Genomic DNA, 60,948 nt, shown 5'->3' with positions numbered 1-60,948 from the left:
ATGCAAACGAGGTTTACCTACACACAACAGCTGAGGGACAGGACGGGTCTCTCCTGTCAGCGCCCAATCTTGAGGAATGTGTTTATCTACAACCCTGAAACAGAAACATGGCCTCCTGTTGCTAATGCAGGCCACTCTGTGCAGAAATGACTGCCTGAAGGTTGGTCGCAGGTTGTTGGAAGGTCAGAGGAAAATGGGTTGGAAGTGTAAAATGCATCTCTGCAACCCTGCTGGTAATGCAGTATTGTATTAGTACACACCAGTACATACGGCACTTTTCTTATAACATTTTTACAAATATTTCTGTCTTTATATTTCAATTTATTTCTTGGAACATCAGACAATCAGAAAACAAGGAAAAGTAATATGTTTAATTCATTTTAATGCACAATTGGAAGCCACAAAATGTGACTGTGGTACTGGACTTAGTCCGGTCTCACTCACCAGTCTGGTTTGAGACCACCTTTTTGAAGTCTTGCACTTGTCCATGTCTATTAGGCTATTAGGGACATGTCAATTTATTACTGGCTGCTGATTTGGGCTCAATTGTACAGAACGTTGCCAGAATGACTGATCCTACAAATATGATGTATTTGATTAGTTTGATGTTAGATAGATTATTGCCTATCCTAACTATTTAGTCAAGATATAAGCATTGGAGAGACACTGTGGCCTACTACAGTCATGAAACAGGACTTAATTTGCCCTTGACTTGGCCTCGACTGCCTTTGGACTTGGTCTTTACTTGGACTTGACTCAACTAGGTCTTGGCCTCATCTTGCACCCTGTTATGTTGTCACAGAATCATTCTATCAATTTAAAAAAAGTATTTCTAAAAATGTTTTCCAAAGATTACAATTCTTAATATACTCTAACTAATGAAAACCCATTTTCAGGATACAGTAAGCGAGATCAGAAAGTTTACAATTGCTAATACTAATGAGAACACATTATAGGGAGACACCAAAAATAGTGATGAGTCCAATAAGAGCCCTCAACTGCCTGCAGCTCTCTGAAATAAGCAAGTTTTAATGTTCAAGAGTAATGCTTAATTATCCATACATGGCCATTTACAAGCATATTGCCACAGGGCTCCGGCTCCACAACATTCCCCAATCTAATAGAAAATAGCATTATTGCGTGCAGTCAGAATTATTCACTGCATTACCCACGATTCATAGCATGTATTAACGCAAGCAATTTCATGCATATGGATACAGTGGGTCTTAGCAGGGGAGCTCCTGATTGCTCTGAAACTAATTTCACAATCATTAGTTTTGGTGGTGGTGTGAGTGACAGAGTGTAGTTACCAGATCTCAGAAAATGACAAGTTCCACAAGCTTTCTGGAGGAAGTTGTTAAGATGAAAGTCTGATCTGTGTGAAGCTCTGTGTTTAAACTGTACAGTGACTGCAAGGAAATGTGATTTAATTGCTAAACCTTTCTTTTCCAGAAACAAAGCAGCATCAAATAATAATAAATAATCAGATGTATCAAGTGTCTGTCACTTATACCAATGTCTAGCCATAAAACAGAGTCACGAGGATGTGATGTTTTTGTAAGTACAGGGACAAGTGCTTGAGGTACAGGCCAAACAGAAAGCCATTTTAGCCTGGAGGTGAAATTAATGAATCATGGCCAAGTGCTGCATTCCATCCATATGTAAGATGAGGAGATATTTTGCAAAGCCTCTAAATCAACTTAATGCTGTTATGGGCCATTGTTCACAATAAACATGTAAATTGTGTGTATGGAATAGCATATAAATCAATGGCACTGATTCACAAATAAATTATAATCACAGTGAGTCCTGACCGTAGGCAAATAACACATACACACACAAAGGAAATGTCTTTTTGTTCATAAATCCAAATGAGGAAAATATGTATGTATAATAAAAAAATTATATATATTTTTTTGCCATTTTTGACTTGTCATAGTATAAAAAACAGCTGGTACTTATAATATTAACAATAAATCTGTGTCCCAATGAAACAGTGGTGGTGGGTGACTCAGTAGCCTACATATGCTCAAGCACTGTATTTATTAAGTACAATTTCGAGTTACTTGTCATACTGGAGTACTCCTATTTTCTGCTACTTTATCCTTCAAAACTGTTTTCAGAGGAGATTATTGTACTTTTATTCCACTTTTTTTTATTTACAGATTTGTATATTTTGTTTGATTGATATATAAAAAAAATCAACTATTAACTACTGAACTACTAAAATATATTTAAATGTTTGGAAGTATGCAAATGAATTACAATTATCCCCATATTCAACAGCTGCAACAGAATAATGATGTACCCATGATGTATCAATAATCCGATTATATAATATAGATTATTCTGAAATTAATAATTATGTCTGTTATAATGATGTATCCATTTTCTTTAAGTATATTTTAAAGCTAATATTTTTGTGTTTTAACAAAATATTACATGCAGGGCTTTTACAACACTAGTATTTCTACTTAAATAAAAAGATCTTCTTTTCCTTTTTTTTTTAATTGAAAGGTTTTTTTTAACCACTGCAGTAAACTATGGCAGTGTGACAGTGAGTCAGCATGCACAATCCCAGGACCCTGAAACTGAAGCACCTAAATGAAATTAAGTTCATTTTAATATTTAATCTTGTGATTTACATCAACATGTCTTTGATAAAAGACCTGTGAAATATAATTTTCCTTTAGATATTTAATTAGGTTTGTAGATAGATATGTAGGATATACAACGGAACATATTTTGCCACTGAAGTCCGCAAAAGCCAGCCTGGTGTCTTGAATGTGCAACATTAAATGGTGTAGTAATAGTTCTCAGCCACTAGGTGGTGATATGTTATCTATCTTCTTCATACTTGTATTTCAGCCAGTGTATTAACTTGTGAATGTCATGGACTGATGTGATTAACCAAACCTATATATACAGCGGGTAAAATCATCATCATTTTCATAACTTTCCTCAGTAAATATAGTTTTAAATGTGCTATTGACATGAAATGTTCAACAAACATGAAAATGTACCTAAAGTAATAAAAGTACTGAATGCAGAAAAAATATTCCCCTCATAATAATAACAATAATAATAATAGATTCGATTTATACAGCGCTTTTAAAAACACTCAAAGTTGCACATAATTAGATAATTATTATTATGCATACTTGCAATAATGCAAAAGAAGGGTTTTACTCTTGTAGTTTGGTGTTTTATTGCACTGATTCTTATAATGTTATCAATAAAATCATCCTCATATACAGCAGGTAAAACAAGTTTTGAACATGTCATAATTTTCCTTAGTAAATATATTTCTAAAGGTGCTATTGACATGAAAACAAAAAGACAAAAACAAATAAGTTCAGAAAGTAAACTATGTGTAATAATGGGAAATGACACACAGTTACACGAAGAAAAAGGGAGCAGACACCAGCTGAAATTTATCAGTAATTAGAAAGCAGTCCTGCCCCTTGTCAGTGCAAATTATTACTGGCTGGTTCAGTCCCAACTGACGGTGTGTCATTACCAAGGTGTCCCACAAGAAACATCTCAAAGAGCTTTCTCAAGACCTTTGCAACCTTATTGTTGAAAAACATATTGATGGCATTGGTTACAGAAGGATTTCTAAATATGTGAATGTTCCAGGGGCCATTGTTGGGGGCATCATCCAGAAGTGGAAAGAACATCATTTCACCATAAACCAGCCAAGGCCAGGTGCTCCTTGCAGGATTTCTGACAGATGAGTGAAAAGAATTATCAGAAAGGTTGTTCAAGAGTAAAGGACAACTTGTGGAGAGCTTCAGAAAGACTATATAGCTGTTTCAAAGAAAAAGAAAAAGTAAGTCACTCAGCCGCCATGGCCTGTATGTACGCTTCCCAAGCAAGACTCCATTGCTGAAGAAAAAGCATGTTGAAGCTCGTGTAAAGTTTGCTGCAAAACATTTGGACAAGCCTGTGAAATACTGGAAGATTATAGTCTGGTCAGATGAGAGCAAAATTGAACTCTTTAGATTCCTTTATACACACCATGTTTGGACAACAAATGGCTCTGCACATCACCCCAAAAACACCATACCAACAGTGAAGTTTGGAGGTGGGGACATCATGATGTGCATGGGGCTGTTTTTCAGCATACAGTACTGGCAACCTTCATATAATTGAAGGAATGATGAATGGAAAAATGTACAGGCCCAGCCAATGACCTTACTTGAATATCTATGGAAAGAGCTAAAGTTCAAAGTGCATAGAAGAGGCCCACGGAATCTTCAAGATTTGAAGACTGTGTGGAACAAAGGGCCGAAATTACACCTGAGAAATGCATGCGGCTAGTTTCTTCATACAGGGAAGCTGTCATTACAAAGGCTTTTCTACAAAGTATTAAATACATTTCTGTAAGCGCATTCAATACTTTTTCCCTGTGTCATTTCACATTATTACACATAACTAATTTTCTGAATGTATTTGTTTTGTTTCTTTATATGTATGGATTACTTAGGTTGATACCAACATCTGGTGAAATAAGTCAATAGCACCTTTATAAATATATTTACTGAGGAAAATAGTGGCATTTTCAATACTCATTTTACCCACTGTATATGAGGATGATTTTCTTGTTATTATAAAATCAATGCAGGAAAACGGCAAACTACAACAGTAAAACCCTGCTTGTGCATTATTGCAGATATGCATAATAATAATCTATGTGTTACTGAGTATTTTTTAAAGAACTAAATACATTTTATGTGGGGAATATTTTTCTGCATTCAGTACTTTTAATACTTTAGGTACTTTTTACATGTTTATACTTTAATACTCATTTTAAATGCAGGATTGCCATTTGTAAGTGAGTATGTTTACAGTGTGCTAGTATTGAATACTTCCTCCACCGCTGATAATAAATCCAGAAATGTTGGAAATAATACACACCATTAATAAAATGTTTACAATAAAATGGATTCTCTTTTAATAAGTTGTCCCGATGGCATATGTAAATGTTCTGTTGTTAATAAATGGCCTTTGTTCTAGATAGTCCTTTTCTAGAACTTAAGTGGTTTCACGCTTTAAGTGTTCCTTATTGAAGAGCAGAGACTAAAACTGATATCTGATTGATAATTTTTAACCTATTTTTAACTGGCTCACTTATTGATAGTTCATTTGTTTTTTTTTAATTCTCTGCATCATTGAAATCATGGCCACTCTTAATTGATTCAGTCTTGAATAAAATGTTTGAATGAATTTATCTTGGGTGAGAAGAGTAAGGGAAATATCAGAATGGAGAGAATCACAGTGAGGAGGCAGGCAGAGAGGAGGGTGTGATAGTGTATGGCCTCTGTCGGTCCAAAGCCAGAGGAAGAGGATTTGAGGATGCTGTGGTTCAGACCAGAGGGAGGGAATAAAAGGGAGGTCACTGCTGCCCCAGATTTGGAGGTGCCACTGTCTGGGGAGAGATTGATGGCTGCAAGCAACAGATAACAGCTTGCAGTGTGAAGGGAGATTAAAAAAAGGCGGCAGAGAATGCAGGGAACTGGACCCCACCCGTTTGGGGCTGTGCTGAACAACCACGTCTGATTCTAACGCACTGCAATTAGCCGCTGAGGCAATTACAGGTTTGTGGAGGGTAAATGTGAGCTGCTCTGATTTGTTTTAATCATACAATATGCTGGAAGCTATCATTTATCCTACAGAATATGTGTTTATAGCAGAGCTGTGATTGAAACTGGATGAATAGTTGAGTAATTTTAAAGAATCCAGTGGTCTTATAACACTTAAAATGCAACGACAATTTGCCCATATGGAGACACAAAAGGCATATTTACTCTAATTGCTACTCCATCCTTGTCTAAGTATTGTTGTGACAGCAGCCCAGCTGATCAGGCCCCTGCAACACATCCTGCTTGTTTCCCACGTAGCCTATGAGTGGTCCATCACAATGCCATTGTTATCCATCAGATTGTCTGCAGTCATTACTTATTCACACAGCCGTCGTGCCTTTTGTCCAAAATCATTCTTCACTCTGTCCCTAAGACCTTCTCCTGCCTGCTGCGGCCCATCTGCCCCCCCTGTCTGACACATACTACACGAGACCCCCATTTCTTTCTATCACACACACACACACACACACACACACAGACATGCAAAAACTCTTCACGCCAGCTGTCCAGCTCGTGTCCCCTGGCAGTAAAAGGTGCCGGCCCTGAAGCAGATCATCACAGTACACAAGAAAAAAAGCTCTCCAGCTTGTTTTCTTTGACAATGGCATTTTCAACATCAATATTATTTGGACAGTTTGATCAACATAAATTGTGTACACAAACTTCTGACCCACACTGTTTGGTGAGAGTCTTTTATGCAACAGCATAGATCCTCAGCAATATCTTAGCCTAAATAATCAAGATTAATATATCACTTTTTGATGTCAATAAAACATGTGCACTTGAATTTAATTTAATTATGTCCGTTTAAATAATTCTTCCTTGGCTTCAGGAAACTGATTTCTTCATTTTCTGATATTTTATAGGCCAAATTATTAATATATTTTTCTCTTAATCAAGAAAACTACTGACAGATTAATCATAATGAAAATAATCAGCCCTAAGCCCTTCAGTGTTTATCAATGATTATTACTATGAATAGGGCATACTTTCAGATATGCATCTACTGACTGTCCTACAGAGAGCCATGAAGTGTCCTTTAATATTATTTTTCAGGTGCCACTGCCAAGATAGCCAAAATATTTATTTAAGAAGGAAGTAAGAAGTCATGCCAAGTACTTGCTTAAAAATAGACAGCAGTCATTGATGAAAGTTATAAATAGAGAGAAGGAAAAGGGGCTGGTCCTGGATGGGGATATTTATAGCACAGGCACACTGCTGTTTACTGGAGGCAGCAGACAGGGTTGCTCTTATCAATAACACCATAAAACCCCAAATATAACTGAATGCACAGTGACCTCCCTGGTCCATTTCTGGAAAGATGCATCTGTGGTGAAATGAAATCACTTTTATGAGGGGATGAAAGAGATTACTCCTAAGGGTATTCTATTCACGGACTCAGTAAATGCAAAAGTTGGATCACTTTTCAGTCCAGGCATATCTCTGATTACAACATATATTTCCATTTCTTGCATCTTGAGTCTGGCCTATGTTAAGTAGATGCAAACACCAAGGTTTAAATCACTGACACTAAAAAGAAAGTACTGCGGTTGAATTTGAAATGAAAGAAAATGACCAAAACTGTTCGGGGAAAATTTAGTTTATTAGAGAAACTGCTTTTATTACTGGATTACAATACTTTGTTTTAGAAGTCCAGGGGATTTGTAAATGTGCTGCATTTCTTGTTCCTTTTTATCAGTGTTAAATTTAGTGACCATATAATTTATATTATTCTGATTGTATGGGTGGTACTGTGATGTCGTCACCCTGTTAAAATAACCGCCGAACTCATTTTTTCAAGTTTTGCAGGAAACACAAAAAACTTCACCAACAGTGAAAGATATGACATTTATTGATCATTTCACTCAAAAAGGGTGTAACAAAGGATGGCTATTGGCCAAGTAATAAAACTGTGTGTAAATTATGTAATTTGAGAGAAATAAATGACTTTGGCAATTTTTTGAACATGCCTTTGTGACAAGATATGGTAACACTTTATTTTTGAAGGTGTCTACACTATCATGAGCATTAATGTTACTTCAAAGTGTCATTAATGTTCAGGACACATTCCATGCCATTTTAATGACATGCTCATGTCACTCTTATGTAGACACCTTCCAAATAAAGTGTTACCATATCTTGCTTAAGTCACAAAGGCATGTTCAAAAAAATTGCCTAAGTCACATTTTATTTTCATTTAGGCATAATAAATCAGCTTAAGTCACACACTTGACATAGGCCATTATCTTAAAGGGGTCAAATCACATGATCCGATCAACTGAGGATATAGGCGATTTTACCATAGGTGGTCGGCGTCATGAAGAGATGATTTAAGCAAAAATAACAAAAAAACAATTTTGCCAAAAAATTACTTAGGCGATTATTTTAACAGTGTGACGATGTGTAAAATAGATGTGTGGATACACTTGGTTGATGCAGGTGGAGGACAGACCAGCTGACTGAGGAGCAGGAGGAGGGGCAGCCTGCCTGCCTGCCTGGCTGAGGAGCTGATCCATCCACTCCTCCGACAGACGGACAACTTGATCGGAGTGAACCTGCGACGCAAGCCGCCGCCGCCACCACTGAGTCCGCGGCAGCGTCCAACCACTCAGTCTACCTGGGAGTTTAGCTTGCTGAGCTAACTAGCTAACTTAGTCGTTGTTATAGGAACGACAAACTGCAGTGTTAGCTATTCTGGGCATTAAATCAGAGTACTGTAATTAATTGTTTAACTTGCAATTTAAAAAAATGTCTATATTACCGTTCACTCCTCCAATCGTGAAGAGGCTTCTCGGCTGGAAGAAGGGAGAGCAGAACGGGCAAGAGGAGAAATGGTGCGAAAAGGCTGTCAAAAGTCTTGTGAAGAAGTTGAAAAAGACGGGACAGTTGGACGAGTTGGAAAAAGCCATCACGACACAGAATGTCAACACGAAATGCATAACCATAGCCAGGTAACGACACAGCCCGCTAACCTCTTAGTTAGCTAGCTAAGGTTGATGGAGGCTAACGTTAGCTAAGTAGCTTGCTAGTTAGCTTGACATAAAATAAAAAGCCAGTGCTTATGTTAGTGAAGCAATTTTTTTTTAACTTGTAAATTAATATGACATTTGAGAGGTTAATTACCAAATGTACTTACAAGGAGATAAAAAGTGGGTTGTTATGCAGTGGGTTGTTCTTGCACTGATCGTTAGCTTTAGCTGCTATGGTAAAAACAATACAAACGTTATATAGTAGAGCTAACATCGGCTAATGGCTGCAAACTTAACCTGCTTTCCAGCTTACATTTTTCGTTTTGTTGTGTAAACAGCTAACAGCCAACTTGTATTTTATCAGCATGAAATGTCGATACATGACAAACTGTGTTACATCTATGGTAGTTGAGCTATAGTTTAATAAATACCAATGTATAAGAAGACTAGATGGGGCTCTGCCGGTCAGCACATACATAAAGCAGTCTGTTATGTCATTATAGTGTTAGTTTGCACAGCTAGTATGAGCGGTAGACCAACGGTAACCTATAAATACCTCTGAAATGCAATAATTGTGTAGGAATGTGACTTAGCGTTACATCATCGTTAGTCTTTCTGAAATGCCAAAAAGCAGAGTTTTTTTTTTATGTTTAAGCACGTTTCACCTGCTGACATGGTAGCTGAGGTACTGTATAAACAAGCATGTCCTCAGTTCACACGTGTAATGAATAGGAGAAGAAGGGGTGGTTTGGCTAAGCAGAAGTCTGACTCACAGAGGATGTTTAGACTGGAGTGTGTGTACTCTGGGAAAGCTTGAATAAGGACTCGGTTTGGGATTCCCCATATGGGATACCCATCTGTATAAGACAAGTAACTCAGATAACTGGCATTTGAGGTACATGCAGGACTATGCACGCATACTTTTGTATTCTCTGTGGTCTAAATGAGTCAGAAATGCTTTCACTTGGTTGGATGTTGAACCAAAATATTGTGTGGTTTAATTTGTTTAGTTGTTACCTGTGCAAAGGATTTATTTGGTTTGTTTTGTTTTTCTCTCTGTCAGCAGGATAATGGAAAAACAACTGCCCCATTTTTCCTCCAGCTTGATCTAAGGGTATGACCAGAGGGTAGAAAACATTGAACTTTGTAGCAGTTCCAAATCAGGGGGCAGATACAAACATTTTTTTTAAACTTTTGTTAACATTTGGCATTGGCAAAATAAATGCCATACATCTTAAAATCTATAGATGGTAGCAATGTTCAATGGTAACAAGATCTTATCAAATCCCATACAAAGACTCCATGTCACAATCCACCAATCCGCATTCACAGGTATCAGTAATCCTTTAGGGTAGCCTGCACATGTAGTTGCTCAAACTTCATACAAAAAGCAGTCATAATGGAGCAGTCAGGGACAGTGGTTTCATGGGAGAACCAAAACAATTGTTGCACAGATTATTTTTACTTCACGAAGGTTTGGCTGTGAAAACATCAGTGCACAAATGTCAAATAATTAATTATACTATAACCCTCACCCAAATGTGAATTATCTGCCATAAACTCCACCGGAGATATTCCGTATGACTGTTTTAACTTCACGCTTCATGAGAACAAGCCATAATATCCACTGTGAAGTGTGTGCATGGCGTTGGTGGAGGTCTGTGCCCTTCTTCTGTCTTTAGTAAGTCAGCATTTGCCTTGATCCAAATTTCCCTCAGTTGTTCTTCCAGATGTGAAAATGTGACCTTATATAGAATTAAAATTGTTACCATAATTACAATGATAACTCAGATAAGAGACATAACAAAATTTACTCTCTAAATAAGGTGATAATAGGCAGCATTGAAGAAGTTAGAATACACCCTCAGGGACTTCTTTATTTGTTAAGCATCCTTCAAAGTTTTTTCTTTTTACCAAGGAATATACAATTAGGCGTAATTGCTAATGAAACTGGGAGTCCGTCATCATGGTGAGCATAGCATGGGTGTTACCCTACATTAAATACTTTTCCTCAGTTCTTGGGAATGTGCTCCAGGCTCTAGGGAGGGCGTGGGCCACTGTTTGGATTGTGGTTCAATCTTGGTGGGTTCAGAGACTGAAGGTTTACAGAATAACAGCTGTCTTGCTATCTGTTGGAGATACAGAGATTCAGTCAAAGTGTGTGGTGTACATTTTAGATGCTAGGCTACCAGATTCCCCAATAACACAGTGTTGTTACCATTCCCCATGTGTTTCTTCATACAAAGGGACTTGCCAGTACATACTTGTTTATTGTGTAACATCATATGAAGTGCTGCTTGATGTTGGCTCTGGCACCAAAGTCTTGAGCAGGAAGTTCTTTCTTTTCTGCTCAGGATTGACAGGATGTGAGGTGCTGTTGTGTTGACATGCCTGTGAATCCCTGGCTGGCTACTGTAGGGTTGTTGCGGCTTCGGGTGGTCCAGCTGGGTGTCAGAGTGGTCATCATGTCAGAGTGGCAAATCAGGGAGACAGGACATAGACCAGGCCAGTCTCTGCAGAGGCATGGGAAGGTTGACCTCAGCTGACACCCATCAAGAATATGATCTATGATAGACCAACAGATATATCCAATGCTGCCTTTTTTATAGATTTTTGTTAATTATTTGATTTCATCACCAGCCTAGTCTACAGGTAGAAAAATTATGTGGAAATATGATATTTCAGTTTGGTTGAAATGAGCACCAGGCTAGCTTTAACTTGTTTGTCTTGAACCTCAAGTCCTCTCTGACATACGTTGCAGGAGGCAAAGCCATGGTAAAGAACGAGAACCATATGTTTCTTGTCTGAGAGCTCAACAATGAGCTGAACTGTTGTTGAGTTCAGCTGGAAAAAAGCTATCACCACACTGGACTCTATGTCAGGGGTGAGATCCAGGATCAGTTACAGTACATCCTTTTCTTTTTTAGTAATTTGAGTTTCATGGCATTATATAGGGTCTTTCATTTCACCTACAGCTCTTTTTTTATAGAGTCACTGCAATTTAAACTTCATAGTTTGAGGGTATCCCCACATTATTAAAAACACACTTGGGTCTTGTTTTTTTTTTGAGGATGGTTCAGACGGCTGATGTTTCACTGACTGTGTGCTGCCGAGGGAATACTATCTTTCATGCTTGTTGATGTTGATCTATTTGGAACTGCCTTAAAAAGTTGAATTTTATATTTAAAAAAACCTGATTTCGACTAGAAGAGCATTTGCAGAGTACAGACCTCTATGCCCTATGTGGCAATGTTAATGAAAGTGAAAACAATTTGTGCATCTGCCACATGATTCGGATCCACTCCAAAATGAGTGGGTTCTGTAGACAAACCCAACTGAATGCATTACACCCTTGGCAGAGGTAATATTAGTCAGAGCATTGAGCAAAGCAACAAATTGATTAAGTTCAGTTAGCTTGTACCACTACAGTCTTTTTGATTGTGTTTCAGATCTTTAGATGGGCGTCTTCAGGTCTCCCACAGAAAAGGTCTTCCTCATGTGATCTACTGTCGCTTGTGGCGCTGGCCAGACCTGCAGTCCCACCATGAGCTGAGGGCTGTCGACCACTGTGAATTTGCTTTCCACACCAAGAAGGATGAAGTCTGCGTCAACCCCTACCACTACCAGAGGGTGGAGACACCAAGTAAGTGCAGTTAATTGCTACATGAACCCAATTACTGTATTTAAAAAATGATTTTGCCACGGTATGCAGAACTGAACTGGTCCTTAATCTAAGTAACTGTGTCTCTACAGTTTTACCTCCTGTCCTAGTACCACGACATACAGATATCCCTGCAGAGTTTCCACCATTGGATGACTACAGCCCATCCATTCCTGAGAATACCAACTTTCCCGCTGGCATTGAGCCCCAGAGTAACTATATTCCTGGTGAGAAAAACACTGTTATTATTTCTAAACACACAATTTAAAAGTCTCTTCACTTTTATTCTCATGATCAGGCTGGGAATTTTGTAATTTTATGGGCAAAGCCACATGGCCTGCAGTGGGACAAATTCTTTTGACTGCACAATGGCCATAAGCTAAAAAAAAATGTGATTTTGATTTCACTTAAATAGATAATAAAAACATGATTTTTTATCAAAAGAACAATTTATTGGCAGTAGTTGCCATCGTGAAATTCTTGCCCTGCTCACGTTTGATTATTAACTGTGTGCATAATTTGTAGAGGACTGTCTGTTTTTTGTTGAAACATTTTTTTTAAAAACGGGAACTTTTTACCTTGGTAAATGCTGGCTGCATTGATATTTTTGCCTCTACTGTAAAAATAGCTGTAAAGCATTCATTATGTTACAAAAACTTGTTTTAGCAAATGAAAACTTGTTAAACCTTTTGATAAGCTGAGAGCAGAAGTCTGTTCTTAAACTTTATCTGTGTTCGTATGTGATAGAAACTCCCCCACCAGGGTATCTGAGTGAGGATGGTGAAACAAATGATCACCAGCTCAACCACAGCATGGACACTGGTGAGTCACATGAAAGTACACACAGTTTACGCTTATACTGTTCTAATTATGCCTTATCTGGATCATGAGCCTCACCTCTACTGCCTCTCCATGTCAGGTTCACCCAGCCTGTCGCCCAATCCTGTGTCGCCCACAAACAACAATCTAGGTAAGCAGAACCAAAGGGGTCATCTTCATTTACAGAGCATGTCATCATTATGTGCATTTATCTGGCTGGTAGCAATGACTTTATGTAGAGTATAATACTGCTTATATCTAGCCTGGCTTGAGACAAATCTCAAATGAGATGTGGTCTGGGAACCAGCCGTTCATTTCTCCGTAGAGGAGGTGTGGTTTACGATCCTCCGGAGCCGTTTATTGGGCGCTTAGAATGTCTATCAAAAGCGTCTGTAGGTAGCTCTTAGCCAATCGTATCAGTTATACCAGATGACGTAGTAGAGCTACAGAAATTGATGTTTGTTGTGTGTGTGTCTGTGAGAGAGTGTTGCTTGCTGCTTCGCTTCTCCAGTTCTCGCTTTCTGCAAGATTATTTATTTTCACGCTTCATTCCCCCTCATGTCATTCAGCCACACACATCCACTGATTTATGGGCAATAAACAAGCTGCTGCGGGTCTCTCGGCGGCCCCGCTGTCCCCCGGCTCGTAGCGAGATCACCGGCGTTACAATAGCGGGGCTAATAGCTACCGCTAACGCCGTAACGGTAGCGTAGCGCTACCGCTATTAGCCCCGCTACCGTAACGCCGGTGATCTCGCTACGAGCCGGGGGACAGCGGAGCCGCCGAGAGACCCTTCGCCTTTTAACTTTCGCTCTAAACTATTTAAAACACCATCTACAGCTAAAGAGAGTTTCGCGTCTGCTGCAGCCATGTTGGATCCGTAAAAAAACTACAAGCTTCCGTCTGCCAGGTAGTACGCGTCATCGTCTTGCCGTCCTTCCCCGTTCTGTGATTGGATCCCTAAAACAGGGCTAAGAAAGCTCTCTGGTTTCCAGACCCCTTGGCAGTTCGAAATTAAATCGACCGCGCAAGGCAGTCTGGGTATACCCAGGCTAGCTTATATCATGGCTTTTTCCTAACAAACTGGCATATGTTGTGAAATTACATATTAAATATATCAGTTTTTCATTTACTTATGTAACTAATTGTTACACATGTATCAAATATAGGCTGTGTCCGAAATCATTCCCTTATTCCCTCATTCACTTCTTACTATGTAATGTATGATTGTTCACTCCGTAGTGAGCATTAAATTGAGATTCCAGACACTTGCTTATTTCAATCTTATTTTGTTTTCCTGTGCTGTCCAAAAGGTGTTTGTTTGGTTTGTCTGCCAAAATCCATGTGAAAGCAGCAATGGGCACATACTGAACACCATGCATGTTGTAGATGTGACAGTAAGACCATACATGTAGGACCAGTAAAACAGACCTTATAATATGTATCATCCTGCAACAGTGGACCCATCTGCACCTAACTGGACCTGATAACTGTACTACAGAGTACATGTCTTGTCCTGTCATACCTGTTACCTCTATAAAATGTCTTGGTTTGCAAAGGAATATTCCTTACCACACAACGATAGCTTGAATCTATTAGTCATGTCTCACTTTGCTCATGTAAATAAACAAGTCAGTAAACCAAAAATAACTCATGTCTGATTGATGGTGCTGTTTATTTGAAGTCCTTAGATTTTCAGATTAGAATTTATGTAGGGGTGAGCGTGTGTGTTTGAGAGAGCAACTCAGATGAGCAATATACAGGAGCAGTGGACTCTGTCTGGGAGGCTTAGCCTCAGGGCAGTAACAGAGTAAGTGTAGTATGAATGGAGTCTTTGTCTATGGTCTGTCCTTGTCTGTGGAAAGGCCAGCAACAGACAGCTCAAGGTAATGCAGTAATAATAATATCCGGTTGCCAGGTTATTCTATCTATGTGGAAAGCCACCAGGAGGTAATTGTTAAAAAAATAAATACATATGTCATGTCTTGGCCATTTCTGGCTGGAGCCATGAGGGTCGTGGGAAAGAGCTTTTGAAGATAAATCAAAGGGAAACTTTATCAGCTGTGTGCATCTTCACAATCAAATGGTTGTTTGACCACAAAGCAGTGCCTGTTCCTAAGTCTTTGCTCATGGACCCTTAACTGGTGCTTGTATCTCAGTTAATGTCTCTCCATTTAACCTCTGCCTCTGCTCACGCAGACTTACAACCTGTGACATACTGCGAGTCTGCCTTCTGGTGCTCTATCTCCTACTATGAGCTGAACCAACGCGTAGGAGAGACCTTCCACGCTTCCCAGCCCTCCCTCACAGTAGATGGATTCACAGACCCATCCAACTCTGAACGCTTCTGTCTGGGCTTGCTGTCCAACGTCAACCGCAACTCAGCAGTAGAGCTCACACGCAGACACATAGGTACTCGTTTGATTTCACACGGATTTCTGTTTTTCATTTGCATTGACATAATCAACAGGTAACTGTGTGCTGAGCAACAGTGTTCTCTCTTCCCTTTCCAGGACGGGGCGTGAGGTTGTACTACATTGGGGGAGAGGTTTTTGCAGAGTGTCTCAGTGACAGTGCCATCTTTGTCCAGAGTCCCAACTGCAACCAGCGCTATGGCTGGCATCCTGCCACTGTCTGCAAAATACCTCCAGGTCAGAATGAGAGGATGCACACAAACACATGAAGCCATCAGAGGCAAAATGATCAGAGCATAACTCAGTTCTAACTAAACCTAAAAATAAATATTTTTGTTTTTTGCAGGCTGCAACCTAAAGATCTTCAACAACCAGGAGTTTGCTGCCCTGCTCGCCCAGTCAGTCAACCAAGGCTTTGAGGCCGTCTACCAACTCACCAGGATGTGCACCATCCGCATGAGTTTTGTCAAGGGTTGGGGAGCTGAATACAGGTAAATAAATACACTACTAACAAAAGTGAAAAATAATTTGTGTGACCACACTCTGATTCAGATCCACTATATGAATGCAGTACATTTAATACATTTGTTTTCTCACATTAACATGACATTGACTGAATATTGTATTTATATATACATAACGGTTAAAGTATTTTACGTGGGGAAGTGAATAAGGAATGGAGAGGTCAATGAGTTAATTTTTTCACGTTCAATGATTGTTCTAGTAAAAGTTGCTAAGACAAATCCATAACATGCTACATGAAAGCAATTAAAATCTGGGCCATTTTCAGTGAGATAATTTCCAATATTAAAAAAGGCAGCAACATCTGTCAATTCAGTTATTTTTATTTTTTATCTTTAGTTTATTTTAGTCCAACGAGGAGAGCCTAGACTTAGACAGAAAAAGCTCAATTGAACCAAAATGTTAAAATGAAACAGCAAGTGACTATAGCCTCCATCTGTCACATTGGTTTCCCCCCATTTCTTTTTTTATACTGTACCATGTCCTTGGATAAACACAGAGTGGATGTTGACAGAGGTTGTCAGGTCTGAGTAATCCCGAGGGTGTGGGAGGGTAACAGGAGTGAAGTGGGCCCTCTGTGAACCTGCACGTCTCTGCTCAGAGCTCTTGACCTGGCAGAAGACGTCATTTTGCAGACACAAAAGGACATAAAGCTGTTTACAGCCAAGACCAGACACGCTGCATACCTTGTTACTTGTGTATAAGGCCCATCCATAGGGAATTGTTAATTTAGAAGTTAGCTTTCCAAAGTGGAATAAAACACCTGCCTTAACACACTAGCCATATACTGTTGTCTCTGTCCCAGCCTGTTTATAGTTACAGCAAACATTTGGTTTAATGGGTTCATCACTTTTCTGTTTTCCCCTGAATCTTTCTAACTGCACATGTTTGGGACACAAAAGTTTCATTAGGCTGTGTTCCCCAAACCAAAGACTTAAAGGTGTGAGGGCTTTGATGTGCATAATCAGGTTAAATAAACTCAGTTTAAAACGAAGAGGTGTTGTGCACAGAACGGTAGCAGGCTTGGAAAGGAAAAAGAGGGTGATTGGGGGAGGGTGCTGCTGTGAGTCGGCAAGAGAGGGTTGAGTAACAGAGGAAGAATGCATCAGGCATGGAGTGGGAGGAGGTCAACACATTTCAGACACCCTTTGCAAGGGGGATTCCCACTGGACCATGAGTGGTGCGTGTTATATTTCTGGCACTAAACACCTTGGAAGAAAACATCGTTGATAGAAACTTGAATGACTTCAGAAATAGCCTGTAGAGTTGCTAATTCAACTAAGACAAGAAATACTGAGTAGGCTGTATCTTTGTATTGCTTACATTAATAACATTGATTTTAAAAGTGTGGTACTATGATGTGGTATGAAAAGAAGTGAGTAATGACAAACTGAGCTGCCTCCCTCCTTCTCTGTACCCTGCAGACGTCAGACAGTGACCAGCACCCCCTGCTGGATAGAACTGCATCTCAATGGCCCTTTGCAGTGGTTGGACAAGGTCCTTACACAGATGGGCTCTCCCAGCATCCACTGCTCCAGTGTTTCCTAGGAGCAACACGTGCTTCCCAGAAACCCTCCTCCCCATCCACACACTTAGACACAAACTGCATAGGAAAACCCAAGAGTCTCTCAGTGATAATAAGGAAAGAGACACCATTCATCAAATCAACAAACTACTTTCCTCCCTCACTGTCTCTAACATTTCACCTCACATATATAGCACTTTCCTCAGTACCATTTAGTGTCTCCATGTGATGGTTATTTCAGTAGTTGTGCTTTGTTTTCTTTTCATATGTTGAACGGGCAACCACAGGGTATTTGCAATAGGTTTCAAAAGACTAACCACATTTTATTCATTATTCATTCAGGCATCATGTCTTTGCTCAGTGTTTTAAATTCTTTTATAAAGGAGATTGAAATGTTTGTTTCCCCAAGTTGAAGGTATGGTAGAGTTTCAGCTTGGTCACCTTTTACGTGTTTCAAAACATTTTGATTCTATGAATTAGCTTAAAATGCTATCATCACTGGTTTTGTGTCCCAGTACCACTCTTTGTAATCACTGAATTAGGAGGCTTATTTATCAATTGAACCATAAATTAACATGAAAAAATGTCATTGAGTAGTGATTAAATAGAATATATTTAATTAATATCTTAAGTACAAGGTACTTTGCCCATATTGATTTATCTGTATGAATTAAAGTGTCAATTATCTGATTGATCATGTAATTGGTATTTTATCTATTTTAAACAAAATATAGACATTAGCACCATTGTTTCTTGAAAAGAACCCTTGTATGAAAACTATTTTGCTCAGTGAAAGAGACATTTTATAAGTTATTTTTGCATACTGTCCTGCATGGGAATATATTTTTTTTATTGCCTCAATATAATTGTACATAAATATTTATAGCTTGTGATTTCTTGTAGTCATGCAGTGCTTGAAACAGTGGACCTGACTGACCTCTGGCATGAGTAGATTCACAAAAGACTTTGCTTTAATGACCCCAAACTTGGCCTGTGTAAATCCAGGTTTTTCTAACCTGGGTCACAAGTGTGACACATAGGATTACTGTACCAGCTATTACTGTTGTTTCATAATAGGGACATAGACTATGAGTTATTGTGAACTGGTTGAATTTAGGCACTTGTGTGACTGCTGAAAGGTTCTCACTAGCAGCAACCATAACTGTAGTTTATCCATCAATGGCATGTAGAGTGATAACATAAATGCAGATCTTTCACATCTTACCAACTGTTAGCCAATAGTACACTATGCTCCTTGTGGGTAAATGATGGACTTCCAATTTATTGTGTTGATCAGTGTAAAGCTTTAGTTCTAGTGGTAATTTGCTTGTCCAGTAAATACTGATTATTACATGTACATTGCTACAATATAAAGCATGTGTAATATGCTCGCTGTCCTTGGCCATTGTCTATGAAGCCACCATGTTTATCCTGCACTTACTTGGAGTACATAAGACTGAGTCACCATGTAATCTATTTTAAACGGGTATATGGTGTGAAACTGAAATACTGTGTACTACAGTGCGTCAGGTAGTTGGTAGATCTGTGTCAGTACTTATGTTCCTTGATATTCTTAGTTGGTGGTTTTCTGTTCCAAGTCTTATGTACATGTTTTTTCATGTAGCCTAATATTTGTTCTCAAATGACCATTGTTTTGTTATCTGTGAAAATTTAATAAATTGCAACTGAATTAAAAGATTTCAAGCCTGTTTAAAATCATGGCTCGTTATTAAGTAGTGAAAGCAAAAAAAATAAACCTATACGCGAATGCAATCTAATATTCCTGTCCTGTGTCAGAGGTACTACATTGTAGCATTGCAGGTGTTTCTAATTCTTCATTTTTCTTTTTAAGCATGAAATGAACTGTATGTACCCTTGTAGTGCAAGTGTCTTGTGTTCACAATAACTACGCCATATTTACACAAAAAAGCTGAATTATTAAAATCACAAGTTTTTATGTTGATTCAACAGAAGGTGCATTAAATGTCTTACAACTCTAAGGATAAGGCACATTATGTCACTTACAAATATATGTGACAACTGTACCTAAGGGACATACACTTAAATCAAAGTCCACATGATTTTATTATTTTGTTTTTCTACCGCCAACACCATCATGTGTTGAGGTTCACGCAGGGCTTATAGCATAGTGAGGGACCCAGGGAGAAGACTGAGGGTCAGGGCAATTTGCTGGATCTCTTCTCTCTCTTATCAAGATATTCAACTGCTTCTCACTATACACCAGTATTGCAATACTTTCATTTTAAGAATCAAAAGTTTCTAAACATGACTATGCCTACAGTACCATCTGTAAGCATCTCCTCTTTCCAGGTGCAACAGCAAGTCAAAGGGCGCTGGATCTTGGGTATTCCCAGGAAAGAAGGAGGACCAGGAGAAAGGAGACTTGAGTCACAGGTATCTGCTTTAGCTTTCCTCTCCCGATGATAACCCCTCTATCTCATCTTCATCACCACCGATGGCCATCCAAAACGCTTTTGCTACCTGGAAATTAGATTTAGTGTGAATACTTAATGCTAGTGTACATAAACATTGTTATCTTCACAATTTATTAAGCCAACCAAGGATTCAAATTTAAACATCTAAAATATATCCTGAAGTCTCATCATTTATTTAGGCATGACTGACTAGTGTTACAATGGTGTGAGGATACCATTATTGATTTGTGATACATTATCATTCATATAAATAATTTATGCAACCATGACACACAGATTATGAGCAAGTCCTAGTCTTGGTGTCTTGTTAACAGCAGTAATTACAGTTGCTTACCTTCTCTGCATGAACCTTTCTCTGCTCATGAGGTAATGAAGAAGCTTTGTCTGCAGGTTGAATCAGAGAAAACCCCAACATCATAAATTGCATTGGCTGTAGAAATGTTTTACATCCACACCAACAATGAGAGCAAGGTACAAACACATACTGCAAGTTTTAAAAAATGGCGCACAGAGTTTTTGTGTTTACTTTTCATTCCTCAATTACCTTTCATCTCTTTTAATTTGGTGAAGAGACGTTCAAAGTTATCCACATCTGCATCTCCAGCTGTGAGATTAGCAAGTTCCTGAATGTCCAAATCAGTCATTGCATCTGAAAAATCAACACAAGTGAATTTGAATAACTTAACACTAAACGTTACAACAAATCATCGAGATATCCATGTTTTGGGTTAACACTAAAGAAAATGCTCAGGATCAACACCAGTTTACGGGACAAAATAAGTTGCTACCAAAAACCAATTTCATCAGGAGTTGTCTACTTACCAACTACTGTGTCTCCCTGTGTCTCTGTGTTTGCACTACTTTCTGTATGGTTAGTTTCCTCACTGACAAGTGAGTCCTCTACTGGCAAGGTGGAAGACTGCCACAGAAAAGAAGATACTGTTAACATGCCTCATTGAAAACAGACAGAATTTAAATCCCATTCCAATGAAAATGTATTGATGATGCACAACGACAGAAGAACACATTAGAAGACAACTACAAATATTAACTGAATTATGATCAAAGTAAATAAATTGGTAAGAACAAAATTGCCACTGACTTGTGAATCTTGACAGCTGTGTGGGTTGTTGTGTCTTGCAGCAACCAAACTACTCATCAGACCAAAACCCTGATTGTGCCCTGTCAAATACAGTTACAAAGGGTCACCGACATACACAGAGATAAATTATATAGTCAGGGGAAGGTGCAATTGATGTAATCTCACCATCCTTCATCTCCACACTGGACCACACATTGGCATTAAGAGCCTGGATTATTCTCTTTACTCCTGTGGATTCTGGAAAGTCATCTAATGAGGCAACAAAGACAATGTGATTAGTACAAACATTTGCAAAATATACAAGAATGAAAATATAAATGTACCCAGTGTCATCTGAATGTCTGCTCTCTGTAAAACTCACCATCCTCATCTGGCAGCTCCTGTGGATTGAGCTCCACCAGCTCAAAAGCATGAGCCAAACACCACTGTTGTGCTTCATGTCTGGTGACCCCTTAAAAACAAATTAAACTTCAGATATCTTATAGTGGCCAGTAGAATTATAGCACAGTGCTTTCTGCATGCTAATCGTCATCATGAAGAGATGGAGAACTAACCATTTTCACAGACTCTGTCACACACCAGAATGAGCACCTCTGGAGCAAGATCTTCCACCACGGATATCCAAGAAAGTAGCTTTTCCAGACCATCCTTCTGCAAAAACAATGAGCCAGAATAAATGTTGCACATGTATCACGAGATATACTGTTGAGATCCTTAAGCTATAGCTCTAAACTACATACCACTGTACTGTCAAAATAAGCGATGAAAGCTTGCATGGACTGGGCAATCTCCGATGACATTTGAAAGGTGCTTGGCACAACACATAGCCTGACATCCGCTGTATAATATTTGTTGTTGATGGTCCATGGATACCAGGCCACTGTTCCTTCTCGCTTCATCGGCTCGGGCAATGTCTTCGAACTAAGGATCTCTGAGGCAAAAACGAGTTCAGACGTTGCGTTAGACCAGCGTTTAGTTAATCAACTTGTTTTCACTTTGTCACCAGCTAGCTGCAGACAAAACATGCACCTAACTTCTTTCAGCCTCACCTTTGTCGTTTTTGTATCAGCCCCACATAAACGACCATAAACCATCTAGCTTGACAAGCTCATACAATATTACCTGAATTGTCGTTAGCAGCATACTAAACGCTATCAAATGCCATATGTTGTGCTAAGAGAAAACTAGCTTTGTTTAGCGTTTAGCCTGTTAGCTAAATCATACGCTATGCTCTGCTTAACTTACGTTTAATCAGCTCTTCTTCTTTAAAACCGCCGTCACTGCTAGTGATGAGTACACACGGAATAGGCATATCCGTGTCTTCTTCTGTAGTGGACATTTTTTATAATATTTATGACAAACTTCTGCAGCCGCTAGCTTGACGTGACGTTGATAACCTCTCAACTCTGACTGAGCCGCTGGTCTCTTCCGGTGCAGCGTTTCTCTCAATTTAAAATAACAGGGCTCAGAGCTTATTTTAGAGCGCCTTTCTATACATTTTTGTATGACCAATTTATTCTCGTAATATAGATAACACTACTAAAAATGATATTTGTGTTCACGACAATATTGACTTTTTTTCTTTAAAAAAAAAAAACTTTATTAAAGCAACATGGTGCAATACAAGACAATACACCAACAAATCGCCATCAGCATAGACTGTATATAAATAATACAGACACAAGTTTTCATACAAAAATATTGTAAAGTTTGCATAAATTCAAAGTTGTTATAGCTTTCATGTTGGTAGATTTCTTAATAGACTTAATATACTGTTTGGTTTCATTTTCAAAGACAAGAAAGAGAGGCTTTTGATGAACGTAACAACATTTATGGATATGCCATTAAGCTAACTGTATCATGAGATTGATGATATAGTATTGTTTTTCTTTTGCAAAAGGAAAGTCAGTGAAACCAAACAACAGTATATGTTCAAAGCACAGGAACAAATGAGGTTCAATCGAAAAATAAATCAGGTTACAAATATCTTCATATAATTTTGTTGAGAAAGGGCAAGACCAAAATAAATGAAAAACATCTTGAGGGTGTCCTTCACAGAAAGAGCAGTTTAAGTCTATGTCTTTCCTAAATCGTTGTAAAAAAAAAAAAAACCCAACAACTTTAGATGGGTAAATTCTGTGAATTATCTTAAAAGATACTTCTTTAACCTTATTATTAATTATATATCTAGCAGGTAAATTCCAGATCTTTTTCCAATGAAGGTTATTAATAAGGTCATAATGCGCTTCCTGTACTGAAGACGCATGATTACTTAGCCCTGAATTTGCCTTTCAGGCAAAACACCTCCCTAAAAGTTCCACCAATAAATCATTATTATATGCTAACGTTAGTACTTAAAGTACGATTAAAGCAGGGCCACGGTTGTATCTTTTTTGTAATCTGTCTATTGCGACAAAAGTTTGCCGGCGGTTTGGACTGATTGTCTGACAGTTAATGCTCGGGGAGAAAAACAACAAAACTTAGTCCCCTGTTGTCATGGTTACAGATACTGTTGAAGACGTTTGATTGATGAGCAGCGAGCAGTAGTTGATGTTTACTACAGGTTTTTATTAACCTAATACAGACAACAAATGTCTGACACACTTGAAAATGAAGATAAGTTGGGAGCAGTTTTATTTCAGGTAATGTTTGACTTCGCCAACGTTTGCTAATAAACTTTTTAACTATATACTGATGGTAAATCGAGAAGCTAACTATTAGCTAGTTGTTTTTTGCGCTTAACTAGGACTAGTTAGCAAAATTATGACCACAGTACAGACAGTAACTACATGTTCCATAAACTTTTCTCTCTTTTTTAAACCTCTAGACAGAAATCTCATTAAAGTATAAATATCACTAGCACTTATTGATGCACTGATAGCTCTTATTGCAGTATACCTTGATTGTTTGATTGATTTGCAGGTTCAAGAGGATTTGAGACAACTCAAATGTAGTCTTGAAAACATCACTATCAGTGAGAGGGGGAAAACATTGGACATTCAAGCCCTGGACGCTGCCATTGACAGGACAGAGAGTAGCATCAGGGTAAGGATGCTTCATGTATAATAAGCACTGAGCAACATATTGAATGTAAATCAGAAAAATCTTGCCAAATTACAAAAACCCAACCTCCGTGTTCTTGCATTGTAAATAGAAGCATGCAGAGGATTATCTAAAAACAGTGAACAAACAGCTGCTGGTTCTTCCAAGAATTGAAGACTTGCAAAAGAAGAAGCAGATTCCCAAATGGTAAGTAAGGAGAAGCTTACATGTGTTGTTACAGTAGGCACACTTTCCTTTATAATCTCATTGTTAAAACTCTAAGAAATATGTTCAGATTTGCAGAAATTCTGGTGATCACTATTGTGAGTCTAATATACAGACTTTACACAGGAAACCTGCTCTGGAGAGTATACCAGATGTATGTCCACAAAGGGACTTTTCAGGGCCTTCACCTGGGGAAAAGGTAGATTTTTTATTCATGTTCAGAAATTAAAACTGCATTTTTTAACTTAGTAATATATTATAGTATAAGTTACAATTTACTGTAGAAATTCAACTATTCCATTCTATTATACATAAATACAGGCAAGACAGACAAATGTGATAAAGTAGCACATAACACAATGCAATACATACATTTAAGTGTCTGATATTGTTAATTACGTTTTTTAAACCTTTCCTCTATCTGTGTCATTCAGCACAAGTCAGCATTAACCATGCGTTTGCTGTGTAATCCTGCTCACCCAAACAACAGAGCCATTATGCACCAGAAATTTGGGATATCACTCCCTGAGGTCCACAAGACGAGCACAAATGCAGTAAGTTCTGTAACTATAAACATAGATTAATGTAATTTTAGTTGTTGTGTTTTTCATAGAAACAACACTTTGTGGAAAGGTTTGAATAATAAAATATAGTTTTGTTTTTTGGCCGTACATATCATGATATTTTTTGTCAATATTTTTCATGATAATAATAATGCCAAAAGTATACTTATGTGACTTTCATGTCAGCACCCCATTGTGATGTAGTGTGCACTCTAGGTGGTTTTAAAGTGAATGCTATTGACTTAAAAATACTACTTGATTCAGGTCTGCCCTATCACCTTGACTATCACAGCACTAGTTTTCCTCCTGCTATTATTTAGTGAACACCGAGGAGAATTTTGACTTTTTTATTAATTGCAAAAATCTGACTACAACTGGTATGTTGGCTTTTCTCATCACACCACTGTAAAAAACTACAATAATAAACTATAATCAGAATAATATTATGTCCTCCAGTTATTTGCTTTACACAGGGATAATTGATTCCTGTGTCTCAAGTCTTTGTTGATATTAATTGTAACAGCACATGCCTCTGGAAAGATTTGATTATGAAGCATTACAAGAGATTGTACTACAAATAAGATGAATTGGATATCATTGTTCCTTTCCCTGATGCTTACTCCCTTAATCCCCCAAACAGACACTTGGAGTAAAGAGTGATGGGATAGGTCTGCATTAATAGATGCTTCAAGTCTCATGCCCAGAGAGACTGTGACATAAAGGTCACTTGGCTCGGTGATGACAGCCAGCACTTGTTATAGCAAACAAATTAATCTTTTCAAAGGTCGACATTAGTTTTAGATATATTTTACACACTTTCTTTTCCAATATGTTTTTGGTTATCTATACCTGACATGAGAAATAGCAGCCAAGACTGTCACTCTGATATAGGAGAGATGGAAGTGCTGGCTGCAGAAAGCGGAAAGCAGCAGATTGCAGCACATCAGCATTCTTCTAAAGAAACAGGCGCCTGATTGCTGTGCTATGGGCTACTGGTTTACAGCTGTCTCAGGACAGAAGTGGGTACCTGGTCCAGCATGCCAATAAGACAGCCGTAGCTTCCCCAACTGCTAACCACTGGCTCTCTGCCTGCTGCCTCCTCCTGCAACTCAGGCCAGCTCTTCTCCACTCCATACCCATGCCAGGAAATGAGCTTTTGCATTTTAGCAATTTTACAAAAAGGTGCCACCTTTTCCCAACCCCATCTGAAACAGATGTGTGCCTTTGAGGGGATATTCTTCCAGCACCTGGCTACTACCTGTGGTCTGTCAGAGAGCTCAGTGGTTTGAGGAGAACGAAGGAGAGGACATTAGGTGACAAGTCTGGAGGATCAGCAGCAAAAACTTTGTCGTTTATGAGTAATGACACATTTGAATCTTTTTATATTAAACTAGGCCATTGAATCAACTTCTAGTTTTATTATGATACAGTAGGGTGTGTTAAAATGTTTATGTTTCACAAAGCCGAATTGCTATGAGTTAAAGTTTTTTAAGATAAACCTTTAATCTCGGTTGCTTTGTGATTATTCACGTAGGGTTAGATGGGTTACAGGATTGCTACTAGTTTTATGACTCTCCTAAATTCTTAATTATAAAGAAAATCTATTGTTTGTAATCATGTAGGCTATCCAAGGCCTCTCATTTGAGGTTTATTTCTCAACAAGCTGACATGAGTCTGATTAATGCATGGTTACCTCATATTCTATCAATGATATATCTAGATAGAAAATAAATGCTGCTGAAGAAAAAACATTCAATTTGAACTGTTATTGTTGCTTTTAGTTTGATGAAGCTGTGGACAACAGCTTTTTAGGGCAGGACAAAGAAATACTGGACCAGGATCTAAACTTCTTGCTTTGTGTGTTTATTGCTATTTATATTTGATATAAAACCTCTGATTTATACAAATGTTCTGTTAAGGCAAAGCGTCACAGAATAATCACTGGACCTGTGTTGAGTCTTCCAGCCATTGAACCAAAGGGCAATCATAACCCGGCAATACCTGAAGAAGACCTGGGGACAGGTAAACAGGCACTTCACCCCTGTTATTCCTTAGATAAATGTTGATCATCGATTTTGCATTTCAGTCCGTGTTTTTTAATGTTTGCTGCATTTGATCAGGTCATTGTCTTATAATCAATAGAAAACTGAAAAATATAGTTTACATTGTTAAGTTTAATTCACTAGAAGGGATCTCCACCATGACCATGTCCTATATCGTAATGTTGATGAAAGTGAAAAATGACATTTGTGTATCCACAACGTGGTTTGGATCCGCTCTAAAACTGAATGTGTTCTAGCTCATGTTACCTCATTCCACCAAGTTTGAAAATTGTGCCAGTAATTCTGTAAACCTGCAGAGAAAAACACTAAACCAAAAACATAACCTCCTTGGCCGAAGCCAATGTTTTGAAAGTTTATTTTTTCTATTTCTATTTTCAGTGCCAGATGCTAGTTTGCTTCAAATGTCGATCCAGCACAAGGCTGCCTCTCTCCACCCCAGAGACAACTCATATTCTTCTAAAACAGGTCAGCTGACTTTGGAATATTAACGTTAAGTCCTGCCACTGTGGCAATCAAATATTTTGTGAGGGCAGTTATGCATTTTTATCTGTTTTGCTCTCTTGCCATTGTTCTGATTCTTTTAATTGTCTTTTAATTCAAATCCTTTAGAGACATCCTTGATTTGACATTCTACATTTCTTGCCACTGATTTATCACTCATAGAGTACAGTTGAGCCTATCTGTTTGTGACTTTAGGTCTGAAAGGCTCAAAGTGTCACAAGCAGCTGCATTGGGAAACAGGATCCATCTGCGAAAGAACAGGCACACCCCTCTGGACCACTAAGACACCGCCTCCTTCCACAAACTCCAAGAGAGTGGACCACCAGGGTATGACGCAAGACATCAACAGTCTTATCCCTAAAAGCCCTGAGGTGAGAATACTGTTATTGCTTTAAATAGATGTTGAATTAAACCAAGAAAGCATAGGTGATTGGAGACATTATTGATTTATTTGAACTGAATTATTAAAGGCTAAATTGGTTGCAACTCACTTGTTTCCCTCTGCTTTGTAGAATCTACCTGTGCAAGTTCCAGTAAACATCAGCAAATACCCCTTTACTATCATAAAGGGACAGATCAACCCAATGGCAACAGATTTCTGTCACTTCAAGCAGAGCTTTATCTTGTGCTGGAGCAATGTAGTTGATTCTCTTGAGGCCCTGGAAAAGCTGCTCAGGGACTTTGCTGTGCCTATAGCCAAAGTGAGCGGGGAGCGGCTAGTGGAGTTTGCCCATAGTTGGGATAATGGATGGAGAAATGCTCCTCCAGTGATTGGCCTTCTGTCAGTGCTTGAAAACAGGGAGGAGGTATCGGGTCTGTTTTTACGCCCAGGTCAGCGCTACAAGGGAGAGGGAGGCATTGAGGCGGCTGCCATCCACATCCAGTCCTGCTGGAGGCGCTACTTAGCCCGGACAGCCTACCTGCGCCACTGCCGCCGCAAGTGGGCGGCAGGCATCATCGCTATATCATGGTTGATGCACATTCAGATGCGTCGTGTCAGGAAGGCCCTGCAGGCCCGGCGCTTCAGACAACTGGAGAATTTCCGCAGCAGAGCCCAGGTGATGTTGCTTACATCCAATGTGTGCTATCGCTCTCTCTCTCTCTCTCTCTCTCTCTCTCTCTCTCTCTCTCTCTCTCTCTCTGTCTCTCTCTGTCTCTCTCTCTCTCTCTCTCTCTCTTTCTCTCTGTCTCTCTCTCTCTCTCTCTCTGTCTCTCTCTCTCTCTCTCTCTCTCTCTACTTATTGCTCTGTCACCTTTTCTTGCCTGTTTCTCTTTTTTTCCAGTTTCTCAAAATTATAGTTAGACTTTTATTTATTTATTTTATTTTATTATAAATACAATAAGAAAAATAAATTTGAATGTTATTATTTACTATCAAAGTTTAGATATATGTGAATATTTGAATTTTTTTTTAAACAAAAAAAAAAAAGAAAATTATGTTTTCTTCTTTTCATCTTGCATCTTATTCAGTTAAAAATGTCAGTGTTTTACATAGGGCCAATCAAAACCTCTGTTTAAGTCTCTATGCAATATCGATAAAAAATATAGGGACATTAACAATATGTTATTTTAACTACGATGTACTGCTGTAGTAGTAGTACTTGTGGTTTGAGAGTCACAGAAACAAAGAACAGCAGAGGGGAGCAGTGAGACAGATGAACAGAGTAGAAGAAGCAAGATAAACATAAAACATCACAGGAGATAGATAAATGGAGGGGAACAACAGAAATAAAGAATGAGACAGTTTAACAGCGGAGACCAGCAGAAAGAAAGCATGAGACAGGTGAATAAAGTAAACTGCATTCACATTGATAGGAAGACAAATGAAGAAACAGTGATTATGAGGGCCAGAGATCAAGGCCAGAAAAGGTACCCAATCCATTCTGATGGTCAATTACAGTACATGTACCAGTAGCTGAATATATAATGACATACTATAAGTATTATAGAAAGTTTAAATATTTAATTAATTTGTTGCTGTGATATTAAAATGAAAACACATTGTAAAGGGAAAATTGGTGTTTTGAATTTAATTCAGTGGCATAATATGAGGTTCGTAGTTGAGTGACACATTGAGTGCTATTGAATGGAGTATTTCCAAAACATAAACCATACCAAAACTGATTTAATTTAATGCAATCAAATATTTTGAAATTTTACATTTTCTAGGGGGTACATTCCTTGTTAAGCTGTGAATACCAATTTACGACATGAAATTAATACAGATATGTTTAACTTATTTCTGATATAGTCGAACCCTGCAATCCTAAACTCAAGACATACAAATCTGCTTCCATTTAGCTCTTAAAGAGACCATAATCTTGGATAAATAATGTTCTGTACATTTTCCCCCATTCAGCGTAGTTGTCATGTCTGTGCTGTCATCTGGGTTGAACATCTTTTAGAGCGCTGACACAATATTAATTGGTGCCTACAAGTTCATTTAGTTTTAACATAGCTGTGTGTGTATACATGCACTAAATGTATGTTCTCACTCTTTAAAACATTCATACCCTGTTAATTAAGCCTGCTAATCTTCCCCTGGCAGTAGCATCATGTACCTTGCTGATTGAATTAATTGTGAGAAGATGTTTCTAAAGTAAACGCTTAATTTAATTAAGGTGGTGTTTTATGCTTGGTTTGCTTCTGTTAGCCCAGAGAGAGATTGGCTTGATGTGTTTTAGCTATGCAATGATGATTTGTGTGTGTGTGTGTGTGTGTGTGTGTGTGTGTGTGTGTGTGTGTCCAAGCAGTCCCCTCTCTGATCACTCTTCTTCTCCATCCCCAGCATCTGGCAGCCAACTGGAAACACATCCAGTCCTCCAAGAGGACCATTATCCACATCCCTTCATTAGGTAGCTTTCTCTGCCTGCTGAACACACACACACACACACACACACACACACACACACACACACACACTCACACACACACACACACACACTCACACACACACACACACACACACACACACACACACACACATCTGATCTAGCAGCAGTCATCCTGTCTCACCACTCTGCTGCCCCAGTCTGTGGCCCTGGTGGAGGCACTCTGTCTCGTTCAAATGACTCTCTGCAGGAAAGCACTCAAAGGATGATGGCAGTCCCCATGCCAGGGAACTGAACAATTTAGTCTCAATCGCCATTTAATTTGCAGATTAAGCAAATGAAAAGCCATTATGTTGAATATTTGCAAGAACCACAAAGGTCTTATTTTATTGCTTTACAAAACACACACACACACACACACACACACACACACACAAACAAAAGAGGAAGAAGCTGCTGTGTTTTTGCACGAGACATAGAGTGCACGCTATGATCCGTTCTTGTTCTAATTTCACCATGGCACTCACATTTAGACTGTAATCAGGCATGTGCATTGTAAATCATTGAGCGATTGTCTAAAATTATTAAGCCTAATTACTAGCAGATGGAATGCTTTATTTGCACTTGGGGTGGCTACAGAGAGTGCTGTGTGAGCAAGGATAATTAGAAAGTTGAACCCCATTGTTGTTAATTAGCATGAATCCAATCATTTAATTACCTTGATTCAGTTGAGGATTCTCTCTCAGGCAGAAATCCAGATAGACAGAGTAAAATCCTGGAGGTGCCACTGGATGTAGCTCAGTGGTGGCTGGACATGATGCAACAGGACGCCCAGCACATGACAGACGCTGCACCTGCTAGTTATTAAGCGAAATTAATCATCATATTGCACTACTGTGCAATTGGACTTAACTACCCCACCCCCAAGTCTTGTAGCGCACACATCTGAGGGGAGTTGTACAGTGCTACAGATTTTTAATAAAAGCACTTAGAGATTATATGAATCTCTCTTTGAAAGTCTTGTGCATACTTTGTGACCTTGTTTTGACAGGATACTCTCAGAGCCAGCGAATGAACTCGAAGGGGTTTGACATCCTACAGAACATCCAAATAAGCAGGCTGTGTGATATTAGAGGTAGGAGCTTTTTAATAGCCTCACTGCCTGAGACACACATTAACTCGCTCTGTATGCTTTACTGTAAGCATGTAATTATCTCTTTGTCTATGTATATTTTAAGATGGAAATGTGGAAGTTATCTACGTCTGTCCGCGGCATCTGGGGGACGACATTTTACACTATTACACCAGCCTCCTGAAATGTGATGGAGCCACTGACATGGATGAAACGGGGACCACACAAGCCTCATCCTCTGTCAGACGCTTTATCATCCTCACACCTGAGGCTGTAGATTATTTCCCGGTAAGGTCAATCACGTTCACATTTATTGTGCAAATGTAAACTGGCTGAAAAAAAACTGACAATGCATCCCATTTTTCAGCAAGATCTTGAGAGTTTACTGTCGAGATCGATGGTATTGTACTGTAGATGCCACAAGCATCTGTAGTTTCTGAATTCTCCTCTAGAGGGTACTAGAGGAGATTGTTTTTATATAGTTGACTTGTGAGAATTAAACTCTGTGTGTTTGATATTTTTAATTTCCTTTTAGTACTTTTGAAATTAAACATCTGTATTGTTTTGAAATAAACACACTAGAGCTATATTATGTTAAACTTAATTAAAATAAATGTAATGGTCTCTAGCTGGTGTTCAACAAATAATTAAATTCCATATTAGTTAGTTTTATTAATTGTTTATACCAACTGCTGCATTTTCAAAAATGTCTAAATTGTTTTGATTACCTCAACACAATAAAATGAAGATGTTGTTATATTGTCGTTTTACATCCAGCAAGTCTATCCATCTTTTTATATCCTTTTCAGTAGATTGAATGTGCAACATGACATGGTCTTCTTCATTTCTTTCTATTGATTTTCCCGCTGTTTTGTTGTTAAACTGTGCCAGACGTGTTGCTGAGATGAATCACTGCTACCCATGGCTGGCAGCGCATTCTGCCAGTGACAGAAGGGATAATTCCATGTGGATCAAATAAATACAGATGTGAAGTAATTAGTTATATTCCCAAGGAGCTCATTGCTAGCACACATTAAAGATGTGAAAGATAGGGGAGGCCTCCCACAGGCAGCTTTTATCAATTCAACCTGCTGGAATACAGGAGAGGTTAAAACCCTGCTGGCTATTACAATAATAGATCTGTTGTGTGTACACAGTGATAAATCAGGTCAAGAAACGACCCTTGGAAGACATTTAGAACTCTCAGCTGCAGCAGGAATCTTTTTTTCTTCTCTTCTCTTCCAGACCCATAATATGTGCCTGTCCACGCTGCTAAAGTACAGTCCGCGCACCTTGAAGCGCATCAGGAACCTGATCCAGGGGAAGAAGGCCTATATTGTGGGTGGAGTAGCCCATGTGGATGACTTGGCAGTGGCTGATGAGCTGGGAGTGCCAATCCTGGCTCCAGAACCAGCTATTGCACAGCTCTACAGCACCAAGTCTGGAGGGAAGAGGATCTTCACTGGGGCAGAGGTTGATGTAACCCCTGGTCAAGGAGACATCTATTCGTTAAACCAGGTCAGAGATCAAAAACACTAGACTCAATTACAGAAAGAGGTATTTTAACAATGCCTAATAACCCAACAACATTTTCACTTTTATTTAGCTAATTATATAATTTAGTTTGTGACTCTCTCTTGGTTTAGCTTCATGAAACACTGGCCAGGCTTATGACTCAAAACATTGACGTCCAGCGCTGGCTTTTCAAGATGGACTCTGAGCATGGTGGCCGTGGCACAGCATACTGTGATACGTGCCATCTTAGCTGCCATAACTGGGCCCTGAAGGAATGCCATCGTTATGGTCCTGAGCTGTGGAACACAGAGTGGATTCAGGTAAAGATGTGACATTCCCCTTATTTTCGTATACCATAGGACCACTCCTTAAAATAAATTTTAATACATTTAATTTTATGCAATGTTTTCTTGAATTTTCTTGAATTTTTGTTTGTGTTTTTTATTTTTTTTATTCATTTCCCTTATTACTTCTCCCCAAATTGATGTTTTTTACTATTATGTGTTATTTTTATTGCTCCCTCAAAAGCACTGGTTTCAGAAAAGTGCAATACAAATAAAGTTTATTGCTATTATTATTACTCTCATACCAATGAGGGATCAGCCATTTAAAGTCAACATGGTAACAACTAGATACTTAACAGATAATATTACAGTAACAGCTAGATTTTAAAATGAAGATTGTTAGATTCACTGCTGTCGTTGAGTGAACAAAAGCTCAGGTCACAGTGGGGTCAGAGTAGCCATGATTTAGCCCAGAGTTGGGTGTCTTATTGTAACAGTCACAGTGCTGGTCCCTGTGGTACAGTTTTACGAAGCATCGTTCCCAGAGCCACAGAACATTAAATCAATAGATAAAATATCTGTTTATACACAGAGCCATTATCTATTCTCTGAGGCACACGCATCAACTAGTGTCAGTGTGTTGGGGAGAACAGGAGAAACAGTAGAACACTACAGATATTCTGGACAACAGAGCATTTCTGTCTCTGTCGCTGTGTATATTTTTTATTAAAAAACATTGTGCAAATAAATGTCACTTAGATTAACATCTGATTGAAGGTATATCAAAATAGAAATGACACTAAACACTTAAATCTTGAATTACAGTTGATGTTGATGCTTTGATCTGCTGCTCTAGTAGTATTACAGAACTTAGTTATCTGTCTGTCTATCATACTCACTGGATTGAGCTGATCCAATTGTAAAGAAAACATTTTAGTACAAAAACTGTGTGTAGTGTAAATGTGTGACATTGTAATTCTTCTTAAAAAAATCAACATTTGTTTCCTCATCAGAAAAAGAAATTCAGATTTAATTTCCGACCTATTCAAAACAAATAAAATGCACGTAATCATTGATAAACCATTCATTTAGTACAGATTCAATCTGTACATAGCTTCTGAGCCTCTGGCTCTTATTTCTCATATGCTTACAAAGTAGCCTTTGATTTTCTGTCATGTGTTAATTACCGTATTTTGCCATTTAACTGGGAGCTTTGTGTAAACTAATTACAGGCTAATGATTGTGGGCTTGAAGCACAACGATTTTACTTTTTATTCCATTTGAAAGAACAGCAGTCATCTCAACCTTCTTATGGCTCACTCTGTTTTGTTCCTATTACTGTAGCTTGTTCTTTGATTCATAGTGTATGTGCAGTGCAGGGCTGTAATTGTTGTGGCATTGGTGCTGTTAATTATGGCAGAGAGTGGCTGAGCCAGAGCCAAGGTCCATAATGGTGGCTGAGGCAGCACAGGAAAGTAAATGGGGTTTGTTTCACCAGCTGGGGTCCCATGGAGAGGGAAGAGTGCCGAGGCCCCCAGTGTAGGCCGACAGCCTCGGGGCTTCTGGGCCATATGGACACAACACTTTAACTGGCCTTTATTCTACACCTTGCTCTTTTAATCAAAGCAAAGCCCACATCCTGTGCTCCTCATTGCATGATTTTTTCTTATGACATTGTTTTCCCCTAGAATGTATTAGCCCCTTAAATGTACTACATTGTCCTTCTGCTGTTGTACTTGTGTACGTTGAAGAAAGCAATTTAGCTCTATATGCTGAAGGATCACAGAACGATGTTGTTGATTAGATAGAAACATATGAATATTTTATATCAGTGTATCTCTTCGCTATACTCTCCTCACAGCAGAAACTGTGGATGGATGTATAAACATGGCAGTATATTTTGAGATATAACGCTCATTAGCGTAGCACTTTGCTGAAAAGAAGTAGACCTAATTGCAACAGCAATGACAGCTCGTGAATAGGATAGATACTGAATATTTGCAAGCATTCAAGCAATAGATGTTTAAAGCTATGCTTATGAAAATAGTGGCAATTTAATATATTATTAATGAAACACAAATTATCAAATGAAGCATTTTAAATATTAATTCATAATTACCAAGAATAACATTGTTTACCAAAAAATAACAACCAAGTGATGATTGAAGTGTAAATTATACAAATATGTTTTACAATTTAGTGTAACCCTTTATAATCACTGAAAGTAGAGAGTGGATTAGAAAGTACTTGGCCTTTGTCTACACAGAGTGTGTGCATATCTTTGTAATTATTGCTTGTTCTGAAGGGCTCAGCATGAAGAAGCCTGACTCACAAGAATACCATGTGGTCTTTCAGAATAATACCAACAATCAGATCCCTTCTGGCTATGTAAAAGAAAGCCTAAAAGGGTGCAACATGAAGGAGGTTTAGGAGACGGTGTGTTTTTCTGAATATTGTGAGGCACACAGCCTCCAGCACAATGTTTCACCCTGCAGAAAGCCCTCAGGCCTCTTTTAGCATTTACACAGAGAGAGGTTAAAGACATGTAGATCTGCACCCATGCAATGCCTGAAGGGGGCCACACACACACTTAAGCGCTCACACAGCTTGCATATGGATCATTAGGCACAAGAGGGTAAAAATTACACCTAATAGCGTCAACAGATGGAGTATTTCTTTTTGTCACGCTGTGTACAAACAGATTTTGAGCAACACCTTATTTAGGTTAAGTTTGTCAACGAAATGGGTCATTTGATAATCACTACCAATGAAGAGGTACAGCGACATTTTGTGTACAGATGTTTTCTGTCTAAATATTGTGCAGTCTGTGATTGCATGAAGGAGTTTAAATATATAATGTTTTGCCTGAACACAATTAACCTCAATTAACCCTAAGACAATTTTAAAACATTTTCTATGGTTCATATATGCTTTGTTTTTTGTTTTTTTTATTTCATAAAAGGTCAAAAGTGCTTTTTGTGCAATTTTTAAGCTGAGGAAATGTTACTACCTTTGTACTAAAATGTTAAATTTAACCAGGGATAAGGAGAATAAGAGAACAAGAGAGGAACCTAATGTTTTTCTCATGAAATTAGTCATGGGTTGTAGTAGGTTGAGGTTACAGCTTTAGTGGGACAGTGTTATAGAAAATTAATATTCATACAAAAAATCATGACTAGTCAAGTTATATCCCTCTTTTCCTGAGACTTGCTGTAGCTTCTCAGTTGTTTCACTATGTAATGGAGAGATGAAATGGCAATCAAAGAGGCAGGGCAACATCGATTTTATTTCTGACCAGATTGCTTGGCTTAAAGTGGACACCAAGCAAAGCCTGAATCCTATCAAAGGGTACTGTACGCAGTTTAAGTCCAAATAATTTATTGCAAAATACCTCTCTCTCTTTTCTTCCCGTCCTGCTGTTTCTGTGAACTGCATAGGCAAAGTCCTGGGGTGAGCTTGCTCTTCCGTTGAAAATGACAACCGTTCCCTTACACTTTTTGCCGCACCATTGTGTGCTTTATGGTTTGTATAGGGGGAATCACTGTGTAGCTTTTGACCTCGCCTCTTACAGTACTTGAATATGATGATGGCTGTTACATGACTGGAATATCAACAACATAATCTCCAGTCCTGTCTCCAGTGAAGCCAGACAGCATAAACTCAAAACAAAGTAACGCTCGAGATAGAACAATGAAAGAACAAAGACATTATTTCCATTCAGAATTTAGTCAGACTGGTTTCACATATTTTATTGTGTATGACCAAATTAAATTCCTGCCTAATGGTCATACACTGACATTACATACAGAAACCGGTATTTAAAGGAAGTCTCAGCACTTGTACTCCTCATACCGCCAATATAAGTAGTAGTCAAACTGTGTAAGAGACACCTAAAACAAAAGTTAGAAATTAACAGCATAATTAAGTGGTGAAACCATTATGGCATTTCCTAGTTACAGAAAAAGAGTGATATTGATCCCAGTCAAGCCCTGATTGATCCCCAGATAGATGGGGTTAGCTTAGGCATTCATCAGCTGCCCAGCAGAGAGAGTTGTTATTGAGGGCAGGTGCTGTCTCTGTGGCTCCAAGTTAAAGCCATTAGGCTCCTGAGGCCCTCTGATAATAGGCTGTCACTCAGCGATAGACCCTCCTGCAGTATCCATCAGCCACTCGCACAGAAATTGAAGCAGCCACCAAAGGTCTTGAGGATAACAAGCAGTCACTGGAGTCATCCGGATAACACAAGGGCATTTCCAATAATGTAGTCGACACCTAGAAAGCGTTGATAATGGGACAAAATAAAGTAGACAGGGCTTGTTATCGACTTGTGTTTGAATTAACAAACATGCATAATGTCCTCAGATCTGTCATCAACTCATTTTCAGTACATCCCTAATGTATGTACCATAACTTTCTTTCTGCAGGAGCCTGTACTACTTAGATATTTAGATGAAATCCCAGAGTGGCTCACCCGTTACGCCCAGCCTGTTAAAACCTCCTGCTATCCCAACTGGGCCTGCTTCCTGAAGACCTTCCTCAGGCAAGGTCAGATACCTATTGTCAGGCACTGAATGCTATTCACCTGCAAATACAACCATTTGGAATATGCTAACAGTCATTTCCTATGTCCTTCATAGTTCCCAGATGTTGCCTATATGTGACCTGACAAGTTTAATACATTTCATGTTACTCTTGTTGGTTGTTAAGCAGCTGCAAGGAGAGTTTCAGATGCTGTATTATTGGTAACTTTTTTGTTATCTGTACTGAAGCCATGGGCAGATTATGACACAATAAGGCCCTAAGCACAGACACCACCACCTCTGGTGTGGTTTTGCCTCTTTTTTTGTCATTGTTTTAGATCTTACTGTCGTCATTATGCATTGTTTTTGTAGTTTTGTGTGTCTTTGTATTGATTTGGGTCTTTTTTGGTCATATTGTTTCTTTGTAGTCATTATGTGTCTCTTTGAAGTAATTTGTGTTGTCTTTGGGGTTGTTTTGCATTTGCTTGTAGTCATTTTGTGTCTCTTTATAGTTTAAAAAAAAAAAAGTTTAGTTTTCTGTTCTGTTGTAGTCGTTATGTCTCTCGTTGTAGGCATTTTGTGTTGGTTTTTTTTGTTTTTTTGTACTGTTGTAGTTGTTTTGTGTCTTTTTGGTTGTTTTGTGTCTCTTTGTCACTTTTTGTGTAGTTGTTTTGAGTGACATTTTGCAGGTGAAAGCCAGGGAGGCCCATGACTCTTAAGGCCCCTGGGCCTGTGCACAATAGACCTGTTCAGTAATCCATTCATGACTGTAACCATTCCTGTGCTCTTGCTGTGTGTCCAGGTGGTGTGGTGGAGGCCTACCCTCCTTCAGACAGTGTCACCTGTCTGACAGTAGATCTGCTGCTGGAACCGGGGGGTGAGGTGACTATGCTGTCCTGTGGAGACCAGCTTCATGGCTCCTGTCAGCTGGCAACTATAGGCTCCACTGTACCTCAGACCTCTGTACACCCAGAGACCTTGCAATCCATCTGCATGCGTGTGGGCCATGCCTGTCTACAGCGCCTTATCGTAGGTTATGTCTCCGTGGACCTGGCTACCTTTCTGAACCCCAACACCATGGAGCAAAAGGTGAGACACAGGCAGGGTGGGAGCTGGCCTTAGCTCATGCTATCATGATTTATATGGTCTGGGCTGTTGCAGCATGTGGTGTCAAAGCTCTCTATTTCACTATATTGGTGAAACAGATCAATTTTTAGGCTGGATCAGGGATCCATTTGAGCAGATAGGTGTCTCCCGTACTACTCCCTTGGGATTTGGAAAACAACCAAGGCAAACAGTGGGCACAGGGACCAAATGTGTCACAAGGCCGTCTAATAAACTGTCAGGTCTTATTGTGTCGATACACTCGCTCCACCATTTAAGGCTTGCCCTTTAACCTCACAGTGCAGAGAAATTCGGAGGCACCTATCTTTCAGACAATAGGTCATTCTAAAGTGATTTGGTGGCTTCACAGGGATGCCCTGTCAGTGTTTAACCCCTAGCTGCTTACCTGCAGCGGTCTGCTCAAATTTCTCCCGTTATTATAGTGCGGCACCATTGAAGCTTTATCTCATTTGTCAGGATTACGTTTTGTTGAAACCTTCTTGATTTATGATATTGGAAATGGGCTGGTTTATGATGGTTTAACCTCTGCTCCTAACATGTGGCTACATTGACTGCTTATTGATCCAGAGCTGTAAAATGAAATGCTTTGTTTATAATATGGTCTATAAAATACTAAACCTGTAAAACACTGGAGAAAGCACTAGAGCTGCTCTGCAGTTTTACAAAAATCCATCAGACAGCAATACATCTTCCACTTATTCAGGACATTTTAATAAATCGTTTGTATTTGTTTTTTTCTTCTCTTGACTATTGAAGCTTTATTTGTGTGGGGTTTTTTTTATCCACAATGTATTCTTAGTATAAAGAGTGGAGAAGACACTAGCTAAGGGCATGCTTACCACTAGAGGGTAGTCTCTTATGGATTAGATGTTATCACTCAGTGTGAGCAAAGCAGTATTCAGACCACACAATTTGTATCTTAAAACTGAACATATTCTTATTTTTGTACATTAATATTATTGATTCCTTTAATACTAAAATATTTTCTCAGTAGTCTTCACATGGATTGTAGATTGTATCACATTGTATTCATTTCAAAGTAAGAAAGAAATATCTCACTGTATTTTATACATTTCAGGATTTAATTTAGTCACTAAATTGTAATTTAAGGGAGACAGAAAATGTGCTATTTCTTAAATGTATCATGGGGGCTGAAGCTGTCCTTTTCTTTAACTGTTCAGAATAATATAATGACAGCCTTAAAATTAATTTTCAGTTTCAATGTTGACCCGAAATTGAATGGGATTCACTGACAGCATAATTAAGGACAGACTATAAACAGCATGTGCTTCAATAGAGGCAGGGACATTAAAGACAGATTCTTAACCATCTCCCCACACAGAGCTCAGACAGAGGAGAGCCACATGGGCAAACCTGTCTGGATTTAAACATCAATTTAGATTCAAACCTGTTGCTAAAAGCTGCCTACTTTATTTGATGGGAAGAAGTGGGTCACATATGTTTGCCCTTGCAGTCTTTCCTCACATTGTGGAACGGTGGGGCCGCAGCTGCAGCATCAGGGTTTTTAATGAAAATGCAAGGCAATAGAAAACAGGTACAATCCAGGCTTACATTTCCCACGGCTTTGTTAAGAGCGACAATGAGACATTGGAGTATGATTTTTTTTAGTGTGTCGAGTGAATGGTACGGTAGAGTGTGTCCATCACTCAGACCCAGGTATCAACCTGATGCATAGAGAGCAGCAGCGGTAGCTCCTGCACCTCTGACAGTAAAGGTGGCTTAGTGCAGTACATACGGCTAAACTTCTGCCTAACAGCCATGTAAAGAGAGCTTGCAATTGTTTTGTTTTGATATGCAAGTTACTGTTCATAATAATAATAATAATGTGAGGTTATGTCTTGCATAGCCTGTATGCAATTTTAAAGCTTGGTCAAATGTTGAAATTACAATATTGACTCATGCAATTACAAATCATAAGCAATGTTTATGTTACACATTAAAAAAACTATTTTAGATGACTAAATACAAAAATGCAGTTTGTGTTTGTGAAATTATTGTGACATAAATAGAAACATTTTTATCATTATAATATTTTAATGCATTTTGGGGTATTTCGTTTCAAAGTATTTTTTGTATTACACCCCCTATATATTATTATTTACTCAATTATGATCATGGATTAATCATTTGGATTATTTGTCAAACTGAAATGACAGATTTCCCTGGTTCCAGTTTCTCAAAAGTAAAGATTTGCTGATTTTTTTTGTCTAATAGTATTGTAATCTTTAGGGTTTGGGACTGTTGTTTGGACAATACAAGACCTTTTAAGACGTTTCCTTTGCTAAGCGTTTTTTCACTATTTTTGAACTTTTCATTACAAAAAGTTATTAGTTGAGAAAGACTATGGCCAATGTTTCACGTTACATTTGAATTTAATAGACATAAAATGTAGCCTATAAGAGAATTACTTTATATGGTCAGATATCCATGTGTTAGTGGAGATAAAGTGCTCAGGTTACAGAGACTGCAGGGTTCAGACAGGCAGCGATTTGCATTCAGTGGCAGGAGCGTTTACTTTGACAAATAGGAACAGCAAAAGGAGGCAGCCGACTGCCACTTAGTTATTAACAACTCCTTCACTGGTGATTTATTTGCCACTTTTGAAGAGAGGGCATAGCTATTAGGTTATTATTGGGAAAATTAGCCCTGTTTAAGCAGAAGGCTACGACCATACCTGACCCCTTAATATGCTTATAATGATGCCATTTACCATACATATCTGAACTTAGCTTCTCATCAGACCTCTGCAAAAGAAACTAGCCCAAGGCAGACTGAATCCAAATACACGAGGAAAGATCTACTTTGTGCATGTGCCATTCCACAACTGAATTACCTAAATCTGTCGAGCACACACCATTAACTGTGTTTTTCTTTCCCCTGCCTCTCAACATGGATAACATTGTAGAGATTAAAAGGTACTGACCCCTCTCTTTATAAGGATTTGTAGGTGAAATACTTTGATGTTCCATTTTTTTTATTAAATTGGAATTTAAGTTTATAGTGTCTGTTTTTCTCTGCTGTGACACAAAGTTCATAGTGTGTTGTTTGCAGGTGTGGGCTATTGATCTGGACCTCACATACAGTGACCAGCTGGCCATGACCCAGATGCTTCTGATGTTGACTGGAGGAACGCTGAATTGCCGCACAGGCTGTTTAGAAGTGCCAATGCCAATCAGAGAGAAATGCTGTGAACACCAGATTGCTGCCAAAGTACCAATTTTATATTTGCTTATAAGGACAGTTTTGATAATTTTCTGAACATGAGGTCGATTTTGAATGCTGTATTTGATGCCGTACACAACAAGAAATAAAGCAGCAGTTCCAAAGCGAGCTGAGACTTTAGAGGATATTATTATACTACTACAGTAATCGCAAAGATAGATCAAGGCTTGCTCTTCATTTTTGTTAAATACAACTAAATACTGTAATTACGCACTGAGCTCAATTGGTGTTTAGGTGCTGAATTCATTATCATTTTGATAGATGAGCCTAAATAATCAACACATTAATAATTCATACCATTTTCATTATGCATGTGTATGCATGCTTGAACACCTCATCAACCTGGTGCCAGGCCTTAAACAATAGACTTCTTTTATTAGCAGTATGCCTGAGTTTACGCTTGTTAATCTGCGACTTGTATTATTTTATCAAACATTCATTTAGTCGGTGGCCCGGTGGTTCAGTGCAGCAGTTGAGCCACTGCAGTGGTTAATGGCTTTAGCGGTGGCCATCATTAGGGGCCTGCATATTACAAACACAATTAAATCCCCGTTGGACACTTTTATTGTTGTGCGAGGGTCATGTGTTTGACAACCACAAACACACACCCATCAGAGCGAGTTATGGGCTATCTCTTGAGCTCATAGGGGCTTAGGCCTGCTCCTTTTGTCTCCCAAAGGTGCTTGAGAACCAGGAACATTTTTATCCTCTTGAGCCCTGCCACTTTTAAGTAATCAACCTCTCTAGCGTTACTTATGACATTCACATGCTCAGAACTGCTCTATTATGTTGATATGTATAGTGCGTTGAGTAGTCCTTTTGTTCATTTGCTAGTGTTTTTGTGTCTAATTGAATGGAAACATTTGCAGTCCCAAAACTGTGTTTTTTTGATTGGCATCGTACAATTAAGCTCATCTTGTATTTGGCATGTCTTCTAAACATTAATTGTTCCTCCCCGCAGTTAATTAAGAAAGGCCCAACAGTTTACCACATGTGCCCCGCACTCATCATGTTTACTAATCACACACACTCCCCAAACTCAGCAGTGACCCTAAGGACATGTGTATGGGGTTCAGCCATCTCTACTACACCCATTTTATGCACACCACATATACTCCATATATAATAGAGCATATCATATCACATTATTTAGATTCATAGAAAAACTAAATAATAATTGAATTGAATTCCATGTTTTTTTCTTGTTTGTTTTTTACAGCCTCCTGTGGTTAATCGTTATGCAGTCATCGGGAGCCACTTGTTTCACTCTAACCTTTCCATGTTATACCACAATGTGTTCATTATGGTGTGCAAGGCTCATGGTATAGGATTTAACATGAAGGTAAAAACTTAAAATTCACCTGTTTGCCATAATAGTATCCTTACACCTAGTTTATTTTTTAGTACAGTATATGACCGATTTGAAGGGCAACTCAAAAGATTTGACCAATTATAGATTTTAAGGGAGTACTATTGCATACTTTATTATGACATTATTATTATATGGGTAAAGAGGAAAGTGCACAAATTCTGATAAGTTGCTCCAAGTACCACCACTTGAATCAGTGTCTTTATCCACTCCTCATCTCTTCTTTAGGCTAGCCAATTTCTGATTTTGGTTTAGCCTCTGGAGGCAAGGGTCATTCATTTTGATGTTCTTCATTTCCATGCAACCTTCATTTTAAGCAACTAGTTTTAGGTTCAAACAACATTTCGGCAATTGTCTTTAAACAGATATCTGCATGTGAATGCAGATAAAGTAAGAAAAGCTAAGTGTCATCAGATGATAGCCAAGATTGCATTCTCCGACCAAACTGTCTGAGGTCGAGTTGCATTGTGGGTAATGTAGGTGCCAGTGTTTGACAATGAAGAAGAATTTATGCAATAAAAATTACTCTGGCTCTGCTCCATTTATATTGATCTCAAATTATACATCAAGAGGAAAAGAGAGGAGTGCAATGCTGAATTGTTTGAGTATTCTTTTAATCTACACTATGTGGTGTGGGAGCTCTTCTTTTGACTGCTTGTGGCTCTTAATTTTCAGAGGAAGCAAGGCACTATATTTGCTGTCTACGACAGCAGTGAGCGATGCAATATTGGAATGATGTGAGTATTTCCTACTGCATTAAATTCATATACATAAAGTTAAAACAAAATTTAGGGTTTATCACACCATTTTTAGGTTTACTTTATCTCTCTCTGTTCAAAAAGACAGCAGCACAAAAAACAGTAGAGGATTAGGTGGATGGAAGAGTTCTCCAGACTGAAAGAAAAGACAATTCTTTTAGAGGATTAAGATGCCACCCCTGGCTTTGTAAATGTTCTGACAACTCCAGAAGTTGTTAAGCAGAGGGTTATTTAACATATTTATCACTCAAATCCTTTAGCTTACACAGTGCTGTAACAGTTAAATCAAGCTGTGCTCATCCCCCTAAAGACTGAAGATGTTGTCTGCTGAAAGTTTCATTTAACCACCACCATCAGATGAACAAGGTGATTGTGTCTTGGCTGGCGACATGGGGAACATTAGTAAACTCGTTTGTTTGGGGTGTCGTTAATAGGGCAGTCTCAGAAGATCTCCAGGGAGCACTGGTGACCTTTGCTCGGAACCTGTCAGTCATTCATCAGGAAATATCGCCCTCTAAAATGCAAGGAGAAACCAATTTTAAGGTACCACGCTAATGACTTAACGATCCCTCCTCATCTATGTCATGAAACTTGCATCTTGATTCAAGCTCTAGTCACCTGGAATAATTTTGCTGAAGACAATGTTCCATTTTAAATGTATCTCTGTATAATACCATTAATATACTATAAAAAGAAAGATTGGGGAGTAGGAATGAGTAGTAATTTAACTTCTTTTATATTTTGCTTTTGGAGGAGCTGATCAAGGACATAGAAGACATCCTACAGATGACTGTTCAGAACAAGATGTGAGCAGTGGAGGATAAACCTGCTGCTTAGACAGCTGCTTCAACAATAAACTTGTCTTACTCTTGCTGAGTTAAGTCAACATGTTTTTGCCAGCTTTTGCAGTCAAATTACACTGTGAATATGTGAACCCTGTAGATGAATCAATGTTGATCACACACAGATTGCTAAATAAATTCCCCATTCATAATTATTCATTGTTGTGATTTGTGATTGTTTTCTGATTCCATGCTTTCAAATAAAATAAAATAGACTATTTTACAATACATATTGTACACAATTGTATCAAGGATGTATGCATTTTTTTAATTTTAGCTCAGTTTGCTTGGAAGGCTAAAAGAAGAAGCTTGGTCTGGATTTCAGTGCTTCCACGGCACCTCTACTTCAAGAGAAAATGACCCAACTTTAAGTGGCTTTTGTCTAGGTGCTAATTAATGTTGTTGTTTTCATATCCATATATATTGTTAGATCGTGTATTATTTGCAGAATGTGTTTGTGGTGTTCATTAGCCAGGTGGTAAAAGTTACTTAGGGTTACGCCAAGTTCATCATACTAATTCTAAAAAGAAGACCTTAAAGCATATTTTGTGCAACATGTCATTCATTACTTCCACGGTTATTGAACTGATTTATTTAGTTCTTACATAATTAACAAGAGGCTAATTTGGGTTTTGTTTTGTAGGATGGCAGAGTGAGAGTATCGAGCGAGCTGAAGGATCGTCACCTCACACACAGATGACTAATATCCGGTGATCAAGTGAGCACAGATGAGTAAAATACAGGTTGTAGTCGCCAATTGTTCAGAAGAGGAACTTTGCGCAGCGCTGCATTTCCAGCCGGATGACTTTTGCAGGAGCACCAGGTCAGCGCAAACACTCCGGCACGTAAACGGGCACACAGACAGACAGAGCCGGCTGCTGTTTTCTTCGCAGGATAAAATAAATTATATGTATGTGTTTAGCATGTGTATCCGGACCTGTAGCACCGTGCAGCGGGATATCTTCAACTGAATAACTATAGTGTCGCTCGTAAACAGAAGCTGTCCTGTTTACTAGCCTTAGCTCACGTTAGTTGCTCATGTCCTGTGTGCAGCGTCCCAATGCTTTGAAGGACGTAACGTATAGCTGCAGCATGTTTGGCTCTTTTGCATTAAAGTATCTATGACCAGTCAAAGTGCTGTCTGGGGGTAATTTAACAGCAAAGGTGAATTATTCCGCTTTTCGCATAAGTCATGAAGCAGTTTCTTCGGAAAATACACAGCATCTTTGTGAAGCTCGCCCTGTTTCCGAGCACATTTAGCAGGAAAGGCCCGCGGCCAGCTGCCTCAGAGGTGCTGACCTGCCACCTGCTGCAGCGTAAACTCCCGCCGTGGACTTCATACTGTGTCCGCTACAGCTCCGTGCAAAATGACCAGTTCGGGCTGTCCAACTTTAACTGGATAGTCCAGGGATCCAACTACCAAATACTGAGAACAGGTTGCTTCCCTTTTATAAAATATCACTGTACCAAAGCGCCTGTACAGAATCTGGACTTTGAGAACAAGTTTTTCACCATGCTGAAAGTTCTTAATCTGGGTCAGTAATTGCATTTAATACCCTACTTTTTTAACCATAACATGCATATTTTATTTTACTTTTAAACACTGCAGATGTTGCATAAACAGTGTCCTTTATTTTCAGGTATACCTTGTTTGGCATATGGCATTGGTTGTTGGATGGTGGTGGGAGCTGCAGAAACAGTGCAGACAAGTGTTGGACCTGTCACCGTCTATTTCGCCTACAAAGAAGAAGAAGGTGCACAGTACTAAACCATGAACTAAACACTATTTTAAGTGTGTTTTCAAGACTTGACTGTTCAGCTGCTGTAGTTACAACAGTTCCCCAGGTGATGCTCAGGTGGCGCGACAAACAAAGGTGTCATCTTGTGTCACAAGTATTACTATTGTCTGTCATGGGTTCATTTGTGTTTAATTATTTAAGATTTAAAAGTTGCAGAGGAGGAGTCAGTTATGCATGTCATTACACTGACATACAATACTGACATTGTTTGTTCGGAAAGCTGACTTTCCATTAAAGTTTAATGTAAAGTTTAGGATTTCTCCAAGAATAGACTGACTGCAAATACACCTTTTCCTGGATGTTTCACAGTGATGTTCATGAATGTTGTATCAGCCCACAGTGCATATGTCTCCACAGTCAAGACATTGTGAAACTATATTTTTGCAACAAATATTAAAGAGTATGAAATGACTGAGATTATTTGGCTGAAATTGTTTTCACTCCACATAAGCTGAAAGGGAAACCTATTTTCACAAAATTCTGCATCCAAGTGAAGAATGGGGACAAAAACAAACTATTTTAGTGTAGGTATATTTATGATGTGCAATTACACTAAAGGACTACATTGCAGGCTGTTTCTTTGACTCAATACTGGAACATTTTCAAAAATTGTCCCCATTGGTCACTTTGACATAAAAACGTGGGAAAATATGGTCTAGGTTGAAAAACACTAAAATTTCCTTTTAAAACAATAATGGGTCATAAGGGACAGACAGTTTCTCAAGATAAAGTCTTACAACAAATGTGATGACACTTAAGACATTTCCTTCAAATTTTAGTCTTAAGAATTATTCATAAATGATACCAAGCGGCATTATTTGTTTGACACTTCCATGTCTTTTGCTTCATTTCGTGTGACAAATGCACAAATTTAAATAACCTCGACTCATTTATTTAAAGGTAAATTAGTGATCACTCTGCATGCAACAGATAGTCAATAGTGTTAGAGAAAAACCAGTGACAAGACAGGTCTGATAAAATAGGTTTTAATTACCAAAGTGTGGCCTTTGTATCCAGGCATTTACATCCTTTCCTTCGGGCCTTCACTGGCCTTTGATTTCTGGTAATGTGCTTTGCTGACAGGGCACACTTCCCTCTGCTGTGGAGTCCTGCTCCCGCTGAGAGGCAGGTTGACAAACTGCCATATTGATTTCTTCACTCCTCAGCATCTCCTACTAATAGCATTTATCAGTGACCTCAATTTTCTGGCCTTGGCCTCTTCATTTTTAGCAACAATGAAACCAAACGAATAATTTCTTGTTGTACATGTAAATCAATGCACCTTTTGACCTTCTTTGCACTTGAAAGCTACGATATCGGCCAACATGCTATAAAACTTGTCCTATGCAGGAACATTGCACAGGATAATTTTATTTAATATAAAAGCATATTTAAAAGTTAAACACATGGCAACCAACAGATAGCAGCACCACCATCAGCCATGTAAGAGAAACAACCTGCATTTCTTTGCTGAAGCAAGCACACTAATTACTGAATGAGATATGAAACTGATATTTAAAGTCCCTGGATGTACAGTCATTTGCCTTTTTTTCAATTCTAAGCAATGTACACTTTGTTGTGTGTGTCTGAACCTCATGCAGAATTCATGCACAAAATCCTCTTAAACAGCATGATGACACCACACTATCTCTTAATCATACTAATTGCCTTGAACAAGGAACATTTAGACACACTTATGGAAATTTGATCCATAGTATCAGGCTGCACTTAAATCCCCCTCCTTTCATTTCCAGCCTTTCATCAGGACTGAAAGTGTGCATGGGGAATGCTCAGGCAACCATGTCTTAATTACTCATTGACCCTTTGACCCACAAGCTGCATTGATACCGCCGTACAGCCAGACACAATTGCATGGGGTTGCAACTGACTGCAGCTTTGTGTGCGGCTATTACAGGATGATGTGAGTTGGTGAAATCTAAACTGTGGAGCATTCGAGTACATTGTATTCATTTTCAGGGCTTCACCTTTGAGTCACTCTAAACTGCAAGGGAGGGCGGCCCTTCAGCTCCGGCAGAGGCTTAGCATTACACAGCGAACCTCAGTCACCACCAGTGCAGGTCTAGAGTATCTGGACTCCAAATGAGCTGCTGTAAATTAACAAAATCTCGCATTTGGCGCGAGATTGATGCCTTTTAATAGCCGTTGTAGTCTAGTCCTGTATTGAAGTGTCTAAATTACCCAACACACATCTAATGTGGTAATGAAGAAAGAATTAATGCCTGTTTGGCAAGTTTAATTGCATGCTGAAGCTGGTAATAAGTTTTGTCAAGGTGAAATCTTTAAATACTTGTACTGTTTAGAATTTAGGTAAGTAAAGCAAAACAAGTGCTGAAATGGAGTGTAGTGTTGCTGTAAATTGTTAATGTTCAACAGTGAAATTGCTAATCAACTTGCAGAGAGTTGTAATTATCTTCTAATTAGCTAATAAGTTCTCAGTTTCTTCAGTGCAAAAAAAAAAAAATAGTAGAAACTATGTTCATCTTCTTGAAATACTTGATGCAGCCAATTCTTAAATCAATTATTTAGCAGGAAAGTCACAGCAGTTTCCTCTCTGTCATATAGATATATGGCTTGGCAGAAACAATTATTGTGTGAACAACCCCTGCAGCTAATACCGGCGAGGTTATCATTATTAAGCCTCTGGATCGGCCACCAGCATCGTCTCCGTGCTTGCTCCACAAGCAGCAGGGGTACCAGAGCCATCACTCAGATCACTTTAAGGATCACACTCGGAATTACATCTTAATGCAGAGATGTCAGACAACATTGTCACAATATTCACCATGAACTGGCACGTTTTGAATTATAATGTGACAACAGACAATAAAGCTTATTATTCCTTTTCAACTAGAAACCTCTCTGGTTGCAGACATGTGCAGTTTGTAAGAGTGATACTTGAACAGAGTGAGAACCAACACAATGTTTGTTATTGTTAAAATATTCATTCAGTAATATTTGCTGACCTCTTGTCATTGACACTTGAATCACTACTTCTTTCTTTTGGAGGGGTGATAGTCGACTAAAGCCGTTAAAAATCTATTATGGTGTATTTCTTCACCCAAGGGATGACATGGGGCATCATAATTCTTTTCTTTACATCCTCCCTCTCTTCTTTATCTTCCTAACATGTTGTATATGTGTGTGTTGGGGGAAGGGGAAGTACTGAAGCACTGGGCCTGCTGTGCCAATCGGCATTGCCAAAGCTGCTGTCAGTGGGTGGCTGAAAAGTCTGTCAGTCATCTCCCAGCTGACATTAGGGCTAGTTGTAGTAAATAAAAATTCTGGACATTTCTATCAAGTAGGGATGCCACAATGTTTTTCACCACACATTTATTTATTTACGATAATGATGTTATTGCAATATCTTTACAAAATTTTGGTGGAAAATGCTATCATCTTCAACCTTGTGTATTGGGAGTTTTGCCTGTTTTAGGCTGGGGGCAAATGATTTGTGTCAAAATACAAGTCTGTTATCATAGCTGTGCAAACATTTTAATGCAATTGAATCATGGTTATCGACATTATAAAGCAACACCCCTAATATTAAGGTTCCTTTAATGATTCCTTACACTACTCCACATTTAAAGTATGATCATTTTGTATTTTAAGAGTGGACCCAAATTTCTATAGTTTAATACATCATTGTCATTGCTTTTTACTGTGTTTAGTTGATGCCCTTAAGCCTGTGCACTTAACTTGATATCCAAATCCTTTTTTTCTTCCAGTTCAAGTTGATTATTGTTTTGTTTTTCTTTCTTCTTGATGATGTGGCATCATGTTCCCTTCATTCATACTCAATGCTTACTCTGTTGACATTAAGAGAGTAATGGATTTTAATAGTTTTTCCACGACTTATCGGGAGAGTTAAATGAACTATCCATTTTTATTATATATTATGCAGTATTTAAAGTTTCAGCTCATTAAAAAACAGACGCCCTCCACACCCCCCAGGCTGTCTTTTACCCCCCACCAGCATGCAGTCAGGCTCCTCTAGCCACAGGCTCTGCTTGATCTGTTTTTCCTAAGTCAAAATTGAAATATTCAGATATATTTATTTATTTGCTTATGCCTTTTTACATCACCAAAGAACAGCCTAATGTCTTTGTAGCTTAAACAAGCGGCATCACTGGATCAGAAAAAGGGCATAATGCGTGGTTTTGTTTGATTGATATAATTTGATACATTGCATATATGTTTTATCGTTGAGTTCGAGATAAAATATGTTATATAAAAATGCTGCATGTACCTTAATTTTGCACCAGAGCAGGCCCCTGGTGTTATTTGATTGCCCTGCTTCTTACTTGCACAATAAGCAGCAACCTACACAGCAACTCCATGCCAGACTGGGGATTTACATTAAATACACTGATACTGATGCTGCATACAAACATAGAAATGGAATAAATCAATTTTGTTCTCAGAAATGCTTCACATACTTTTTGATGCAGCGTGATCTCCAATCTTTCTGCAAATGAGCTGCAGTCCCTTGTAATGGTTTCTGCTCCTCATGGGAGGCCGGTGTCTCAGAAAAGCTGCTGATTGAGGGAGAAATGTAATACAGGTGTAAAGCAGACTTGATGGGGGTCTTACACGAGGGTTATGCATTTTAACAGTGATATACATACTGTTACATATTTATCAAAGAATATGGAATTTGCTGGGTCGACTCTTTCTGGCCTGCAGAGATTTGTAAGTTTCTGCTGGAGTGTTGTTAATTCTGGCAGAGAGGGTGGCTATTATGTTGAATTAATAGGAATTAAGGGTTTAAATTGGTTAAGTAAGCACTTCATTAATCGTGAGTGGATTGCTGCGTGTGAGAGGTTTATAGGTGGTGTAGACCGCTAGTGCTTAGATGAAAGAAAGGGAGGGAGTTCTGTATTAAAAAGCTGGTTGGTGCTCAGCCGGCGTAGACAAGAAATCCCAAATAAACGATAAAACATAAAGCTGACATGATTAGTTGATTAACTGATTAGTAAATTGACAGGGAAACCATTTGCAACTATTTTGATTAAACATTTTAGTCATTTGTCATGCAAAAATATGAAACAAATGCTACAATTTCTTGTTCCAGCTTCTCAGATGGGAGCATTTGGTGCTTTTTTGTCATATATCACAGTAAATTGAATACATTTGGGTTTTGGACTTTTTTTGCATTTCAAAACAATTAACTGATTAATCAAAAAGATAATTGTTAGTTGCAGTGTTGATATTGTGTTCTCACACGTGTTCTCATGTTATGGCAAACGTTCAATATTGTGTTTAATTTCTAACTTGGGTATGTATGTTGAATATTTTTGGGGAAACACTGCAGGTGAGTAGAGGAAATATGGGGTATCTCTTATATCTTTCCATAAATTGCCATAAAATAATCTATTATGTCCATGTTTTAAGGAATAAAATGTTCTATGAATCAGTGTATGAATCATTTATGGATAAATGCCTTGTCTTAAAACCTTCTAAATATATAAAATATATTCCTACATAAAAGTAGGAATGACACTGGACCGTTTGAAGTGTGTAAATGCTGCAGAAGTTGAGATTTCTGGCTCTGTATGAGGGGGGAAAATATAGAAAAATGACCTTAAAAGATTAATATTGTGAAATTCCATACATAATGCAAAACACTACAGATGAATAGGGTAAAATACATGAACTACAGTAACTGATTTTGCCAGGAAACTTGTTCTTGAGTTTCTGAAATGTTTTGTACAAATATACAAATTATGCATTATATAATGTTAACTTTTGGTGAGTTGAGGCAAAATCTACAGATGCAAATCGACAGGTGAGGAAAACAAACACTGACGTGTATATTCTGGATGTTTTCTTTCCAATAGTCAGGAAGAAGACATGTTATGAACAACATGGTCTCACAGAAAGTTAAGTTAATAATGCAAGTTAATGACAGTCATATCCCGTGGCTATTCCAACATACAAAGTGATTATGTACATTCACTGAGTGAATATTTAGAAAATATAACATATATTTCTCGCTAGAAATGTGATCAAAATCCATTTTTATGCAGAAACTAAGTCAAAATATTGATTTTTCACAAAAAATTAGAGAACTGTCCGCCATGTTTTTTGTTCTGACCGCCGGGACCTTGAAAGTCACGTGACTTGGAACAAACCAATAGCCACGGGATATGACTGTCATTAACTTGCATTGTAGCGAAATCCGTGACAGTTTCACGGAAATTTGAGCGATTCCGTGGCTATTCCACGGATTTTGAGTTAAGCGAAATCCGTGGCTATTTCACGGATTTCTGTGAGACCAGGTTGGTTATGAAAGCATATGAGTATAACAATGTTTGAAAGTCTGACCTTAAACCAATGTGAAAATAAAACAGTAGAACAAAGGTTCTTTCAAAGTCCTTCAGAGCCTCACGGACTGCTTATCTAAAGTATAACATGCTGATGGTGCACTGTACGTACTGTCCAAGGCTACAGTTCTTTACATCGGGGTCTTTAGTGCATATGAACTATTTTACAACTTTTACTGCAAGACACAGACTGAGAATTTAGGGATGGAATTTAATTAAATGCTCTCTTTGTAAGCTGAAACCATTTAAAGGTACGTGCTTGTTCGGTAATGTAATCTTTTGCCCTCAGTCTGGACACGTGAAGAGCTGCTGTAAGTGAAGTTATGGCGTGGGTCAGCTGGAAGCGTCTGCCTTACTTGATGTGGCTCCCCCAGCAGAGGTGGACTAATTGAGGTGTGTTTTTATCTCGCCTTGCTAATGATGATGAGGGTGCTGGAGAAGTAGACTGTCCCCTTAGGCTGAGGAATAGCATGACTTAGCCAACCTTCTGTACTTATTGTCCAACAAAGGGGGAATTCACTTAATGCAGTGCTTCAGAAAAGTGGATAATTGTGTCCACAATCAATAAAGTAACAGAGCGGAAAATGAACGGTGTGTGCAGTGTAGCTGTGTTGTAGATATTTGACAGAAATCGAAAGGAGCGAGGTTCTTGTTTTTGTGTTGGCTTCAGCCAAGTCATCAGACGAGAAGTCGATTCCAGTTTATGCACACAATATACATATGCAGGTAAAGCTGTACGTGTTTACTTTGTGTTGATGGGACCACGAGCATGTGTGTGTGTTTGTGTATGTATGAGGTTTGGTTGGATGAGCCACATTGTTCCTGTGCGGCCTAGTGACATCGCTGGAGGGCAGAGAGGGATGGAACCTGAGAGGGGTGACAGTGATAAATAGCCCTTTTAATAACAGCTGCCCCACTTGGCCAGCTAGTCCCAGTCAGTGTCCTCTGTGTATTTATGCCTATGTTTATTTATGCATCCATAGCATGCAGGAAATCACCACCGCAGGGGTACAATCATTCTTTTTTTTGTGGTGGGGGGGGGTTACATTGGTTTAACTTTGGGAGCGGGTAAGCTAGCTCGTCTGAAACCAAGCAGATATTCATTTAACCCTCAGGTTGATCTGTTGGTATGTCTGAGTGGTCATATACATATATATTCACATCTGAGAGCAGAGATGGGTTAGATATATTTGAAATGTCGTCAGTTACTGAATATAAATTACAAGGCATTTTTTCTGATAATTAGTAATGTAACCCATTACAGAAAATGAATATAATCTGAATACTTTTGGATTACTTCAAAATATTGCACCTTGTGCTTAAAAAGTCAAAAGAGCCACAAAAATATTCTGTTTTAACATGTCAGCGCATTTTCAATGCAAATAAAATAGATTTTGCACATTTATAGTACAAATTAAATTACCCTTACAAAAACAGTACTGCAACTACAAAATGCAGGTGTACTCTCAAACATCTACAATTTTTAAAAAGTGTTTAGTTTAAAAAAAAAAATCTAAATTAAGTCCCCATCAACAAAACTGGCAACCCGAAAAGAGTAACTTACCTTGATATACAGAAAAACATATTTGGCATTGAGAATTGGTCGTATCAACCCTTACAAAAACATCTACAGGTGTACTGTATTGTTTCCTTTACGTTTTTTTTTCCGCTGATAATACCTTTCCGAGGCACAATGTTACACAAGTATACAGCCCCTCAGGTTACACTGTTAGCTTTGCCCCTATTGTTCTCGATTGTTAGCCACGTCTGAATTCCACTTCCAGCCACTTTAAACTACCACTTGATCATTTCTATGGTCCTACACATTACTTAGCCCTTTCAGATGGCAATGTTATCCATTTTTTGGAGCTGTGATATCGCATATAGTTTCATCTCAGCTAAAGGAGATTTTACAGGGCATTTTACTTTTTCACTCATTTGAGAAATTGGTCAACTACAGGTTTTCTAGGTTTTAAAGGTTGCGTGGGAACCTTGAAATGTTCTAACGTCCATATACATTTTCTTAAGAATCTGGATGTTATTGCTTGGTAGAAAAATAGCTTGTCTGATGCTCTGTGCAGCCGTCAATCTGCATGGCTTTTAAATTTTTGGTTCATTGTCGCTGTTTGACTGGAGTCAAAAACCTTTTGTCTGCTGAAATATGACCTCAGGCCCGGGTTTGTGAATAGGGAGAGGGGAGGCTGTAGATCAGACGTGTCAAAGCTTCTTCCCGGAGGGCGATGCCGCCGCTGTTCTCACTCAAACCGGTTCCCTCCCTTTAATTGGTTCAATTAGTTAAGTATCCATATACATTATCGTGTATGCATTTTTCATGACTCCTCTTAACGCTCTGTTTAAACAGAACAACTTCCGGCTATGATTTGCCATTTGGATGAATGTCAAGGAGACTAAATGATTGCGCTAATTGAGTAATTAAAAGCAGATGTTGGAGCAAGAGCCAACAGCATACACTTTAAACACTTTGCCCTCCAGAAAACCTACAGTGTTTTTGACACCCCTGTTATGTATGGTTATCCCAGAGGTGCCTCTGTAATAGTTACAGTTTCACCCTTGTGATTATTCAGTTGAAGTCTTTGCTATTGAACCAAAATGGTGTTTTTATGCTATTTTGACCATGGGAAATGGTCTGGAAAAGAAAAGCCCATCATGCTGCCTAATGGCCAGACTCAGTGGTGCACAGATTCAACATGAGCTCTAGACAGGCAAAGCGTAGTATCTCCACACTCGCCCTATCACTCTTACCCCCCACTGTCCTCTGGTGGGACACTAGTGGCCTGTACGAGACTCTTTTGAGGGACATGATGTTATGTTGAAGGTAATTAACATTGGAAATGTGCCAGTAATGGAAATCACTGTGCCATCAAATCGCAAAGGAACAGGGTGTATTTCCATGCTTTTGACAGCTGTGGTGATTGGAGCATTGCTTGAAGGCTTTACAAAGTGCAGATCAATAAGTAACAATTTTCCTATTAAAGAAAAATTACTTGGACATTGCACTAAGATAGCTTGTGGCTCTTTCACTTCACACCAGCTTTGGAGGGAAGGTCTCTTGTTGAAAGAGGGTTTGTGTAATTTTGTCTTTACTGAGGTGTTATTTGCTTTTCTGTCATTCGAATATTTGGTAATAACTTGATAGAAAGGAGGTGGAGGTGGGACTCTGGACCCCAGCAGGCCAGATACAGATACAGAAAGAAATTTGAACTTGGATCCCATGGCATTTATTTAACTTATTGTCCCTGGTTGTACTTTTCATTTGTACTTTTCTCAGAAATACTCTGAAGTCACACAAACCACAAATCTTTATTGTAGTCCGAGCTGCAGATGTAGACATAACATCACTGACTGTAGGTTAATGTTACCGGCACATATACTGCAAATTTTTACCAAACATTTCTTAAATGATTTTATCACTCTACCGTCTATATCCGTTCCACTGTTCAAGTTTGTAAGGGACAGTAGCAAATGGATATATATCAAACAAGCTACCATGCAGCTGTATCATAGCATCTCTTAAAAATGTGGGAAATAAAGAGCAATGTGTCTCATTATCAATGGCATTTTTTTAATAACTAATGCTGATAGAAACTGCTTCCAGCTTCTAAAATGCAAGAACTTGCTGAATTTCTGTGTTTTACACAAGTTTAAATTGAATATCTTTCAACTGATTTGTCACTTCATACACCAAGAATAACAATAAAAGTTTATTTCCAGCCCACTAATAATAAATACAACAGGAGGAACAACAACAGGATTTCCTAAAATATTATTATAACAAAAACTGCATGCATGAAAAGTAGATCTTGAGCAGACCAACATTATAATCCCACCTCATGGTTCATGGGGATTACTTACACATTTGAAAATGATTTGTCTTAATAACTTTTATATTATTATTATTATTATTATTATTATTATTATTATTATTATTATTATTATTATTAAGTTTATAGTTTAATCTATTTGGTGACCTCATATTTTTGCTCTACCCTTTGTGTGACAAGACTATAAAATGCAAAATAAATAGTGCTTTCACAAAACATTTTAATTCCAATTTGATTATGAACACTGTATCAGAGCGTTTTCAGTGTAACCTTTACCGTCGTCCCATTTTGGCTGCTTTACCTGTACAAATAAATACAAATATATAATATTAACAAAATAATAATTCCCTTCTCAAATGCCAGATACAGTCAGGATATTCAAAAGCAGTGGAGAGAGTTGATGACAAATCTTGTTTTAATAAATCTCTAGGCCACTAGCGTGGCTAATGAACTTAGTAATTACTCATCACTGGTTGGAAGAGTTTAGCCCGGGTGAGATGAAAGCAGTGGCTGCTGGGAGCCACAGGAATGGCACAACAGGCAACAATCAACACAGTGTCTGCACAACAATCAATCAAAACTGTCAGGCCCTTAACAGTCACAGTAATTTACTGGTGTTTTTCAGAAATGAGTACACCTTGTAAAATGTAGCTAAGATCACTTTCCCAAACACCTTGCAGCACAATAGTTTTAAACCAATGAGATTTGTGTCACATGATTTATCACAGTGCTCTTAGAGAAATTATTATTTTTAGCTAAGCTTTCATGAGTTCAAATTACTCCACTCAAGTCACCTCCTCTTACAATAAAACATACTGTGGAGGTTAACATGTCTCCCTCGGTGTTAGAACTCCCTTTTTTGTTATTTCTTTTAATTTGATTTTTTTTTTAAATGTCTAGTCGGTCATATCCTTGATTTAATGAGAATAAGACTACTTTACATTATGATAAGTCACAAATCTAAAAAACATACCAAACACATGATACATGGTAAATATTTGGAAGTTTATATATTTGGATATATGTGCATATATGTGTATATATTTTTATGCATATATATATATATATATATATATATATGTATATATATATGTATATATATATATATACATACATACAGTATTTATGTATGTGTATAAATGTGATATATTCAAGTTTGTAATATATATAAACAACCTTGCAGTTAACACACACGCATATATACAAAATCTTTATCAATCCCTCTCTTTATCTATCTGTCTATCTATTGAATATTTAAATATGAATCGTCAAACATTTAAATATAAATAGTGGCGTTTTACTGAACATCTGTTAAACCACGGTGATATTTAAATACGAGTCAGAGCAGGGTGGTGAGTAACACTGGACTATTCACAGATGCTCCTTTCTGCAGAGCTCTAAATCATGTTTCTTAATTCCCAGAGCCACATCTCAATCATACTCCTTGCTAATTTGAGAGTCACCCTCATTTCATTTTAAACGATTCATTTTTGGCAAATTTGTAAATGGCCCCGATGTGTTCTACAATTTAGTCAATTACTGTTTCAGCCAGCAGGACTCCGGGGACCAGGAACATACATCGCCTGGAGGTATCATCTCAATAATTGTTCCAGAAAAGTTGGGAATGGATTGCTAACGCTCTGTTCCACTTATTGAAATGTCAATTGGAGCCAAGACCCTTTTACTTCTCTTCTCACTCTTTCTCAGTACAGTACGACTGCCTCACCTCTCCTTACCTGTCTGAGTCCTAACTATTATCAAATGAATAAAACAGATGTTGATATTTCACAACATTTAATCCAAAACCACATTTATTCTTGTGCTGATTGCTCTCACAGAGGTTTTTTTTACACCAGGAACTCATCTGAGTAGTTATGATTTATACTAGCTTTTTTAATGTTTATTTCAATTAATCCATGACTTGCAGTTTTGCTGTGACTTGTAAAATAAAAATGTAGCAGATAATTTGAACCCTGCTGTATACTGAAATGGTAATTAATTATTAATTAGCTGGATAAAATTAAGAGATGATAATAATCCAAATTAGGTCTCAATGGGTACTAATTAAGAGGAGAATCCTTCTTTATGGAACCAAACAGCGTGACCTGCTGACCCCAATTAATGAAGTTATTATTAGCCCTTTCTGTCTGTTTGGTGGATCTGGATCTCCTTCAAGTGAAGACAAAATATGTAACAAAACCCTGTAAAAATGTGCCTCTGTTTGTTTTGCCACTAGGTCCCCTCACCCATCCTCTGAGCCAATTAACCTGTGATAAGCCTGTTGGTACAACGCTGATTAATTAGAGCAGGGAAGGGATCTACACATGATGCTGCGGGGAAGCCCTCAGGTGAACATGAGATAGTATTTAGCCATTATCTGTTGTCTTTGTTCCCTCATGTGTGCACGGAAACACAAGGATCGACACAGTGAAATGTTCATGTAGAGTCATGCACACAGTATGATGCAGGTCACGCTTTGAAACATGAATCAGAAGGGCAGCTTTAAACATAAGAGCATAAACGTGTGCGGTGTGTTTGTCTGTGCTGTGGGTTAGCTGCATGTGTCTGTTCTGATTACTGGATGGGTAATTCTGTACTTCTGTGCGTAAGACCTTCAGCTCTATTCTATAATTAACTTTTGCCTGCGCCAATCAGGCTTCATTCCACACTTGATGTGTCCATAGTGACTGTTACATGCAACCAGCTTGCCATTCAGTATGTATTAAGCTGTCAGAGTGGGCTGCTCTCCCAAGCCGCCTGTCTTCACTGAACAACCCAGCCTATTAACTCCTATTGACTGTGACACACATGTCCCTCCAAAATGAGCGGTTCCGTATTGATTTTTCCTGAGAGCTGCTCACTTCCCCCTTTTCATGCCGCCGAGGGTGAGATCTTTATCCTGACTGATTGTATATGTTCATCGTATCAGAGTAGTGTTGTGCGTTTGCCATTTCAGACCCCTGAACCCTCCCCTGCTCCCCCATCCTCCTCCTCCTCCTCCTCCTCCTCCTCCTCCTGTGTATCATGGCTACTTGTATGCAGCCAAGTCTCGATGAGACAATTAAAAGACCTGGACTCCCCTGTGTCCCCTGTAACACTGCGGTCAAATGGAGCTGCAGACCTTCCACATAGTCTCCCTGCAGCTTAATACAGCACACGACATAAGACATGACAGCCATCTCTTCTCCCCCCACTAACACACCGCCTCCCAATCAATGAACCTGAATAGAAGGGTGCCATATCCTCTCAGTGACGCTCGCTCTAACTGCTGCAGCCAAAATGAACTCTGACAGCATGTATCGACGTCATATCAAGCTCCACCATTGAGAGAAAAATGATTATCTGCTGGTGAAATCAGTTATTGACATGCTGCGGAATAGCTTCCCTTCCCCAAGGGATTTATTGATACAGTTTATGGTACATAAATATTTATCTAATATGTGTCTGAAATAGATTTGTCTAGTTTAGGCATAGTGTGCGTGTGTCTGGTCTGGTGTATGGTTAGCCCATAGAGAGCTATCAACGCCTCGCTTTCTCTCCTCTGCCACTCAACCATGACTCTGCCTTTCCTTCTCGTTGGATACTGTTTTTACAGGCAGCATGAAATTGCTTCGGCTGTTGCGACTCTGTCTTGAAGTCAATAGTAAAACATGTTGTAATTACATTTTATTGCCTCTCACTCTAGAAAATCAAAATGGCTTTACTGCAGCCATCATATTGTAAATGCATGTAGACGTGCTATGTGTCTCTCTATCAGTGGAGGAGGCACTCAAACACTTTATACCAGTAAAGCTAGAAATGCCTTAAGGAAATGTCACTGCAGTTAATAAATGTACA

At 38.5% G+C, this 60,948-nt stretch overlaps 5 protein-coding genes across 5 annotated transcripts; 4 read left to right on the top strand and 1 right to left on the bottom strand.

The window, feature by feature from the left end:
- The first annotated feature begins 8,135 nt into the window (after positions 1–8,135).
- Positions 8,136–18,639, top strand: smad3b (SMAD family member 3b). The gene is made up of 9 exons (XM_059335417.1): positions 8,136–8,596; positions 12,064–12,257; positions 12,368–12,502; positions 13,023–13,097; positions 13,195–13,245; positions 15,294–15,506; positions 15,608–15,745; positions 15,855–15,999; positions 17,455–18,639. Exons 1-9 carry the CDS (start codon positions 8,394–8,396, stop codon positions 17,576–17,578), a joined length of 1,278 nt encoding a protein of 425 aa, XP_059191400.1. The 5' UTR covers positions 8,136–8,393; the 3' UTR covers positions 17,579–18,639.
- An 847-nt stretch (positions 18,640–19,486) lies between these two features.
- Positions 19,487–22,562, bottom strand: aagab (alpha and gamma adaptin binding protein). The gene is made up of 10 exons (XM_059335475.1): positions 22,359–22,562; positions 21,854–22,044; positions 21,668–21,764; positions 21,475–21,564; positions 21,279–21,362; positions 21,114–21,193; positions 20,834–20,930; positions 20,556–20,660; positions 20,346–20,395; positions 19,487–20,057 (listed from the first exon to the last, which is right to left on the bottom strand). Exons 1-10 carry the CDS (start codon positions 22,450–22,452, stop codon positions 19,980–19,982), a joined length of 966 nt encoding a protein of 321 aa, XP_059191458.1. The 5' UTR covers positions 22,453–22,562; the 3' UTR covers positions 19,487–19,979.
- Positions 22,563–23,573: 1,011 nt separating this feature from the next.
- Positions 23,574–27,009, top strand: LOC131973008 (IQ motif-containing protein H-like). The gene is made up of 6 exons (XM_059334844.1): positions 23,574–23,755; positions 24,036–24,158; positions 24,268–24,362; positions 24,507–24,579; positions 24,815–24,934; positions 26,863–27,009. The coding sequence occupies exons 1-6, from the start codon at positions 23,705–23,707 to the stop codon at positions 27,007–27,009; spliced, it is 609 nt and encodes a 202-aa protein (XP_059190827.1). The 5' UTR covers positions 23,574–23,704.
- Positions 27,010–27,387: 378 nt separating this feature from the next.
- Positions 27,388–45,281, top strand: iqch (IQ motif containing H). The gene is made up of 15 exons (XM_059335877.1): positions 27,388–27,471; positions 27,703–27,878; positions 28,020–28,565; positions 30,296–30,362; positions 31,390–31,473; positions 31,577–31,758; positions 32,716–32,988; positions 33,117–33,305; positions 37,694–37,814; positions 38,592–38,878; positions 41,987–42,145; positions 43,377–43,499; positions 44,202–44,263; positions 44,719–44,827; positions 45,038–45,281. Exons 1-15 carry the CDS (start codon positions 27,408–27,410, stop codon positions 45,092–45,094), a joined length of 2,499 nt encoding a protein of 832 aa, XP_059191860.1. The 5' UTR covers positions 27,388–27,407; the 3' UTR covers positions 45,095–45,281.
- Positions 45,282–45,873: 592 nt separating this feature from the next.
- Positions 45,874–47,342, top strand: c6h15orf61 (chromosome 6 C15orf61 homolog). The gene is made up of 2 exons (XM_059335878.1): positions 45,874–46,661; positions 46,767–47,342. Exons 1-2 carry the CDS (start codon positions 46,319–46,321, stop codon positions 46,892–46,894), a joined length of 471 nt encoding a protein of 156 aa, XP_059191861.1. The 5' UTR covers positions 45,874–46,318; the 3' UTR covers positions 46,895–47,342.
- The last annotated feature ends 13,606 nt before the right edge of the window (positions 47,343–60,948 follow it).

The sequence above is a fragment of the Centropristis striata genome, chromosome 6, assembly GCF_030273125.1.
Source record: "Centropristis striata isolate RG_2023a ecotype Rhode Island chromosome 6, C.striata_1.0, whole genome shotgun sequence".
NCBI lineage: Eukaryota > Metazoa > Chordata > Actinopteri > Perciformes > Serranidae > Centropristis > Centropristis striata.
Note: the sequence above shows the minus strand (reverse complement) of the source record. Positions and strands in the feature narration are given on the sequence as shown.

Bases quoted from the DNA above. Each gene is read 5' to 3' on its own strand.
- LOC131973008 (XM_059334844.1), top strand. From the start codon at position 23,705: ATGTCTGACACACTTGAAAATGAAGATAAGTTGGGAGCAGTTTTATTT. The intron at 23,756-24,035 runs GTAATGTTTGAC...ATTGATTTGCAG, and splicing joins TGGGAGCAGTTTTATTTCAG to GTTCAAGAGGATTTGAGACA. The intron at 24,580-24,814 runs GTAGATTTTTTA...TGTGTCATTCAG, and splicing joins GGCCTTCACCTGGGGAAAAG to CACAAGTCAGCATTAACCAT.
- iqch (XM_059335877.1), top strand. From the start codon at position 27,408: ATGTCGATCCAGCACAAGGCTGCCTCTCTCCACCCCAGAGACAACTCA. The intron at 30,363-31,389 runs GTAGCTTTCTCT...TTGTTTTGACAG, and splicing joins TATCCACATCCCTTCATTAG to GATACTCTCAGAGCCAGCGA. The intron at 43,500-44,201 runs GTAAAAACTTAA...CTTAATTTTCAG, and splicing joins GTATAGGATTTAACATGAAG to AGGAAGCAAGGCACTATATT.
- c6h15orf61 (XM_059335878.1), top strand. From the start codon at position 46,319: ATGAAGCAGTTTCTTCGGAAAATACACAGCATCTTTGTGAAGCTCGCC. The intron at 46,662-46,766 runs GTCAGTAATTGC...CTTTATTTTCAG, and splicing joins GCTGAAAGTTCTTAATCTGG to GTATACCTTGTTTGGCATAT.
- aagab (XM_059335475.1), bottom strand. From the start codon at position 22,452: ATGTCCACTACAGAAGAAGACACGGATATGCCTATTCCGTGTGTACTC. The intron at 21,765-21,853 runs GTATGTAGTTTA...TTGTTTTTGCAG, and splicing joins CTTATTTTGACAGTACAGTG to AAGGATGGTCTGGAAAAGCT. The intron at 20,661-20,833 runs GTAAGTAGACAA...TTGATTTTTCAG, and splicing joins ACAGGGAGACACAGTAGTTG to ATGCAATGACTGATTTGGAC.
- smad3b (XM_059335417.1), top strand. From the start codon at position 8,394: ATGTCTATATTACCGTTCACTCCTCCAATCGTGAAGAGGCTTCTCGGC. The intron at 12,503-13,022 runs GTGAGAAAAACA...CGTATGTGATAG, and splicing joins CCAGAGTAACTATATTCCTG to AAACTCCCCCACCAGGGTAT. The intron at 13,098-13,194 runs GTGAGTCACATG...TCTCCATGTCAG, and splicing joins CAACCACAGCATGGACACTG to GTTCACCCAGCCTGTCGCCC.